Below are 55,908 nucleotides of genomic sequence, written 5' to 3'. Positions count from 1 at the left end.
CAATCAGTTCTTTGTTGTCACAGACTGTTTGAGCTTACTCCAGTCACTGGGACTTATTCACATCTTCAATTTTCCTGAACTTTTCAGATTTCTAACATTTGTGGCAAACTGCGTGGCAAAAGCAATGAATGTTGAGCACTTCCCTGGGGTCCACTGCATATGGAGCTATGGGTGTATGGATATGGTAAGTCCCTAGGAGTTACTCTACGAATGTAGGACTGAGCTGTTAAGACCCCTGCCTGACCTCACTTCACTTTGCCAGCTTTGTGGGCTTCTACACTGCTGCTCTGAGAAGAACTGAAAACTAAGGGAATAGATGTGTAGCCTCCCATTACCTTTGTTATTGTTAGGATATTAGTGGGAGAGGTTTGATTGAAATATACTCTCAAAAATATTAACAAAACCATTGCCTCTTGTGTACCATCTGGATGAAGGACCAAGTTCACAGACATTTCTTCACAAACTTCCGAAAGCCAGCAAATTGGAGCATGAAGAAAGCCAAGTCCAAGGCATTCAAATCCAGCATCCTCACCAATGCCCCCAGGAAAGGCTTTGGTTAAAGAAGGGAGGTACTGAGACAGTTGGCCCTCATAAACTCAGAGAAGACTGTGCCAGGAGAATTGGGGAAGGATTGTGGGAGAGTAATTAAGTATCAGTAGTCAGTGAGCAGAACGTAAAGTGAAAAAGAAAAAATATATAAATAGAAATAAAACAAAGTTCTTTAACAAAATGGGATACAATGTATTGCTGAACTAACTCTACTGTATTTACATTTGCACATGCTTTAACAGATAGAGAGACTAGATGTGATAAAGTAGGATGCCCTTGTCATTTACATATATTATGTATGCAAGATAAATGAGGTGGAGAACATGCAGTTCAAAGATCCATTCTTCCCTCACATCTATGTGGCTCTGCTTCCCTTTATCAGGACTGTGGAGGCCTCTGCTCATCCAGGTCTCAGGGCTCAACCAAAATGCAGTCCCCTATGATCTCTGACCAAGTGCCCTTGTGTTCACAACAGAACTCTGCCTCAGGCTGCAGAGGCAGTGAAGGGCCAGCCTTCACCTTCAAGGTGCAACCACTCTTTCAGTCTTTCCATGCTCTCAGTTACTCAACTGGAGGTTTCAACAGAGGCCTTTCATCTCAATAACAGAAGCTTACCTAACCCAAAACAATGGGAAGCCATCCTACACTCCTGATTGCCTGCTTACCTGAGACCAAACAACATAGCTCTCTTCTTTATGCCTGTTTTCCTGATTTGAAAGTAAATAATGTGATCATCTGTGGTGTTGGTGGTAAGAATAAAATTCTTAACATGAATAATAGGACCATGCAGAGCATAGGCTTCACATTCTAGGTAGAGAGTGAAGAGGTAGAGGGAATTACCAAAGAAAACAATAAGAATCCTAACAACAATTACAGAAATAATGAAATGAAATAAAACAAAAACAAAAGCAAAAACAAAAATACCTTGTGGATGCTGGTATTAAAGGCATGTATTAATTCTGACCAGCTTTGTAGGAATTTCCAATAAAAAACAAACAAACAAACAAACAAACAAACAGCCTTATTACACTTGCAGCAAGTGCAGGAGAGAAAGCTGGGAGACATCCTCTGCTGCTGCCCCCATGCTGTGATTCTGCAGCAACAACTTCCTTGGGAATAGGAACCTGTATGCAGTGGGATCCCTTGCTGGGCCTATCATCTCAAAAAGAGGGGCTTCCCTAATCCAAACCTTAAAATCCAGTTGACTTCAGGCCAGGAATGAAGTCAACCATCATTAGTGAAAGAGCAAGGGAAAAATTATACAGGAAAAAATACGTGCCTTAATCAGAAAAGATCCTCAACTTCTAAGGCCTCCACAATCTCCACCCCTCTCTTCTGAGCTGTGCATAGTGATGTTGTATAACTCCAGATGGTAGGAAAAGGCAGAGTTCTTCCCAGAAAAGTCATACATGATTTTCACCCTGACATATGTGAGTTGAGGTGGCATCGTATCACAGAGTCAGCACACCCGGGATAAGGACACAGAAGCCACAGATGACAATGCCAATGGACTCCCTCCTGAACTTATGGACCCATTAAAATTGAGGTTTAGCTTAACCTTAGGCCATTCCACTCCCTGCCCATCCACCTGATTTTTATGTTTGCTCTGAGTAAAAGATCAGAGTGGACCCCCAAATATCCTCATGTTTGGACTTGGAAATTCAGGAAGAATGATATTGGAGAAGGGATGGCTATGTGGTTACAATGTGGTAACTAGTTTCTGACCAGGAACCTCGTCCTTAGCCAATGGGGGCTTTAAGGCCAGGCCTCCTGCTTGTTCCAGTGCAGGCTAAGACTTCAGGGTCAGGCCAGCTCCTGAGCCCCACACAGGGCTGCCTGCATACTCTTGTGACTGCATTAGAGCCAGAGTGCTCTCTACCCTATCCTCTTCTCTCCTCTTTGTCACAGCCATGGTCCCCAAGAGCACTTGTCGAACACATTTATACATCTATCTCTATCTCAAAGTCAGGTTCCCAGAGAATCAATCCCCATAGCTGACCATAAATGAGGATTCACTGTGTGTGTGTGTGTATATATAGTATTTTAGAACACAGAATGGGGATTCTTGGTGAAAGCTTCATGGACATGTATTGCAGAACTAGAGTTTTAAAAAGGTTACTCATTGTCAGAGTCCCGATATGCAGGGCCGGATGTGACTGAGGGAGAGCCAGAGATAGGACTTGCCAAACCAGCTATCAGCCCCAAGGACATTGACCATCTATAGCCACCCCCTCCCCTTCCTTCACCCCCCTGAGTGAGATGAGCCACCCTACCTGCCTGCCGAGCTGCTATAGAGCACGTACTCCTTGCTGATGTAATTTCGCGCCGAACGTGACTGTGCACCATTTGAATTGACCAATCATGTGTAACCGAGAGAATGCCCCTAACCTCCCCTATATAAACCCTCGAGTTTGGAGGCTCAGGGTCGATTCCTCTGTCTCCTGTGTGAGATACGTGTCGACCCGGGATCCCGCTAAGACCTGGGATCTTGTTAATTAAAGCTACCTCTTGCTGTTACATCAAGAATGGCTACTCGTGATTCCTGGGGGCACCCCAGCCCGCGATCGGAGCGAGAGACGGGGCTCCCCGTTTTGGGGTATGCTCTTTCATTTGGGGGCTCGTCTGGGATCTGAGCGTGACCCCCCCGGAACCATGAATGCCACTTGGAGGTACGTTAGTGTGAATGCTGGAAAGCGGCTGCTGTGTGTGAGTGTGTGTGATTTAAGTCTTGTAGTCTGTGTTTTTCAGTACCGGTTTAAGGTCTTGGTGCACTGTCTGGGCAGATGAAGGATTCCTGCCCTGTGCACGGGTGGAAGAAGGATTCCCACCCCATAGAAAGCTAGCTTGAGAGTGCACTGTCTGGGCAGAAGAAGGATTCCTGCCCTGTGCACGGGTGGAAGAAGGATTCCCACCCAGTAGAAAGCTACCTTGAGAGTGCACTGTCTGGGCAGAAGGAGGATTCCTGCCCTGTGCAAGGGTGGAAGAAGGTTCCACACCCCGAATAGGCGCCTGTGAGTAGATGAAGGATTCCTACTCCAAATAGTCTTTTTTTTTCTTTTTCCTTTTTAGAAAGCGCACAGGGGGACGCCCCAATCGCACAGGATCTGGGACGCATGAGAACGTTCCACGAGCTGAATTTTGCAGGGAGGACCCGGCAACTGACAGTCAAAAAGATCTGACTGTGTTTAAAATCTTGGACCGACGACTGTGTTTGAAATCATGTTTTGCTTTGCTGGTCGAAGAGTTTTACTTGGTCCCCTTAATGCTTAGTGAGTAAGAAACTTAATCTTATGGACCCTGATCTAGTGGCGGTGTGTTGGTTGATAGCCAAAGTTAATTTTTAAAACAGTGTTTTATCTGTGCTTGTGCTCACAGCCAGCTGAGATAAGCTAGAGAAAGATTTAAATTTTGCTTGGGAGTAAGGAATCTTAAAGGCGAAGTTTCAGCCGTTTTGACACTTAGTGAGTAGCTGCCTAAAAGATCAGAAATGCTGTCAACAGGCTATCAGAAAAAGAGAGAGAGAGAGAGAGAGAGAGAGAGAGAGAGAGAGAGAGAGAGAGGATGTGTTAGAAATGCTACAGGAGGAACTATCTGAAAAGGCTGAGAGCGAGGTGGGAGAGGACTATAAGGAAAACAAGAACAAGAAAGGAATTTCTGACATTTGCTCACAGTAGGAGAGCGCTCATTTAGAGAAGTTCTTTAAGGGAGCCTGCCTTATCAGGCGGTGGCCAAGGTCAGGATTAATGTTTTCTTTTCCATGGGCCTTTAAACCCAGTGAGACAGTTTGGTAAAGGGCTGCTACTGAGGTCCTGATCGCCCCAGGTGAATTGGTTACGATTCTTTTGTCAGCCACCTGGCATCTAGCACCCAGGTTCTAACCATCTCTCCATCCTTTGGTTATACTCCTTGAGGGAAAAATCTAAGTCTATAGAGATAGTCGATAACAGATCTGCTGCCTCTCTGCTCACCTCTCCGTTTCATAGACAAAGCTTGTGCTTATTTGTACAATGGCTTTTTGTTGAAGAAGGCCTCCTGGTTTAGCTGTGTGACTAAATGCTGTTTGCCCTCTTCATGCTTGTTAGTATCTGTTACAGGTTTTCTTTACCACTGAGGAAAGACGGGATCCTACTAGAGGCCAGAAAAAAATGTTCCAGACAAGGATAGAAGGCCCTCACTTCTGCCTGCTCTCTTCAGACGCCCGAAGGTAGGGAGTGCTCCAGGTCTGCCGCCAGGCTCCAAGGGTGGCCTCTGAGGGGCTGTAAAATGCCCCACCAATTTGGCTAAGATAAGGAAAGGATATGAACAGAAAGTTACAGAAACTTGAAGGGTTAAGCTAAGTCACTGAGAGAGTTATTGTAAGTTGCAGAGAAAAATAGCTGTAGAAGAAGGTGCAGACAGAGAGATTGAAAAAAAGAAAGAAAGAAAGAGGATAAAAAGAACAGGAAGCTAGGGAAGAAAAGAGACAAAAAGAAGAAGAAGTTAGAGAGCTAAAGAGAGATAAAAGATGAGAGAGGAACATATACTGGCCACAGTAGTTAGGGAACTTAGGAAGATAGTACCTGGCAACAGAAGAGAATTCCTGGCTAAAGATCAGTGTGCCTAATGCAAAGAAAAAGGACACTGGGGCAGGGACTGCCCAAGAAAGAACAAGAGGGGCCACTGGAGAGCTTCTTGGTCCTAGAGTGCTGGACAGGGACCCAATGCTCTGTGCTCCCATGCCCCCCAGTGGGCCAATATCCAAAGACCTTGAGTGCAAGGGGCTACTGGCAACGAACAATACTTATGGACTGCCCGAAGAACAGTGGACCTTGGCGTGGGCCGGGTAACCCACCCACTAATTCATGGTCATCCCTGACTGCCCCTATCCCTTGCTCATGAGAAAATTGCTCTCCAAATTGGCTTGCGTGGGCTGAAATCGCTGGGTGAGGCCATGTGTATGCATATCTACAGACTGTGAATGTGGAGCTTAAGACCTGTCTCAGTGCACCAGTACCTGATGCTGGGAGATGTGTGACTTAGTCCTGTTCTGCTTGGAACACACCGTTCCTGCCAGCCAGGCACTGGCAATTATCACCCAATCCAGGACTTAAACTGTGATAGAGTGGCTGATGTTTTGCCTTTAAATAGAGTGTCCCAAAAGATGGAACCACTGGTCAGCTGCCATGGACTAGATTCTCCACCGGTTGGGGACAATCTGGTCACCTTGCTGCCCAATCCAGACCTGGAGCCACCACAGCACGAGTTTCAAGCACTGACAGAAGCCCATCGGTGGAGGAAAGACCTCTGCAACTGGCTGATTGACCCCTGCTGAAAGCCGAGGACCTTGTCCACACGACGGGAACAGTTCTCTTCATGAATGAAGGTCAGAGACAAGTGGGTGCTGCCATGGTGGACAACAAGATGTCATCTGGGAGGGCTGAACTTCTACCCCCCAGCACATCAGCACTTCAGATGCCTTTACCATCTCTTGGATGCCCTGGTGAAGCCAACAACTGCAAGAGACAGCCTCGATAGTCATCAAGAAGATACTGGAAGAAATCTTCCCCCAGTCTGGAGTACCCAAGGTAATCTGGTCAGACAACAGCCCTATTTTCATTGCCAAGGTAAGCCAGGGTGTGGCCAAGTATTTAGAGGTCGATTGGAAATTACATTGTATCTACAGACCTCAAAGTTCAGGACAGGTAGAGTAAATAAATAAAACTCTAAAAGAGACCCTGTCCAAATTAAATTAACCATGGAGACTGGCGCAGACTTGGTGACACTCCTTCCCTCTTGCTCTCTTCAGAGCAAAAAATACCCCTTCCAGATTCAGCCTTACCCCCTTTGAGATCTTATATGGGGCCTCAGCCCCCCTGACTGTATTAGATGATGTTACTGAACCAACACGTCATAGTGCCATAGTAATAATGATTTGTGTGCCAGGCTAAAAGACCTACAGGTGATACAGAAAGAAATCTGCTCACAGCTGACAGCAGCCTATGCCCCGGAGACCCCTGAGACATCCCATGAGTTCCAGGTCGGAGACTGCAGCTACACTGAGCCCAGACACTCGAGCCTCGCTGGAAAGGACCATACCTGGTGCTGCTTACCACCCTGACAGCTGTCAATTCTCAGCCCTCACCAGTCGTGTACTAGCTGTTGGGGCTGAGAGCCGGGACCTAGAGGGAAATTCAGTCATGTTTGTCCCGGGTTCTATCAAGATAGGTGTGGGATAGGCTTGATTTCCATTACAAATGATGTAACATTGCATATGTTAGTACTCTTAATACTTCTTGGGACCGTGCCTCAGGGATCACAGTCTGTATAAGCTTAGAAGTTCTAAAAGCTAGTCATGACCTTGGTGTATAGGCTTAGATAGTGTCCAGATTAGAATCCTCATGTTAAGACAACAATACCAAGCTGTTATGCTAGATGAAGCTGAGTTCTCCATGAAGTTCTAAGATTAGAACTATTAACAAAAAAAAGCAGTGGGGAATGTAGAACTAGAGTTTTTAAAAGGTTACTCATTGTCAGAGTCCGGATGTGCAGGGCCGGACGTGCCTGAGGGAGAGCCAGAGATAGGACTTGCCGGACCCGCTACCAGCCCCAAGGACATTGACCATCTGTAGCCACTCCCTCCCCTTCCTTCACCCCCCTGAGTGAGATGAGCCACCCTAGCTGCCTGCCGAGCTGCTAGGGAGCATGTACTCCTTGCTGATGTAATTTCGCGCCGAAAGTAACTGTGCACCACTTGAATTGACCAATCATGTGTAACCGTGCAAATGTCCCTAACCTCCCTATATAAACCCCCCAGGTTGGAGGCTCGGGGTCGATTCCTCTCTCTCCTGTGTGAGATACGTATCGACCCGGGATCCTGCTAAGACCCGGGATCTCCTTACTAAAAGCTACCTCTTGCTGTTACATCAAGAATGGCTACTCGTGATTCCTGGGGGCACCACAGCCCGCGATCAGAGCAAGAGACGGGGCTCCCCTTTTTGGGGTTCACTCTTTCAGTATCTTTGCTACATGTCTTTGCACTGGGATCTTTCCACATGACTTAGATATTCTTGCCATGGGGTCATTACCCGTCACCTTGCAATTTCAATTTTGTGTTTCTTTTGGATGCTAACGCTGTTTGACATAAGATCCAAGGATGAACTTCCATAATGGGCTATGGTTTCATACTTGATTTACAGCCATGTGGCCCTCGGGTTGCTTCCTTTTGATCCTAGAGTTTGATTAATCTTTCCAGCAAGGCTTCCAGTACTTGATAGGATTGTGCTACATGCTGTCAGAGCAGAGTTATACAGAATTCATATGCTGGCCTTCCTCTGACAGTGCTTACCCTTGACAAGTTCTCAAACAGGGCAGCGCTTGCAGAAAAAAAAACCCTGCATGCAATAAATCATATATCTGGGTCTACCCCTGGCTCCTTGAGAAATGAAAGAGGAATATGGTCTTGATTTACTGGTAGTCTTATCCCAAGACTAGGGAAGGGGACTCCAGAGAGCACTAAGCCTTCTCCTCATCCATCATATTCTGTATAGCCTGTGGCTGTCATTTGGTCGGTGTGGTGACCTTAAAATGTTCTAGGTATTTCTGCCATGTTATGTCTCTATACCTACACATGACCTCAGGTGTACAGTCACATTGGAAATATACAAAACCTTGCATCTGAATTGTAAAATTCAATGTGTGTTATATTTAAAATACCACAATAATTTAGTGGCCATTGCTACAGTAAATATTATAAGGGGGTTTCTACCCGACCGTAGATCATTTAGTTCCCAAATAAAAGACACAAAACTTTTAGATTTATAATAAGCTTTAAAATACTAGAACTGGGCAGACATCAACCCTCTGTGCTATTTTTTCTGCTTCCCTCTCAATAACCCTGAGGTATTGCTTGCCATGCACTACCTGGGCCACTCCTGTTCTGACAGACTGCCCCTCATGCCAATACACTCACGATCCACCTACCGTATGGGGTGGTGTCTCCTTCCTTCTCCTCCATGTCCTTTCCTTCTCCTCGTGGACCCTGCCTGAGCCCCCAGGCCCAGGGAAACTTTGCTCTGTCCCCTCTCTTCTGCCCAGCCCATGTTGTAGGGATTTTATTAACCAATCAGGGGTAACTTAGGAGGCAAAAAAAAAAAAAAAGAAAATCTGGTATACATGAGGATCTCCTTGTCTTGGAGAAACCAGACCTTAGGGTACAGAATTTACCATTTGAATATACAGCAGCAGCAGACACATTATAGGCCGATCTACTTTGTAGTTGGACTCAAAGCTTGGCTCTCACATCCATTGGATGTTCAACCTGGAGAAGTTATTTTACCTTTGTGTGACTCAATTCCCTTATCTGCACAGTGAGGATGATAACGAGTGTTAATTCACAGAGTTGTCTTGGGGACTGACCAGTTAATATACCTAGTATTTAAACATTAAACATCATCTACTTTGCATAATTAATAAAAGTCTGTGGAAAGGGCAAAGTAATAAAGCCAGAAGAACATTTGATTTGGAAATGGGGCTATATAACTACCTCTAGTAACAAACTGAGAATCAGGGAATGGTGGAAGACTAAGGCCAGAGAATTGGGAAATCAAGGCCAGCCTGGGCTGCCTAATAAGATCCTATGTCAAAATGTCAAGAAAAGTCAAGATTTATTATTATTTAATAATAAATCAAGAAATAGCCATTGTAAAGAATTTACAAAAAGCAAAGCAGTGGAGCAGAGTGGATGCTGTGTGTCAAGTCCCTCTGCTGTCCATCTCTGGGACCAAGTATGCATCAGATCAGTGACGGGAATGGGGTGCTGAGAGCCTGGAGCAAAGGGATGCTGGCTGCATGGCCACATTTAAACAGCACTAAAGCAGGACTAAATGCTAAGAAAAAAAGCAATATGCAAAACATGTAAATTTTAATGTCCTCCAGAAAGTCAAAGCCACAATAATTTTACTGTTTCTCAAGCTGCTTGTGTCACCAAACTTCTAATATTGGTAAGGATGTGAAAAACTCTTGTGATGCAAACCAGTTGCCAATAAGAAGAGCACTGTGGTCCTGACCACAGTGACCTGGATGCTGTCAAATAGGCCGAGGCAGCCTGGACAGCCATGAGAGTATGTTTAACACACAGATATCTGTCATTTCAAAAGGGGGAAAATGAAGCCTGACTTTCCCCCCCTTTAAGCAAAACCAAGAATACTAAAGCATTGAGGATTACAAATAAAAATATGCCAAGAAACTTCATAGAATATACATTTCTCTTGTGTGTGCTCCTGAGTGTGTGTGTCTTGTGTGTGTATTATGTGTATGTGTGAGTGTGTGTGTATGTGTGTGTACTTATGTGTGTGAGTGTCTGTGTGTCTGTGTGTGTATGTGTGTGAGTGTGTATGCAGGTGTGAGTGTGTGTGTATGCGTGTGAGTGTGTGTGTTTTGTGTGTGTGTGCGTGTGTGAGTGTATGTATGAGTGTGTGTGTCTGTGTCTGTGTGCACTAATGCTTCAATTATCTGCTATGGTGAATATTGTCCCCAACTCAATTATGAAGGTTAGTATTAAGCTGTGAGTAGATGGAGAGAGTGGTCACAAAGAATAATTAGGAGTCCTCTTCTGTTAAGTTGTCTGAGACTTCCAAATGCTGCATGATGTGAGTGGGCCTCACATCTCAGCACACTAACTATATTAAGTAAATTCCCGTGTGTTTTTCTTAAACATTTTTCTATGAAAACCTTTAATAATTTTTTCTCCCATTCATTTTTTTTTGGGGGGGCGCAAGGGTCTTTTTTTGTTTTTTGTTTTTGTTTTGTTTTTTGGTTTTCTTTTTGTTTGTTTGTTTGTTTTTTGCTTATTTTAGGTCCACAGGATTTTCTGTAGCCTTGGAGGACGTCCTAGACTTAGGACACTGGATCTGTACAGTTAAGGGAATTAACCAGTTCACTGAGCACATTTTTTCTTTGTTTGGTTTCTGTTTTTCTTTTGAGATCTCACTGTGGGAGCAGAGGAAGCCCTGAGGAAGTACAGCCCTAAGTGGATGTGTGCTGTAAACATGATATGACCATGCCTTGGACCCAAAGCCATTCATCCATGGGGAAAAGGCAAAGGCCCCCATGCCCCTTGAGGCTCAAGGACATGACAAAGCCTTCTCAGGATGGTGTTGATAGTGTGTGCAGAAAAAGTCTACTCTAACTTTCTCCCTGGCCCCATCTGGATATTTACAGCGTGAAGACTGCTCCCTGCACAGACTGCTCCTACTGAGATTAGCTAAATCTGCCCCTTGTCAGTTGCATATGCATAGTCCTCTCCTACTTGTTTATCTGCATGTAATGCCCACCTCCTTGCTGCCCTGTGCAACAGCCCTGCTTCCTGGCCAGCTCTATACAATAAACATGCTGAGCTTCTGGGATGCTGCATTTTCTCCAGCCCACGGACCCAGCCTTCCCCATGTATGTGTGTCCAATGTCATTCTTCATTTCCTCCTCATCCCTGGTCAGGCCCAAGTCCCTGGAGCCACACAAAGGACTTGGCAATCTAAGTCTGCTCCACTTTGAAGGAAGTGCTTTCTAAACTGAAATCTAAAGCACACAGTGGGTTCAGCTCCCTCTCAAGTGTCTTTGGTGAGAGTTGGGGTGGGTGTGAGACCAGTTGCATTATGAGTATTGCAGAAGAGTAAAGGATTCACAGTTTGCTTTTGGTGAAGCTGAGCTCTCCAAGAGGGTATCACTGCCAGCGTTTTCCCAAGTCACTTCTAGGAGGTCAACTGACTCCTAGGTGAGTCTTTGGTTACACTGCTTCAGTTTTCTGTGGCTACACTGTCCAAATGGCACCGACTGGTCACACATGGCTATTTGAGATGAACTAAACTTAGAACTAAAATCTGCCTCTTTAGTCACAGCAGGCAAACCAGGAGGCAAAGAGCCAGCCAGAATCCATAGCCAGAAACACCGCACTTATAGAATATTTCTATCATCTAGAAATTTCTCCTGGACAGCAGTGGTCTAGGTTCTTGGTGTCTGGTTTTTCCTTCAGGGAGAATTATTTGCCGTACTAATATCAAATGGTTTATTTTTAAAGCAACTTAACCAAAATATGACTTACTCACCCCGAAATTAATCCAGTTTAAGTCTACAATGTAATGGTTCCCCATAAATCTATCCGAGTTCGACGGTAGACCACGGAATAAAAGAAAGACAGTTTATGCAGTTATGTAAAAATGGTATGCATCAATATTGACCACTGCATAATTATACTGTACTACTTTTGATTTCTTCAAAATTCAGGCCTTTTATTGATAGTTTTACAAAAATACATTATCCTAGAGTTGAGAAAATATTTTACAATATTTCATCTGGGCTTTTTATTTCATTGAGACTTTAATATTTTTGCATCTTTTGCTAGTATTGTTAGATTCTTTATATGAGTTTTATTTTGTGGATTTTTTTGCCGATCTAGTCACTATTTGATGCCATTTCAATGTTCTCAGGATTTTGATGACAATAATACCACAATGATAAAGGGATACTCATTTTCTTGATCCATTTACATATGTATATACACACATATGGGAAGTTATGTATACATATTTCTATGCTATACTGTGTAGAATACAATTCTATTATACCTCAACATATACAGTGTACTCAATATGAGTTCTGTGAATGTTATCAGTCATGGGGAAATATTAAGAGCCTGAATAAACATGGACAATATTTGCAGAATGCACATAAAATTGAAGATGGTATATAAGCAAAAGTGTGAAGTATATCACTTAGAGCTTTCATATCGAATGCACTTTAAAATTTTTAATAGATTAAAAAATTTAAATCATCTTTACCCAGTTTCATGTTTTTTTTCACAATGTATCTCCTGGATGATTTGAATTATATATGCTGCTCAAGATCCTTTTAACAACAGTAACCTAATGCCTTACATGTGTTTCTGATATTTCTATTCACTTGATCACTGTTCAAAAATTGTACCAAGTTGATAGCTGTTATTTTTTATGACTTTAAGAATGTAAATTTCATGTGTGTGTATACACTTTTGATTCTAACTCTTTGGAGGCTTAGGCAGGTTGATCTCTTTTTTGAGTCAACCTGGTCTACTTAAGAAAACCCTATCTTAAAAAAAATCAATCAATAAATAAGCAAATAAAAAAAGAATTTAAAACACTTGAAATTAATATGAACACAACCACATCTTTAATAACAATTGATTTTTTTATTGCAGATAATCCATATAATCCATTCACAAAATGTTATATAGTGTCATATGGGAACTCAATTTCATCGTAAACAAACCTGCTTTTCTCTTTTCATTGGTTGCTCTTAGTTAACATTTTCATACACATATATAATTTATTGTGATTATTCTCTCCCCCCACATCGTCTCATCCCCTCCCCTATGACTTAAACTTATACAGTCTTCTAAATTTAGGCTTTCCAAATTTAGGATTTCTCTTTTATTTATTATACATTCCTTTACTTTTCCATCTACATTTTATGATATCTTAATAAGAAACCCATTCTGTCATTAGCACTCTCTGTGCTTGATAGGAGACATTCACATTCTTCAGTAGCTTGTCATCAGTGCAGGAAATGACATCAAGCTCGCTCTCTCTCTCTCTCTCTCTCTCTCTCTGTCTCTCTGTCTCTGTCTCCCTCTCTGTCTCTCTGTCTCTCTGTCTCTTCTGTCTCTCTGTCTCTCTGTCTCTCTCTTCATCCCCTCCCCAATTGTTCTGTTTTCTAGTACAATGACTCACACTTTAGTCTAGCCTTGAACTCAAGGCAATCCACCTACCTCAGCCTTGTGAGTGTTGGGATTGCAGGTATACACCATCTTGCCCAGTGAATTTTGTGACTCTCATACATCCCTTTACTATTTCTGAGTTATTTTTAATATTGCTGTGACCCTTTTCTAGCTTCTAGATGTAGATACATTAACTGATTAGAAGGTTTTATTTTTAAAGATTTATTTATTTCTGTACATGAGCACTCTGTTTGCGAGTGTGCCTGCATCTCAGAAGAGAGCTTCAGACAGAAGAGGGCATTGGATCCCACTACAGATAGTTGTGGGTCACAATGTGGTTGCTGGGAATTGAACTTGGGAGCAATGGAGAAGCAGCGCTCTTAACCACCAAGCCATCTCTCCAGCCTGATAAAAAAGATTTTAAATTTCATTCTTTTCGTGTTTGTTTGCAATCTTTCTTCTTGAGAACACTGTGATGGAATGTCCAAATGGTGATTAGTGGCGGTTGGTAGAAGGAGCCATATGTGTGATGCCACCATATGTGTGAGGCGCTGGCAACAAGGTGCAGACCCAAGACCATGGCCCTGAGCACTGAGGTTCGCCTGCTGGATGTGGGCTCTCAGCCCCATCAAGATGCCTTCAGGTGAGGACAGCAGGTGGTGGCTTGTGCCCTGCTGAGCCAGCCTAGGAGAGTGGCAACCACAATCGCCATGTCCAAGCCTCCAGCCTGGGGCACCTGGAAGCTCCAGCTGTGATGCCCGCGGGTTTTTCGTGGTGGACCTGGAGGCCTGAAGAAGCCGCCCTCGCATCCACAGAGCCTTGAGAGTGGACTGACGCGCCTGGTTGGATCCCTGAGTTCAGCACCCTGCGCTTCCGGGTGTCGCGCCTCCCGGTGTTGCCTGCACCTTGGAGTGGGCACACGTGTCCTTCCCACCCCGCCCTTCCACCGCGCCCGAGCCGGGCCTCAGGGCACGCGGAGCTCGTGGGTGAGCGCAGGGCCTGAGGGGGCGGGGCGCTCGCGTTATATTTGGGACCCGCAGCAGCGCGTGTGCCTGGATGAGTTTTCCTTCCGCAGGCGCCGGCAGCCAGGGCGCCTCCGCCCAAGCTGACTCCTCTCTCTCCCTCTCCGACACCGGCAGGCCCCAGAGGTGATTCTGCCTCCACGATGTCCTCCTTCCTGGAGGCGAGCTCTTCGCAGGCGCCACATCGCCAGCAAAAAGAGAAAGAAAAAAAGAAAAGAAAAAGCAGAAGAAGCGGCCAGGGAAGGGGGCCTTAGCGGCGTTGGGCATCATCTCGGCCACGGGAGGGCGCCCTATGACAGCGGCGGGGTTTCCAACAGAGACTACAGCCTCCAGTGTCCAAGGAAGAAGCCCAGGCCAGCCCTGCCAGGGGACCTTGAGGCATGGAGCTCGCGGGGACCCCTAGCCCAACCTCCGGTCTGGTCCCCAGGAACAGCAAGCAGCAAGTAGCAAGCAGGGCGGGCTGCAGCCCCAGAGCAGCAGAATCAAGGTAGGTAGGAGACCCGCGTCCCTCTTTGGACTGGTTCTGCCCCCCCCCCCCCCAACCTGGTCCCCCTGTCCTGGGAAAGCAGTGGCAGAAGGAGGCAATGCAAAGTGAGCCCACTGGGTAGGGGGAGGGAGGGTTCAGGGATGTATGGAGAGCTGAAGCAGGGATTGGAAAGCCTATGGCATTGGGAAAGAGTGTAGAGGTGCTCTGGAGTGTGCATGAGAGCTGTGCTCTGACATCCCCAGAGCAACTTGGGGCTGTCACCTCTCTCCAGATTGACTTAGAATTAAATGACCTGTACCTGCCAGGGGAGGACAGGCTTTTCAGAGGCAGCTTATCCTGGTGGCACACTCCCTGTAATGTTTCTATTGTATGTTAAAGGATGGGGATCATGGGAATATATTTTCTTAAAACCTCAGGCAATTTATGCAGATTACAGTTCTGCCTAATTTAATTCTTTCCTGCCTGCTATGAGCAGGCCTCCAGATCAGCAAGTTCCTTTGGAATGGTTTTGCTTGTTTTTGTTTATTGTCCATGGTGCTGATTAGAAAGCCATGAATTGTTTTGTGAATTTTAAATTTCAAGAGGTGGCACCCAGAGTTTATGGTGGTTTCCTTCACACATTGCAGTGTAGTTGCAGCATAAAAACGTACTTCTTGTGACAAGAAGTGGAAAAAGAAAGTTGATGAGCTAAGAAAAGTAGAGCCTTGAGCCAGATCAACCATTTGGCTTCCTCAAATATGGAGCAAGCATGGATTGTGGCTTTTTCAGAATCGAGGGGGTTTTTAGGATTGGGCAGTGAATGCTGTCTGGGGCTAACCCGTCCCTTTTGTGGCTGACAACCCTTAGGAGAAGGTCAGAATGTGCCAACAGCACAGAGTGGGCACTGGTGGTGTTTGAACTCAGAAGTGCTCAGGAACTGTGAAAGTTTCTCTGTTATCATCCTGGAGCCATCTAGTGAAATAGACCACTGTGATGCTGTGTAAGAGGCCGTTGTGGGTGCTGGAGAGATGGCTCAGTGGGTAAGAGCACCAAGTGTTCTTCCAGAGGTCCTGAATTCAAATGCCAGCAACCACATGGTGGCTCACAACCATCTGTAAGGAGTACTGATGCCCTCTTCTGGTGTGTCTGAAGACAGATGCATTGTCTCACATATAAATAAATAAATCTTACAAAAGATTGTCATCTACTGCAGTTTCTATGTGGACAGGGCACAGTTAAAGGGATTAAAGATCAAGTACATTGTCTGTCTTTAAAGATCAAGTGTATCTCCTAACTTTTAAACCAAGAAATGTAGTGTCTTTTTTGCTGCTTGTGTAGCTTTTCGTGATGTATCTTTTCTCCTATTACGTCGTTTGTTTCCATGATAGTTGTTTTCAAGTATATATGATTATCGCTCCTATTTGCAGAGCTATTCAATATTTTCATTGGTTAAATATTTGTGGTGAATTTACATTGTGATATCAGTAAAATGCTATGTGAAAATTTTAGAGAATATACCGGTTTGGGTCATTTTAATAACCTTTGCCCTCAAGTGGTGGCCTGTTTTCACATTGAAAAGACTGGAATTCATTACCATGCATAGCAGGATTGATAGGGAAGCACAATGGACAGCAACAGTGTTGTTCCCTTTGACAGTTGTGGGAGCCAAGAAAGAAGTGTGACTTGCTTTTTGTGATTTACCAAATCAAGACTCAGTATCATTACTATAGAAGCCCATGGAAAAAATGATGAAGTTTTCAGAAATCACCAGTTGAAGAAATGGTGGTTTTGCTTATATTGAATTCTGAGTTTCAAAGTTATGTTTCATTTTTCTTTATTCCTTAATGAGGCTTTTTATTAAGTTTTTTATTCACCATTACACACTTAGATGCACAGTGCTAGGATCGTAGTAGGTGCTCATTAAATCACTGATCATTGGGGAGGAGGAATGATAAGAAAGTATGTATTTTCTGTAAGTTCTGTTAGTTTTGGGAACAGGTGGTTTTAGGTTTACCATCATAGTTTGGTATCTTGTCCCACATAAGACAACTTGACAGAACCCCCTTTCTGGCCATTATGTTCAACTTATTTTTCTCTTAATCATTCTTGAAAATCATGGAAGTAGTGTGGAAAATTGATTGTACCTGCAGTATAGCAAAAAAGCCCAGTCTAGATAGGAAGCAGTTATGTTTCTCCATGAGCTGATGTCTTAAAACATCTATATTTTAGGAATTTAGTGTTGTGTTTTCTAAACGTACATCGTACAGCATACAGATAACATCTTAATAGAATAAAGGAATCTTTTGATTTAGCACAAAATTCCCTAAAGCAATGACTACTGCACAGCTCTCTTGGCCATATGAATAGCCGAAATTATATTTCACTCTTTTAAAGAAATAATGAAAGCACTTAGGTTAAAACAGAGCCCATGTGAAAAGTTTGCTGTGGTGTTTCTCTTTGGTTTCTTGTGCTCTTTCTAGGGAATGACTTTAAGAAGTCAGGGCGACCGGTCAGGTGGTCAGTGTGGTCAGGCAGTCATGAGCAGATGGTTAATCGATGTGCTAGGGCCCCATAGGCCAGTGAGCCCAGCTGAGAAGCAGAGTCTAGCCAGTGAGCCTAACTGAATAGCAGAGGCTAGACAGTGAACCTGACTGAAGAGCAGAGGCTAGCCAGTGAGCCTAGCTGAAGAGGAGAGGCTAGCCAGTGAGCCTAGCTGAAGAGAAGAGGCTAGCCAGTGAGCCTAGCTGAAGAGCAGAGGCTAGCCAGTGAGCCTAGCTGAAGAGCAGCGGCTAGCCAATGAGTCTGACTGAAGAGCAGAGGCTAGCCAGTGAGCCTGACTGAAGAGCAGATGCTAGCCAGTGAGCCCAGCTGAAAAGCAGAGTCTAGGCAGTGAGCCAGGCTGAAGAGCACAGGCTAACCAGTGAGCCTGACTGAAGAGCAGAGGCTAGTCAGTGAGCCTAACTGAAGAGCAGAGGCTAGCCAGTGAGCCTGACTGAAGAGCAGAGGCTAGCCAGTGAGCCTGACTGAAGAGCAGAGGCTAGCCAGGGAACCTGACTGAAGAGCACAGGGTAGACAGTGAGGCTGACTGAAGAGCAGAGGCTAGCCAGTGAGCCTGACTGAAGAACAGAGGCTAGCCAGTGAGGCTGACTGAAGAACAGAGGCTAGCCAGTGAACCTGACCGAAGAGCAGAGGCTAGCCAGTGAGCCTGACTGAAGAGCAGATGCTAGCCAGTGAGCCCAGCTGAAAAGCAGAGTCTAGGCAGTGATCCAGGCTGAAGAGCACAGGCTAACCAGTGAGCCTGACTGAAGAGCAGAGGCTAGTCAGTGAGCCTAACTGAAGAGCAGAGGCTAGCCAGTGAGCCTGACTGAAGAGCAGAGGCTAGCCAGTGAGCCTGACTGAAGAGCAGAGGCTAGCCAGGGAACCTGACTGAAGAGCACAGGGTAGACAGTAAGCCTGACTGAAGAGCAGAGGCTAGCCAGTGAGCCTGACTGAAGAACAGAGGCTAGCCAGTGAGGCTGACTGAAGAACAGAGGCTAGCCAGTGAGCCTGACCGAAGAGCAGAGGCTAGTCAGTGAGCCAGGCTGAAGAGCACAGGCTAGCCAGTGAGCCAGGCTGAAGAGCACAGGCTAGCCAGTGAGTCTGACTGAAGAGCACAGGCTAGCCAGTCAGCCAGGCTGAAGACTGAAGAGCAGTGATTTTAACCTTTATTTATAAGTTCTTCCGTTTTCCTAAAATGTCTACAAAGGTTTGCCTCCATAAAGTTTGACTTATAAGGTTCTCCTTCCTCTCTTCTAATCTCCTTTCCACTTGCACTTATGACACAATAATTTCCTTACTCTCAATGCCTTACTCTCAACGCTAGGCCTTTACTTCTAAGTTCTTCTTGAGTTCTGTTCTCTTCAGTTCAGTTCTGTCTAAAAAGCTTTCTCTCTCTTTGTCCTCAACATTTGTATATCTTTCTGAACACAGCATCACATGGTGAAATGTTCACCACAAGTTTGCACAGTAATTCAAATCATAAGTTGGATAATCAGTTTACGACATAGAATGTTTACATGCATATCCATGAAGAGTAATCATCAGGATAAACCGTCACCATCTGTCACTGGCTCTGCATGTTCATGGAGAGTTAAAAGCTGTAATTTTTATGAGAAAAGAATAAGTGAAATTGCCTTCCTGGGCAAGAAGGACTCCAAGACCTTTGATAGCTAATCCTGAACGAGAGCAGGAGAGGCTGGGGAAAATTGTTGATCCAATCAACAGTGATGAAGGCGGCCTTGTTACTACTGAGGACCTGAAAGTTTGGATCAAACAGGTACAGAAAAGATACATCAACCAAAATGTGGCTAAACTCTGGAAGGATTATGATAGGGACATAGATGAAAAATCTCCTGGGAAGAATACAAGCAGGCTACCTATGGCTACTACCTGGGAAACCTTGCTGAATTCCAAGATAGCTCTGATCATCACAACTTTAAAAAGTTGCCTCCACGAGATGAGAGGAGGTTTAAGGCCTTGACGGTGACCTGACAGCTACTCAGGACTGGTTCATTGCTTTTCTGCACTAAGAGGATTTAGAACATATGAAGGAGATTGTAGTTCTGGAAACGCTGGAGAATATCGACAAGAACAGGGATGGTTTTGTGGACCAGGATGAGTACATTGTGGACATCTTTTTCTCACGAGGACAATTGCCCTGAGACCGACTGGGTTTTGTCTGGGGAGCAGTTCAATGATTTCCCAGATCTGAACAAGGATGGGAAACTGGATTAGGATGAGATTCACCACTGGATCCTCCCTCAGGACTATGACCAGGCACAGGCTGAGGCCCAGCATCTGGTGTATGAGTCAGATAAGAACAAGGATGAGATGCTGACCAAGGAGGAGATTGTAGACAACTGGACCATGTTTGTGGGAAGCCATGCCACCAATTACAGGGAAGATCTTACCAAAAATCATGATGATCTTTGAAAGAAACTCATCCTCATGTGGCCAACAGTCACCTGCTTTCTACGGATATTCTGGTTGATTGCTATATTTGTCAAGTATATAGCAGTTGTGTCCCTAAACAATAAGAAACCTTTCTAAAGCTCAAAAAAATCATACATTGCACCACAAACAATAATAGTAGGAGATTTAAACACGCCACTTTCATCAATGGACAGATCAGGGAAACAGAAATTAAACAGAGACACAGAAAGACTAAGAGGTTATGAAACAAATGCATTTAACATATATTTATAGAACACACCACCCTAAAACCAAAGGATATACCTTCTTATCAGCATCTCATGGTACCTTCTCCAAAATTGACCATATAATCAGTCACAAAACAAGCCTCAACAGGTACAGGAAATAGAAATAATCCCATGCCTCGTATCAAAAAACCACGGACTAAGGCTGCTGATCAATAACAACAAATAGGACACAAAGCCCACATATACATGGAAGTTGAAGTCAATGACAACTTGGTCATTGGAGACATAAGAAAGAAATTAAAGACTTCTTAGAATTTAATGAAAATTAAGATACAACATACCCAAACTTATGGGACACAATAAAAGCAGCGCTAAGAGGAAAATGCCTAGCTCTGTATGCCTGCAAAAAGAAACAAGAGAGAGCATATGTCAGCAGCTTGACAGCACACCTAAAAGCTCTAGAAAAAATTAAATAAGCCCTAGATGAGTTGAAGGCAGGAAATAATCAAATTCAGGGCTGAAATCAAACAAGAAGATACAAAACCGAGCATCAAAAGAATCAGCAAACCCACGAACTGGTTCTTTGAGAAAATCAACAAGATACATAAACGCTTAGCCATATTAACCAGAGGTCACAGAGAGTGTATCCAAATTAATAAAATCAGAAATAAAAGGGAGACATAACAACAAAATCTGAAGAAATTAAAAAGATCATCAGATCCTACTACAAAAACATATATTCAACAAAACTGGAAAATGTGGAGGAAATGGACAATTTTCTATACAGATACCAGGTACCACAGTTAAATCAGGAACAAATAAACCATCGAAACAACCCCATACTCATAAAGACATAGAAACTGCTATTAAACATCTCCCATCCAAAAAGAGCCCAGGACCAGATGGATTTAGTGCAGAATTCTATCAGACCTTCATAGAAGACTTCATACCAATACTGTCCAAATTATTCCGCAAAATAGAAACAGACAGAGCACTACCAAACTCCTTCTATGAAGCCACAATTACTCTTATACCTAAACCACACAAAGATACAACAAAGATAGAGAAATTCAGACCTATTTTATTTATCAATATTGATCAAAAATGCTCAATAAAATTCTTGCAAACTGAATCCAAGAACACATCCAAACAATCATCCATCATGGTCAAGTAGGCCTCATGGCAAGGATGCAGGGATGGTTTAATATACGGAAGTCCATCAACGAAATTCATCATATAAACAAAGTCAAAACCACATGATCATTTCATTAGATGCTGAGAAATCATTTGACAAAATTCATTACCCTTTCATTAATAAAGTCCTGGAAAGATCAGGAATTTAAGGCCTGAATCTAAATATAGGAAAATGCAAAATACATCAAACCTGTACCTAACATCAAACTAAACTTAGAGTATTGAAGGAATCCCACTAAAATCAGGGACTAGACAAGGCTGCCCACTCTTTCCCTACTTAAGTACAATATGGTACTTAACGTCCTAGCCATAGCAATCAAACAATGAAAGTAGGTGAAAGGGAAAAAATTAGAAGGGATGAAGTCAAAACACTAATATTTGAAGATGATATGATAGTCTACTTAAGCAACACCAAAATTCTACCAGAGAACTACGTAACCTGATCAACAACTTCAGCAAACTGTCCGAGTATAAAATTAACCCAAACAATTAAGTAGCCTTCCTCTACTCAAAGGGTAAACAGGCTGAGAAAGAAATTAGGGAAATGACACCCTTCACAATAGTCCCAAATAATATAAAATAATTGCTGTTACTTGAACCAAGCAAGTAAAAAATCTGTATGACAAGAACTTCAAATCTCTGAAGAAATTGAAGAAGGTCTCAGAAGATGGAAAGATCTCCCATGCTCATAGATTGGCAGGATGAATATGGTAAAAAATGACCATTTTGCTAAAGGCAATCTACAGATTCAATGCCATCACCAACAATATTCCTACTCAATTCTTTATAAAGGTAGAAAGTGCAATTTGCCATCATTTGGTATACCATAAAACCCAGGATAGCAAAACTATACTCAACAATAAAAGAACTTCTGGGAGAATCACCATCTCTGACCTCAAGCAGTATTACAGAGCAATAGTTTGTATGGTATTGGCATACAGACAGGCAGATCAGTGGAACATAATTGAAGACACAGAAAAGAACCCACACACCTATGGTCATTTGATCTTTGACAAAGGAGGTAAAACATCCAATGGAAGAAAGATAGTATTTTTAACAAATGGTGCTGATTCAACTGGAGGTCAACATGTAGAAGAATGCAAGTTGACCCATTCTTATTGCCCTGGACAAAGCTTAAGTCCAAGGGGATCAAGGACCTCCACATCAAACCAGATACACTAAAAGTAATGGATAAAAGGTAGGGAAGAGTCTCGAAGACATGAGCACTAAGGAAAATTTCCTGAACAAAATACCAGTGGCTTATGCTTTAAGATTGAGAATCGACAAATGGGACCTCATAAAACTGAAAAGCTTCTGTAAGGCAAAGGACAGTGTCATTAGGACAAAACGGCAACCCACAGATTGGGAAAAAATCTGTACCAATCCTGCATCTGATGGAGGGCTTATATCCAAAGTATACACAAAACAGAAGAAGTTAGAGTACAGAGAGCGAAACACCCCTGTTAATAAATGGGGTTTGGAACTAAAGAAAACATTCTCAGCTGAGGAATATAGAATAGCTGAAAAGCACCTAAAGAAATGCTCAATATCCTTAGTCATCAGGGAAATGCAAATCAAAGCAACCCTAAGAATCCACCTCACACCAGTCAGGATGTCTAAGATCAAAAAATCAGGTGACAACAGATGCTGGTGAGGATGTGGAGAAAGAGGAACACTCGTCCATTGTTGCTGGGATTGCAAACTGGTACAAGAACTCTGGAAATCAGTCTGAACGTTCCTGGAAAATTGGAAATTCCACTACCTGAGCACACAGGTATACCAGTCCTGGGCATATACTCAAAAGATGCTCCAACATACAATAACACATATGATCCACTATGTTCATAGCAGGCTTATTCATAATAGCCAGAAGCTGGAATGAACCCAGATGCCCTTCAGCAGAGGAATTTATTCGAAAAATGTGGTACATCTACACAATGGACTACCACTCAGCTATCAAAAACAATGATTACGTTCAATTCATAGGCAAATGGAAAGAACTAGAAAATATCATCCACAGTGAGGTAATCCAATCACAGAAAAACACACTTGGTATGGTGTTGGGAGCGATGGCCTTGAAGCCCTCCATTATTGATGTTATTATTATGGTTAGCATTAAGTATGACTGGGTTCATGGAAAATCGCCAGCCAGATGCAGAAGACTAATACAAATGTGGTGGTCAAGATGAATAATCATATGATAACGTCTGACATTAATATACCCAATGTCATGACCTGTAACCTTTCTGAAAAACCAACATCCTGCTGACTAATAGATATGACAAACCTGTGACTTTTCTGACAACCTGTCAACATCAGCCGATTCCCTGACCACACGAATATTGTGTCCTTGGCGTGGGTAAATGTTTCTTACTTCTCTCCTCTCTCTGTTATCCATTTTATGGTACAAATTCAGCCTTGGGGAAAAATAAAATTGTCGCCTTGATCAGACTCTTGTCTTGGAGTCCTTCTTCACATCTCTTGTCCCTCATTCTCTTCCAGGTACTCAGCACCCCTCATTGACAATATGCACTCATTGATAAGTGGATATTGACCAAAACCTCAAATTACCCAAGATGCAATCTACAGAACTCAGGAAACTCAAGAAGAAGGATGACCAAAGTGCAGATGCTCCCACTCCTTCTTAAAATGGGGAACAAAAATATCCATAGGAGGGGATATGGAGGCCAAATCTAAAGCAGAGACCAAAGGAACAGCCATTCAGAGCCTGCCCCACATGTGGCCCATATGTATACAGCCACCAAACTAGGTAAGATTGATGAAGCTAAATGTGCTTACTGAAAGGGACCAAATTTGCATCTCCCCTGAGAGACACATCCAGAGCATGTCAAATAAAGAGGTCATTGCTAGCAGTAAACTAATGAACTGAGAACAGGACGCCCTTTATTGGAATTAGAAGAAGGATTCAAAGAGCTGAAGGGCTTGCAACCCCAATAAGAACAGCAATGCCAACCAAATAAACCACTAGCAAAAGACTATACGTGGAGTGACTCAGGGGTCCAACTGCATATGTAGGAGAGAATAGCCTTGTTGGGGCACCTGTGGAAGGGGAAGCCCTTTTTATTAACAAGGTTGGACCCTGGGTGCAGGGATGTCCGGGAAGGGGTTTCTAAGTGGCGTGGATTGGGGGACCATACATACGGGAGAAGGCACGGCAGGGGGGCTTATGGACCAAAAGCTGGGAAAGGGAATAAAATTTGAATAAAACATATATATCTATTAAAAAAACTGAAATTTAAAAAAAATGATACTAATACCAAAAAATAATCAAAAAAATGTGAATAAGAAAGATATTTTAGGTTTTGGAAAAAGATGAATGACAGGTATTTGAAAAACTGTATGACCATGGTAAACACTTTAATATACTTGAGAAAATTTTTACATGTTAATGAACTGCATCTTTTTTTTAAATAGTGAATGGAAATACAGTCCCTTCCTGGCTGTGAGGCTGGGGATCCAGATGTAGTGGAATTCATTATTTGTTGGTCCTGAACCTTTGAGTCTGCTTCTAACTCAGCTTATGCCAAGGAAACTAGGCCAGGGTGATATCTAAGCCATTGACCAAACTATCTGGACTAACAATCACAGGTGAAATTCCACCTTGTAAATGGGAGGAGAGGAATAAAAGATACCTTTAAGGATTTAAAAAAGATGAAATGTACCCAAAAAAATCCAATAAAAAAGTTTAAAATAAAAATAACTTAGGAAATACAAAATACTGGGGTGCCATTCCACAATCGTGATGTGTTTCTTCTGTGATAGCTTACAGGTTAATTTACTTCTCTATGACTGTTTTCTTATTTCAAAGTAAGTAATGGCATCATCTGTGGAGTGATGGTGAGAACAAAAGATTTGCCGAACTTGAATAATCGATCCCTCCGGAGCATGTGCTTAACATTCTAAGCACAGGGAAATTTCCTGAGGGGATGAAAAAACAAAATCCAAACATAAAACAGGAACAACAACGATGTAAAAACATTCTGCACTCTGGGTATGAAGGCATGTTGCAACTTTAATCAGCTTTGTAGGTATTTCTAATAAACACACAAGAAACAAAAATCCTATCACAGTCCTAGCAGTTGCATCCAACAAAGAGAGAGCTGTGAGGTAGTGCGTGCTGCTTCTTTCCCCAGATACCCCTGGGCCTCAGGCCTGCACCCAGTGAGCTGGACCAAGAGCAGCCAGGTTGAAATTCCTGCTGCCATGGCAGGATTCTGCAGGAACATTTCCCTTTGACAACAAGAAACCTGTGTGGAGGAGACCTCTTGGTGAGTCCTCAAGGACTCTAAGTGTCTTATTCTACAGGGAGACCCTGCCAGGTCTTTGGCAAGGCCAGCCAGTTGTTTCGGGAAGTCTCTGGTCCTATGGCAGAGGGCGAGGAATGACAGAAAGAAGGGCAGCTCCACTGAGAGCAAAGGATAACCCTTCTAGGCCTATGACCTCCTAATTAATTTATCTTCTCACCTGATGCCTATTCACATTTTCTTACTATCATACAACTGTGATCTTGATGAGCAGCTGGTCTCTTGTTTTCTTAATCAGTTCTTTGTTGTCACAGATTGTTTTAACTTACTCCAGCCCCTAAGACTTACTCATACCTTCTGTATGCAGTAGGACCCTTGGTGGGCCTGTCATCTCAAAATTAGAAGGTTCGGTAATCCAAAAGATTGGACTCCAGTTTACCTCAGGCTAGGAAAGAAGTCAGCCACCATTAGTAAAAAAGAGCAAGGGAAAAATTACATAGGAAAAAGAAGTGGCTTAATCAGTAGAAAAGATCCTCAACTTCTAAGGCCCGCACATCTGCACCCCTCTCTTCTGAGCTTTGCATAGTGATGTATAACTCCAGATGGTAGTAAAAGACAGAGTTCTTCCCAGAAAGGTCAAACATGATTTTCATCTGTGAGGTTGAGTGGCATTATAGCACACATTCAGGTGGAATTATAACACCTAGGATAAGAAGACAGAATCCACATATCACAATGCCAAATGGACACCCTCCTGAACTTATGGACCCATTGACAAAACCATTGCCTCTTGTGTACCATCTGGATGAAGTACCAAGTTCACAGACAGTTCTTCACCAACTTCCCAAACCAGCGAACTGGAGCATGAAGAAAGCCAAGTCCAAGGCATTCAAAACCAGCATCCTCACGAATGCCACCAGGAAAGGCTTTGGTAAAAGAAGGGAGGTACTGAGACAGTTGGCCCTCATACACTCAGAGAAGACTGTGCCAGGAGAATTGGGGAAGGATTGTGGGAGAGTAATCAGGTATCAGTAGTCAAGAAAAAGAAAAAATATAAATAGAAATAAAATAAAGATCTTTAACAAAATGGGACATAATGTATTGCTGAACTAACTCTACTCTGTTTACACTTGCACATGCTTTAACATCTACAGTCATTTACATATACTATGTATACAGCAAAGATTAATGTAGCAGAGAACAGGCAGATCAAAGATCCATTGTTCCCTCACATCTATGTGGCTCTGCTTCCCTTTATCAGGACTATGGAGGCCTCTGCTCATCCAGGTCTCAGGGCTCAACCAAAATGCAGTCCCCTATGATCTCTGGCCAAGTGCTCTTCTGTTCCCAGTAGAACTCTGCCTCAGGCTGCAGAGGCACTGAAGGGTTCACCTTCAAGGTACAACCACTCTTTCAGTCTTTCCAGGCTCTCTGTTACTCAACTGGAGGCTTCAGCAGAGGCCTTTCATCTCAATAACAGAAGTTTACCTGATCCAAAACATTGGGAAGCCATCCTACACTCCTGATTGGCTGGTTACCTGAGACCAAACAACATAGCTCTCTTCTGTATGCCTGTTTTCCTGATTTGAAAGTAAATATTGTGTGCATCTGTGGTGTTGGTGGTAAGAAAAAATCCTTAACATGAATAACAGGACCATGCAGAGCATGGCTTTACATTCTATATACAAATTGAATAGCTAGATGGAATTACCAAAGAAAACAATAAGAATCCTAACAACAATTACAGAAATAATGAAATGAAATAAAACAAAAACAAAAGCAAAAACAACAATATTTTGTGGGTGCTGGAATTTAAGGCACGTATTAATTTTGACCAGCTTTGTAGGTATTTCCAATTAAAAGCAAACAAACAAACAAACAGCCTTATTAAAAGTGCTACAGGTGCAGGAGAGAAAGCTGGGAGATGTCCTGTGCTGCTGCCCCCATGCTGTGATTCTGCAGCAACAACTTCCTTGGAAATAGGAACCTGTATGCAGTGGGATCCCTTGCTGGGCCTGTCATCTCAAAAAGAGGGGCTTCCCTAATCCCAAACCTTGGAATCCAGTTGACTTCAGGCCAGGAATGAAGTCAACCATCATTAGGGAAAGAGCAAGGTGAAAATTACATAGGAAAAAATATGTGCCTTAATCAGAAAAGATCCTCAACTTTTAAGGCCTCCACAATCTCCACCCCTCTCTTCTGAGCTGTGCATAGTGATGTTGTATAACTCCAGATGGTAGTAAAAGGCAGAGTTCTTCCCAGAAAACTCATACATGATTTTCACCCTGACATCTGTGAGGTGAGGTGGCATCATATCACAGAGTCAGCACACCCAGGATAAGGACACAGAAGCCACAGATGACAATGCCAAATGGACTCCCTCCTGAACTTATGGACCCATTAAAATTGAGGTTTAGCCTAACCTTAGGCCATTCCACTCCCTGCCCATCCGCCTGATTTTTATGTTTGCTCTGAGTAAAAGATCAGCGTGTAGCCCCAAATATCCTCAGGATTGGACTTGGAAATTCAGGAAGAACGATATTGGAAAAGGGATGGCTATGTGGTTACAATGTGGTAACACAAGGTCCAGGTTGACGTTTGCTCGCTGATGTCCGATTTCACTGTCTTGTTATATTTGAGAAAGGGAGGATGTCCAACTTAATATATAAAAGGTACAGAAATTTATTATTTTATATATGCCCTGTATTTGATCCCTATGTTTCAAGAAAAAAGAAGTTTTTATTCTAAAAAAATAAGATAATAGACCATTGATTTTGTGAAATACATGGATATGTAAATAAAAACAATGTCAACTGTCAAGGACTGCACAGTAAGCAAATATTTCCAGGTTTTATACACTCAGAGGTCTAGAAGAAACATATTGGCCTCCATAAAAAGGAAAACCTTAGGAATCGAAATGTGTGTCACATGCATTGTCTCGAGTAGTAGATTTACTTTTAAGAAAAAACTCCCTCTTCCTTGGTCCCTAGAGATTTGGGTGCTAAGAAAAATCTGTTCTCTCATTCAGGTTGTAAGCAGCCCTCCCCAGCAAAAGCACTGTTGAGTTCTAATAATGCACAGAGAAACATCTAGCTTAGCAATAGAGGTTGCCAAATGCTATTCCCAGTGATGTATGAGAGACTGGAGGAAAGGGTCCGCACAGAAATTGATCAATTTTTGGAGAGCTAGTTAGCAGGTAGGTCATAGAACTTCCCAGTGGCATCATCAGTAAGCCCTTCACTGGACAATCTATTGTATCTAAGAGATCCCTAGAATCTTCTGTGATGTCACCAGTGTTGTGGTGACACCAACTGCCTTTGGGATATTCCTTCAGTTCCCTTTGGGTTCACAAACAGGCATGTTTCGCCAGCCGCTCAGGCTATTTCAGAAGGAAAGTGTTGATCAAGGAGAGACCACACCAAGGCTGAAGGAAGATGACCTCCTCTCATCTTCCTTGGAAGGAAGGAAATCATTCTGGGGAAGGCTTGGTGAGTCCTGGGCAGAGTTGGGGAACATCCTCAAGGAGGTATGTTTGAGATGTGCCTTCTAAGATTAGGCCTTACAATCAGGAGCCTTGGGATTTTTCAAAGGCAAACCAAGAGTCAGGAGTTCCTGATCTTTAATTTGAGAGAAAGCCAGAAAGTGGGAAGCCTTCAGTTTCTTTTCTGGAAGCTTTTTAATTGTGAGTGTCAATGCATGGCAGGAGGAGGCACAGTGAGATTAAAAATGTGACCATCCATGGTTGGGAGTTGAAGCATTTCTTCCTCTAGATTACTGTAGTTTACATAAGTCTCAGATTGTGAGAACAAGGAAGGATGCACCCCGAGAAATGAATTGAGTTCTCAGACACTTTGGGTGGAACACACATGATTAGAGCCTGATGGTGCTAGCAGTATGAACTCCAGGATTAACTGAAACACATCTGATATGAGATAACAACGTCCCAGATGTTTATGTATCAGTCAGGTTATACTATTCAGGGTGAGGGGTCCTGTAATAGTGAATGTGGCACGAGTATGGCATTAGAGGTTGGGAAGAGGGACATAGCTTAAGAATCAACCTTTAAGAAAGCTTTTCTGCTCTTTAAGGGATTCACCCAGTCTCTACCATTTCCCCTTCCTCACCTCCTTTTCGGATTCAGAATGTTCTTTTCTGCCCATGGGCCACCAAATATGCAAATTCACTTGGGTTTATCTATTTACAGGTTTTGGTAGGAAGGCATCATCCCAAAATGTCATCAGTAAGCAAGAGGAGTGTTTAAAGGAACTGGAGGAACTTAAATTTGAAATCCAGAAGTGTCAATTTGAGAGGGATGAATTTTATCAAATCCTGGACCTTTATATCTATGATAATTGGGACCACAGGTAGCCATTATGGCCAGTAACCTGTGCACTGTCTTGTGCTTTCTCTCTGCTAACCCAAGATTTCCTCTTAGCACAAGAGAGGTTTACCTCTCATCCTGGATTTTAAGGAGATTTGGAAGGAATTTGCTTGTGAGACAAGCTAGGTCCTGTGTGTTTAGGGTCAACCTCTTTTGTACTTGACCCTGAGCTCCTTGGATTAGCATTGGTTCTGTCAACAGCTAGAAGGACCTGGTCACACTTGCTGCCTCTAAGTGAGGGGATGAAATGCCTGCACGTCATCCCTCTTTTCCTCTAATTTTTTTCATTATACACTGATTCTATGGCACCTCCATGCATGTAGTTGGGATTCTGCTTGTGTTTGTATATTGATTGGTATGTAAGTATGTGAAAGTGTTTGTGGGTATTAAGCTCTCGGTCAGGGAGTCTGGGGAGTTTCATGGGATCTTAGGATATGTCTGATGGACAGTTTGCAGGTCATGATAGTGGGGATGCCCACATGGATCAACTGAGCACTTTGCATCTTCTGTTTACTTAGGTGGTAGATAGGACCCTCCTGAGGGAAGGAGGGGTTACAAATCCTCTATCCTGTCAAAGTAGTTATTCCCTCTGGGAATTCATGGAACAATAGGAAACAAGGTTTGAGAATCCCTGTTTTCAAAACAAAAGAAATATCATCACAACTATCTGTTAGACCCAAGCCACTGCAGTACAGTTGGTCTTGGGGGAACCATATCTCCACAGTCTTAGAAAATGTCCATATTTCAAAATAACTCTTTGCTGATTTGCGTAGAAATATTTCCTTGAAAGAATTGTTGTTGGAGTCTCACTGTTGTGTTTTTGCTCTGGTCTTTGTGTTTGCCACATTCTTCCCTCCCCCCACATTTCTTAAATTTCAATTTTTTATTGGGTTTTTTAATTTACAATTCACTTAATTCTGAAATCCTGAGTTCAGATGGTTATTTTTTTCTTGGGCCATGCCCCACAACAGGCTGGATGTCGAATTGCCAATACTTCAATCCGAACATGAGATGAGAATGATGGCTATGCAAATGATGACCAGTTCAATAAGTGAGGCCATGGAGAGGTACAAGGAGCTCATACAAGTGAACAGTTCCTACCGGTGAGTCGCTGACAGAGATGAGAACCCAGCACTAGGCAGGGAATGCTCCTGTCCTATATGACATTGAACCAAAGTCAGGGCACTGGTTCTGTAGTGTCTGACTTTTAACAAGAAGCCTGCCTCCTGGCAAGGGTCTTATGTTTGTAGCTCTTGGACTCAGTTGTCCTACATGTGAAGGCTATAGAAGACCCTCCAATTGTTATTTTCCCCATTAAGTATCCTCTAGATAGAAAGTTTTGTACCGTGATGGGAATATCAATCAACTCTGAATCTCTAGGACTCTGACAGAAGATTTAAAGATCTGTGATCCATGAGAAACACATGGAAAGATTGTATAGCTATTGGGACTTCAATTACCCCTCAGAGGGGATTTCCCCACTACGTGAAGATGGTTTTAGCATATCATGGACATATAAGCACCCATATGGACCATTTCTTCTTCCTGGAATTATATAAACCGTCTTAGTGTCAGGATTGTCAGAAGTACTTTGATTCATGTTGAATGTGGATTCTGGATTTGACCTCCTCTAATTGGTGCTAACTTGTATAGTGTGGCTCTGTTCTGGGGATGTCTGGGGATGAGGGATTCCTTGAAGGGATGATTTGACTTGCAAGAGTGACAGGCAAATAGAAGCTGGCTGGGTTTACCATTTTTTGTTTGTGGTTCAGCATCAGGCACTCCCAGCTTCTGCGTGAACAAACTCAATTGAAGAACAATATACAGATTTTGCTGAATGAGAAGAGCGAACTGCTGGTGGAGCAGACTGAACGGCCAGCATCCTGTGTGGAGGCAAAGAGGCTCTGTGAAGAGGCCGGAATGAACATCTGTGTCCCCAGTGAAAAGGAACAGCAGGTATGATTAGGCCTCCAGGTCAGGTTGTCCTCAGGTCTTTCCATAAACATAGACAAACCAATGTAACTGTCTATTGACTGATCCATGTCCTGACCTAGGTCTCATCCAAGTGTTCATTCATGTGATGGTTTACAAGGCTTTCTGTGGAGATAGCCCCTCTTCAGGAAACTGCATGTTTGGAAAGCGAATGCTCCTGCTCTTCGAGAATCTGCAGTTTATTAAGGGAGATGGGTTGATCACATATCACAGCACTACATGCCATGTGTGTGGAGGGTGCTATGTGGGAGCCCCTCTTTAGACTAGAACAGGGCTTTGAGGGATGAAGCAAAAGCCTGGAGCTCATTTTCATTACAGGGATCTTGTGAGACTCCAGGAAGTAAGTAGTTTTCAAGGAGGACAGGCTGGTGGAAATGGCAAAGAACCGGTTCTCATTTGTGGTGGCTTTTGTTCTTCCTCCCCTCATGTCCCTGTATATGAAGATGGTGACTTCATGCTTCATGGATCTTGGGTAACTACAGAGCCTGTGTATCAGCATGTCAGTCCTGTCTTATTTGAGTGCTCCTGGAGAGTTCATATGTGGGCCTTACAATCTGAAGCTGGATAGAAGACCAAGGATGTGGAAAAGGTTTCTCAAAGGCTGAGGGTTGGCATGAGAGATGTGAGACTTAAAGAACAAAGTTATCCGTATATACCCCCAATTCTCACCAAGAAAGGTGCATTGCTGTGCTGACCTGCATCTTAGGGAGCATGCGGGGAGGCCAGTTCATGACATGCAGTTTTGTCCAGTCATTATCCAACTTCGTCCTTTAAGCCTAGGTCTCTCAACAAACTTGAAGCTTCCTTTTTTTGTGCTGTCCAGCAGTCTTTGCATCACCGGTCCAGTTCCAGGTGGAGCCCTGTCTCTTATTTGTCTCAACACATTCTTAAACCATTCAACTATTTTCAAAATAAGGATTAGATTTCTTCACTTTTCCTGAACAGAGGTATCCCCCGGGAAGATTCTGGATTGTCTTATTGGCTTCACCATGATCTTGCATGGAATCCTAGAGTGCATCCCTCTGCTGACATTGCTTTGCTGACTATATCATGGGCATGGCATTCTTTAAGGATAGATTCCCTCTCAATACTGTACACAGTGCTGCATTTCAGAAAAGTCAGGGTATGTTATTTCTTTAGCCTCCTTCTGACTGACATTGAGGTTGTTTTAACATCACATGAACTCTAATGTGATGAAAAGTTCCTGGTAAATGACCATGAGTCCCTGTCTTCTCTGATGGTTCCAAGGTCTTCTATGAAGGAAACAGGGTAGTTTTAGTGAGGGGCCTATGATGAGTCAACATAGAGCTTGATGGAGTCTTTTCCTAGAATCTCTCTCTTGGGAATTTGATATTGTATTGTTTAGGCTATCTGTGCAGAACATGTAACTTACTTGTAAAACCAACAAGTATCTGCATAGAAAGGTTTCCTGAAGTGGAAATGAGTACAGGCCAGGGCAGCACAGCCTGCTTGAGTCTAAGAGACTTGTACACAGCATAGCTCCCACTAATTCCTCACTCAACAGGAAATGTGCTGCACAAGATCAAAGTTTTCATTTGTGCGTGCAAGTGAGTATCTGTGTATTTCTGTGTGTTTGTGTGTGTTTGTGTTTGCAGTAGTGAATGTGTTTCCCTCTATTTCCAAGTTTCATGAGAAAAGTACTCTAAGATTTCACTTTACATCCATGAAACATGAAATACAGCTGCCCAGTCATTTGGCATCTCCATCCAGCTCTGTACAGCAAAAGGACACTTAAGGTATTAATTTATTCTGTTTTCAAAAATACCGTAACAGAATTATCTCGTGAAGTCTGGGGGAGGAGTGGGAAATATGTTCAAGTGAGTCGTGTTTCACAGGGGTAACAAATGGTACAGGCCTGGAGCTTGCAGGTCCCTTTTGGTTATGGTGTAAAAGAAGGACAATCAAGTCCTGTAGAAATGCAGCCCCCCAAAAAGAGGACACAAAAACACCTGTAAAGTTAGATTTTCAAGTGATTAGGAGTAAAACTACTGGTCTGCATTGAAATCCTTTGGAGCACATCAAAGGAAAGGAGTACAGGGAGGTAAGGGGGGCTTCTCTCTAAAATCCATGAGTTTATGCGGCTTCTCTGTTCTTTGTGAATGGTGAAAGCCCACTGGAAGGGTGTGTCACTCACTGTGTCTTCTCCAAGGTTGCTTTCCACATGGCCTGCTACCATTTCTCTCCAGCTACCTTGGCACACTACAGCTTCCGCTGGGAGTTTGGCTTGGATTTTATTCATTGAGAATTTGAGTTGCTTGGAGGTGTATTGTCATCCAGCAAAAGCCCCATAGCTATGCTGTGGTGCAAGAACAGGGCAGTGTCAGGAGCCCCTTTGGTGCACAGATAATCTAAAGCGCTCCCCTATGTTATCTGTGTAGCATTCTGCAAGTGCTGTCAATCAACATCATTTTCTCTCCCTTAATTTAAGCCTCAATGGAGTTAGGAGAAATGATGAATTTCAGATGGGTCTGGGAGTGTAAGAACAGGTAGCCCTATGAGAAGCCATGTTCAGAAAGTGGAACAGAAGGTTTAGTTAACCCAGTGATTCCACAACAAGGAGTAGGTGTTGCCATTGCAACTAGGGAGCATCAGTGTTGTAGTGGTCCCAGAGTAGCCCTGAAGGAGAATCTATCCAGACGTCCATTAGGCAAGGAGTAAAAGTGTACCATAGGGTGGAGCCCTTCCATAGATTCTGATTCAGTCTGAGAAAATCCATGCAAGCTTTTACGTACTTACTCAAAATATCTGTGGCACAATCACATTACGGGGAGAAAAATTGTTGATTTGGATCCTGGTTATGGAGATTTCCTATGATTCTAGCTTTGGGCATGAAGTCACTCAGGCTATGGTAAAGACAGCTCAGATTAGAAGAAGTTGCACACTTTGGGGAAAGTCTGAAACAGTGAACAAGAACAAGAGTCTAGTCTACCACCAACATATGATCCTTTGCTGGGGAACAAGACTGCTCTACACAGCCTTTGGGACTTGCTAAGCCAGATTGTTAATGGGGAAAGAATCCTGAGTCTATGACGGTTTATGGGAGGATAGCACATCACTGACTGAGCTGTCTATACGCTCTGGCCACTATGTACATATCCCACTCAACATTTGTTTTTATGCCTCCAGCGTATACTGGGGAGTCTTTACATTAAGCATTAATGTTCAGGTAGGAACACAGGCTGGAAGAAGCCATTTGAATATCCTTTCCCTATATAAATACCCTTTTTGGGTGAATGACCACCTACATGGATTTCAGCCTCAGGCAGCTAAAGAGCTACTCAGAGTATAGTTCTGGTACAGTTCATGTGAATTTTGCCCATGAAACAATATATATGATCCTCTGGATTTCTTGCTATTTTCTACTCCTTTCTTCCTGTGATCTCTCCGGAAAGATCTGAGGACATTTTCTCTTCTGTCCTCTCACAAATTGCCTTACACTAGCCATAGACTTACAGGGGTGCTGGTGTGTTTCTACATCACAATCACCTTTAATGTCCGTGTGTACGCTGGGAAGATTTGCATGGAGCACATTCTCAGTGATTACAGGATCCATGCAATTCCCATGGATTTGATGTGAGATGGCTTCTCTGTGCATTTGCAGGTACAGTGCTTAAAATGGAACCTAGGCAGGTTCCTTCACTGCAAACATAATCAGAACTTTCACCTCAATTCTAGGCATCTTCTCCAGAAGGCATCCACATGGTATTGTAGGTTGCTCATCCCTCTCTTGAACTCAGATTCAGACATAGGTACAATGTTATTATTCAACATAATATATCTGGACCAGTGGAAATATACGCTCATTTTTCTCTAAATTCCAATACAGTGTCTAGTCCACAGTTCAAATTCTAGCAGTTTTAAAAGCTGAGATACAAATCCAAGAGCAGGTACTCTATGACACTTGGGGATGCAGGGACTGACCTCAGCTGACAGGTCATGCTGGATTGTCCAACTGAATAGAGCTGATGTAAGAGGGAGAGTTGAAAGACTGAACACCCAGTGAACTAGACTGTGGGGGGGAGGGCAGCAATGGGGGGAGGGTTGGGAGGGGAACACCAATAAGGAAGGGGAGGGAGTAGGGGGATGTTTGCCCGGAAACCGGGAAAGGGAATAACACTCGAAATGTATACAAGAAATACTCAAGTTAATAAAAAAAAAAAAAAGAGGGAGAGCTGAATTGACAACCACTCACTAAACCTTTATTCCTTTGCTCTGCTAGGTCTGAAATTCTCCAGGAGAAACTCGAACAAGACACAAACCAGGGCAAGATCTCCCTTGGAGAGAAGTGCTACAGGAGGAGAACTAAGTGTGCACAGCAAATACACCACTATTGCATCTCATCTGTAATGTCCATAGCAATTGTGAACTGCATTTTCCTCCTTTAGTTTTATTTCTTTGGATTGAATAGGCCGTACTTTCACCTCCCCACCCTCCAGCAAGTGTAAACTTTTGGAGGGACTCAGAGAAGTGCTGATGCACATCAATCAAGAGGTGCTGGTCATCCAGAAAGACTGTGCACGTGTAAATGTGTACTTGTCCTGGTGGGTCATCCAGAAGAGTTTCATGGAGATCAGTTCACAACATTGGACAGACTTTGAGATAAAGTCTGTAATATCATTTCTACTCAGTATTGGATGGCTTTGTCCTTAATACCCCCACTCCAACAAAACAGACCTACTTCCACTCCTCTTGGAAAGATTATTACCATCAGTAACTGCTTGTCTACTGTGTCTCCAAGGAAAGACACAGGCTATAAATCTATTCTGCAGAAGGAGCAGCAAAAAATGCTTAGCGCAGCTCCTCTATTTAAAGTGTGGCTGAGTTTTGATTATTTTGGTTATTTGGTTTTCCTCCTATTCATTTGAAGTTTTGTTATTTATGTGTTGTTGTTTTGTTCATTTGGTTTTCTATTTTGATAAGGATATAGACTGTATATATTGACAACCTGCATCTGGTTACTATCATGTAAATTGGATGTATCCTGGTGAAAAAAAGAGTAATCTCAAACTCTTCACTCTTAAGAACCTTCTTTATTGATCATTAGTGTCAACATCTGAAGTCGCACAGCTATCAGGGAGGGATGGATCTCTGCATTCTCATGGGGACTGGGCATCAAAATCACTTCCCAGTCAGACTGAGATTCAAAGGCAATTATACAGTCACTGTTCACTGTGTTCCAAACTCTGTGAATTTCAACTTCATATTGCATATATTACCCACTGTATATGCTTACTGTCAAATATATAGTTACCTCTAAATTATACTCTGTGGATGAGAGTGTTGAACAAATTAATGGGATAAACATAAATTTCTCTGTAATATCTCCCAGGACATATAAACGTGGCATAAGGGAGTTTAAACCAATCAGGAAGCCTGCACCCAAATCCCGTGGTGGAGAGTGCTGAACACCCAGGAATGCAGATACTCCTGATGCCACAGGACAGAAAGCCACTTCTGCCCAACTTTGCCCACATCTCTTGCCCAATATTAATCTGCATGATGCCTCTGGAAACAGGAATATAGGAGCAGTCAGTGGCAGGAACCTGCTTGGTTCAGCCTGGGTCCAGAACCAACCCAGGCCCTGAGCATATTTGAAGAAAACCAGAGGCATACAATTCTGTTTCCTGATTGTGGCTTTTTTTAATTTGAAGTTCTAAACACCATTTTGTTGTTGTTGAATTTTAATTGGATATTTTTCATTTTGAATTCAAATGTTATTCCTTCCTTGTTTTCCAGAAATAAGTCTGAATACCATCGCCCTCCCCCTCTTCTATAAAGGTGTTCCCTTCACCATCCATCTCTTTCCCAGCCTAGGCAGGACCAAGGGCTGCTCATTCCATTTGTGCCCAAGAGGACCATCCTCTGATACACATGCAGGTGGAGCCATGGCACAGTCCCTGTATAGTGATTGGGTAGTGGTTTAGTCTCTGGGAACTTTGCTTGGCAGTCATGGTTGTTCTTATGAGGTTGTTAGTCCCTTCAGCTCTTCCAATCTTTCTGTAATTCCTCCAACTGAGGTCCAGTTCTCAGTTCAATGGTTTGCTGCTAGCATTCTCCACTGTATTTGACATGCTCTGGCTGTGCCTCTCAGGAGAAATCTATATCCAGTTCCTGTCAGCCTGCACCTCTTAGCTTCATCCACCTTATCTAGTTTGAAGGCTGTATGTGTATAGGTCACTCGTGGGGTAGACTCTGAATGGCCATTCCTCCAGGCTCTGTTGTAAACTTTGTCTCCCTATCCCTTCAATAAGGATTCTTCTTCTCTTTTAAAGGAAGAAGTGAAGCATCTACATTTTGGTCATCCTTCCTGAATTTGATTTGGTCTGTGAATCTTGGGGAATTCCAGCATTTGGGCTAATATCCACTTATCAATGAGTGCATACCATGTGTGTGTTTCTGTGATTGGGTTAACTCACTCAGGATGATATGTTTTAGTTCATTCTATTTGCCTATGAAATTCATGAAGTCATTGTTTTTGATATCGCTGTAGTACTCCATTGTGTAGATGTACCACAATTTCTGTTTCCATTCCTCTGTTGAAGGGCATCTGGGATCTTTTCATTTTCTGACTATTATAAATAAGGCTGCTATGAACATGGTGGAGCATGTGCCCTCTTGTATGTTGGAGTATCTTGTGGGAATATGTGCAAGACAGGTATAGCTGGGTCGTCAGCTAGTGAAATGTCTAATTTTCTGAGGAACCTCCAGACTGATATCCAGAATGGTTGTACCAGTCTGCAATCTCACCAACAATGGAGGAGTGTTCCTCTTTCTCATATCCATGCAAGCATCTTCTGTTGCCTGAGTATTTGATCTTAGGCATTCAGACTGGTGTGAGGTGGAATCTCAGGGTTGTTTTGATTTGCATTTCCCTTATAACTAACGATGTTGAACATTTCTTTTGGTGCATCTCAGCCACTCCATATTCCTCAGCTGTGAATTCTTAGTTTAGCTCTGAACTGCAATTTTTATTAGGGTTATTAGTCTCCCTACAGTCCAACTTCATGAGTTCTTTGTATATTTTGGATATTAGCCCTCTATCAGTTGTAGGATTAGTAAAGGTCTTTTCCCAATCTGTTTGTTGCTGTTTAGTCTTAACCACATGTCCTTGGCCTTACAGAAGCTTTGTACCTTTATGAGGTCCCATCTGTCTACTCTTGATCGTAGAGCATAAGCCATTCATGTTTTGTTCAGGAAATTTTTTCCAGTGCCCTTGTGTTCAAGATTCTTCCCCACTTTTGCTTCTCTTCGTTTGAGTGTATCTGGTTTGATGTAGAGGTCCTTGATCCACCTGGACTTAAGCTTTGTCCAGGGCAATAAGCAGGGTATGATTTGGACTAATCCATATGCTGACCTCCAGTGGAACTGGCACCATTTGCTGAAAAAGTATATTTTTTCCACTGGATGGTTTTGTCTCCTTTGTCAAAAATCAAGTGATCATAGATAGGTGTGTGGGTTCATTTCTGTGTCTGCAATTGTATTCCACTGGTATATCTTCCTGTCTCTGTACCAATACCATACAGTTTTTATCACCAATGCTCTGTAACTGCTTGAGTTCAGGGATGGTGATTCCCAGGGAAGTTCTTTATTGTTGGGGATAGTTTTAGGGATCCTGTGTTCTTTTGTTATTCCAAGTGAATTTGCAAATTGTTCTGTCTAACCCTATGAAGAATTGGATTGGAATTTTGATGGGGATTGCATTGAATCTGTAGGTCACTTTGGGTAAAATGGCCATTTTTCTATCTTCATCCTGACAAGCCATGAGCATGGAAGATCTTTCCATTTTCTGAGATCTTCTTCAATTTCTTTCTTCAGATCATGAAGTTCTTATCACACAGATCTTTCACTTGTTTGATAAAAGTCACACTGTGGTATTTTTATATTATTTGGGACTGTTATGAAAGGTGTCATTTCCCTAATTTCTTTCTCAGCTTGTTTATCTTTTGTGTAGAGGAAGGCTACTGATTTGTTTGAGTTAATATTATACCCAGGCACTTGCTGAAGTTGTTTATCAGGCTTAGGAGTTCTCTGGTGTAACTTTTGGGGTGAATCAAGTGTACTCTTCTGTCGTCCGCAATAGTGATATTTTGACATCTTCCTTTCCAATCTGTATCCCTTTGACCTCCTCTTGTTGTCTGCTTGCTCTGGCTAATGCTGGGGACAACATACAATGACGGGGACTGCAGGCAGTAGGCCGGGATGGAGACATCTCAGAAGCCTGCAGCAGCTCCTTGTAAAGTAGGGTGGCTTCTTGGAACCCTGAGAAGCAGGAGACACATCTCTCAATGAACCCACCATCTGAAATAAGAGGCTGCCTGCCGCAGTCCGGGATGGAGACATCTCAGTAGCCCACAGTAGCTCTTTTTAAAAACTGGTTGTTTCCATTTCTCCAAACCTTATCCCTGGACAAGGGCTGTATAGATTTCATTTGTGTGTGACTGCCTATCAGGTGGCCTTGGTGTGCACAATTATTCTATTATGTCTGACTTTCCTACGTCTTTCTACTTCTGCTCTGGTGAATTCTGTGAAACTAGATGTTCCTTGAGGTTATGATTCTTAGACAATTGGAAATTGATGCATAGGGGCACAGCACAGCATATCCCTAGCGGCCCAGGTGCATATTGTGTATTCTCATCTTGGAAAATATGTAATAACTGCACAATTGAAGTTCCAGATTAAGGTTTGACTTGCAAAGACAGCTTGAAGAAAATAAGAGAAAATGAATTAGAGCCAACAATCGGGCGCTAGGAAAGGAAAAGGTTATTGAAGTTAGGAAATAAGTCTTATATAATATTACAGACTAGTTAAGGAAATATAGAATATATAAAATTATATACTAGTAAACTAAGTCAAACTACTGGAACTCTTATGAGAGTCATTGTGTGCAAGGAACAGAAAGCTAGTGGAATTACTGTGCTAAGGGTTACCTTGATTCTTTCTGGCCACTGCCTGGCAGTTTTCCCCATGTCATTTATCATTAGAGAGTCTCAGGAAAATGCAATTAGCTGACCTCGGAGCTTTGGACTCTGAAGTATAAAAGTAAAGAATTAAAGTTTAAATAATGATAAGTTTACAATTATTATTATATTGGCCACAGGCCTGGGTATAGGGGAAGCCTGAAACTTTGGGGAACAGTTGCAATTCTTAGATCTTGGTGGGATGTAGTCATTCTTTGCATCTGATTTGGCAATGATTAAAAAATGTCATTTTTCTACCCGCTTTTGCATCATGAATAAAGGACTGGGGCAAGAGAAAGGCTACAGTACATGTGAAGAGTAAATGAGAGAGAGCATGCGGGAGTGAATGAGAGAGTAAATGCCAGAGCAAATGTAAGAACAAATGTGAGAGCGAATGAGAGAGAATGAGAAGAGCATGTGAAGAGTGAGTGGAGTGAGAATGTGAAGAGTGAATGAGGGAGCTAATGAGAGAGCGATTCTGAGAACAAATGTGAGAGCCAGGGAGAGAGCATGAGGAGAGCATGTGAGAATGAGTGAGGAGAGAATGTGAGGTGTGTATGAAGATTGTGTGTGTGCGTGACAGGAGAGTGCATGTGGTGTGTGTGAGATATGTATGAGGTGTGTATGAAGATTGTGTGTGTGCGTGACAGGAGAGTGCATGTGGTGTGTGTGAGATATGTGTGAGGTGTGTATGAAGACTGTGTATGTGCGTGACAGGAGAGTGCATGTGGTATGTGTGAGATATGTATGAGGTGTGTGTGAAGATTGTGTGTGTGCGTGACAGGAGAGTGCATGTGGTGTGTGTGAGATATGTATGAGGTGTGTATGAAGATTGTGTGTGTGCGTGACAGGAGAGTGCATGTGGTGTGTGTGAGATATGTGTGAGGTGTGTATGAAGAGTGTTTGTGTAAGTGACAGGAGAGTGCATGTGGTGTGTGTGAGATATGTATGAGGTGTGTATGAAGATTGTGTGTGTGCGTGACAGGAGAGTGCATGTGGTGTGTGTGCGATATGTGTGAGGTGTGTATGAAGACTGTGTGTGTGCGTGACAGGAGAGTGCATGTGGTGTGTGTGAGATATGTATGAGGTGTGTATGAAGATTGTGTGTGTGCGTGACAGGAGAGTGCATGATGTGTGTGTGAGATATGTATGAGGTGTGTATGAAGATTGTGTGTGTGCGTGACAGGAGAGTGCATGTGGTGTGTGTGAGATATGTATGAGGTGTGTATGAAGACTGTGTGTGTGCGTGACAGGAGAGTGCATGTGGTATGTTTGAGATATGTATGAGGTGTGTATGAAGAGTGTGTGTGAGAATGAAAGGGTAATGAACAGACGTGTGCATGATCGTGGGAGTATGAGAAAAGAAAATTGCAATTAAAAAGGCAGAGTGCACAAAAGAATGTTAAGTGTGTGTAGCCACAAAATGTGTGTGTGTGTGTGTGTGTGTGTGAGAGAGAGAGAGAGAGAGAGAGACAGAGAGGGAGACAGAGAGAGAGACAGAGAGAAAGACAGAGAGACAGAGAGAGAGACAGAAACACAGAGAGAGAGAGAATGACTTTAAGTCTTGAAGTTGCCTGTCAGTTTGTACCCAAAGAGTCGTCTGTGGATATGTATTATGTGCCTTCCAGATATCCCTGCTTCCAGGTGAGAACTCTGATCCTGTGAGAGGCCAGGAAGGGCTGACAGAATGGCTGCAACCCTGAGGCCAGAGGATAAAACTTTTTTGCCTAGAACTCCTAATTTATCTTTTCATCTGAAGCCTTAATATTAAAATTTTCTTACTGGGAAAAGACTATGATCCTGGTGAGCGTCTTGTCTCTTGGATACTCAAGCAGTTGTTTGTTGTCACAGACTGTTTGAGCTTACTCCAGTCACTGGGACTTATTCACACCTTCAAATTTGGTGAACTTTTCAGATATCTAACATTTGTGGCAAACTGAGTGACAAATGCAATGAATGTTGAGCACTTCGCTGGGGTCCAATGCATATACAGCTATGGGTGTATGGATATGGTAAGTCCCTATGAGTTACTCTAAGAAAGTAGGACTGTGCTATTAGGACCTGTCCCGCGCGCGACTTTTCGCCGGCAAGGAGCATGCGGACATTTAGAAATCCTTACTGTGACCACTTTATTAATCTTAGAAGAGGAAAAACCATGCCGCGCCAACATGGCGCGCTTATAAAACCCTAGTGTGGCGCACCCACACCTGATTGGTTGTTACACATGATCTCATAAGGCACGCCCCGGAGTGCGCAAAGACCTGGCACGAAGGCACTCTTGCACATGCGCACAGTTAACTTCCTGAAAGGGGGCCGGCTGGTGCGACAAAGGCTGGCGCCATCTTGCAATGGCAGAGTCTATCCTAGCCTACCACGTGGGGCGCAGTGGAAGCCAGCGCCATCTAGTGCTGGCAAATGTTATTGCAGCCCTCTACATCTCACCCTTATAATTTATATAATTTATAGCAGTCATGATCACCCTATCGCATGCAATGAGGAAACCTCAGCGATGTGCAAGGGCTGATCAAAGGAACACTGAGTCTCTCTCAATCCCAGTGCAATGGATCCACAGATCCATGGGGTGCAGGAGCAGAGAACTCAGATACAGAGAGAGTCCCTCTCCTCCCAGTGCAATGGACCCACAGATCCATGGGGTGCAGGAGCAGGGAACTCAGATACAGATTAAATCCTGAACAAGATAACCAAATTCCAGGTGAGGCCCTTTGTACAATGGCCACAAGTGCTTGAGTGATAACGGCCTTGTCACGTTACTGTTGAGATCTGAGTTTGCAAACCAACCATGGTATGAATACTGATCCACAGCATAGGGCTGCATCAAACAGAGCCACTCCCGATAAGTAGTGGGTACCTCATTTGGTCCTCCTCAGCTGTTACCACCAAGGACCGTAGTCAATCCACTCCTATAAAATTTAGAACTCCCAATTGTTAGTAACTACTCCAGAAAGTTCACCCACTGTACTTGTCTAACAATAGATTGGGGGAGGATAACTCCAGACACTGCAGACACAATGTCTGCAGCAGTAAAGGCTGCTACAATAGCAGTGAAAGTGTCAAGGTCTTTTCCAGGACAGAGTTCTCCAGTCACTGTAGCTTTACACAGGTGGCTTTCTGTGAAGCTACAGTCTGTAAAATGACAACACCAGTTACCAGTTAAGGCAGCAAGAGTCACCAGAGAAATGAAGGGACAGGGGTAACAGTTGGAGTCAGCAAGCAGCAGTGTACAGAGTCTGAGCGTAGGCCACAGTGGGACGGGAACACCCAGTGGTAACACTGACTGCAGCAACAGCAAAATCTCTGTGATGACAAAGGATGAAGGGGAATCTTCTATCTTCCTCTCAGGGCAGAGGAATGACTCCAGGGACCCGAACCAGGAGAGCTGAATAACCAGGATCAGCAAGTCTCAGCAACCACTCAGGCAGCTGGCACACTCTTGTAGCATCCTGTAGAAAAAACACAAACATTCCCTCTTCCCCATATAAAATATCTGGACAGGAACATGTCAATAAGTGGATCTCTCTATTTCACCTAGCAGAAGTATGCCTAGTTGTAGGGTGCCATAAACTTTGGCATCCAAAATTTTAAAATTGAAATAAAAGGAGCATTATTTAGCATACAGGGATAACTCCCCCTTTTTATTTATTAAGATATAGTAAAGATATTATTTATTAAGGTAAGTCCTCGAGGATTAAATTGAGGACACTGAGCACTTGTATTTATAAATTGACCTGTATACCAAATTATTGTCTCCAGCATAATTGTATTGGATATATAAAGAATGAGATTTTTTTACTAATTGTTCTTATGTAAGGACTATAATCTGTCTGGTATCTGTCCTCCCTTGCTAAAGAGCCCAGGCAATCCAGTTTGAGTTCTTAAATGTCCTATAAAGGAACAGTATTTAGTGCTCTTAACCACTAAGCCATTTCTCTAGCACCTCACAAACTTTATTTACCTAAACATAAGCATTAATTAGAAATGTCAAATCTTGTAAATATTGTCCAGATTCAGTCTTACTAGAAATCCCTGAGCTGGCAGGGTGAAGCTGGGAGTTGAAAGTAAGCAAATGTAGTCTTCCTCTTTTCGTGAGGGTGTATTAGCAACTCTATTACCATTTTTAAAGAGCTGGGTCTATGGTTTTGTTTAGTTGTCTGAGCCAGAGCACTGAAGGGACAGTGAGTTGTCAGACATTTACACTGAAATCACTCACTGATTTCATGTAGAAAACTTGTCTCTAATAAAGCATTAAGTAATTGAAATCAATTGTAAACCACAAACCACACATTGGCTATCAGTATATGAATTGAAAGCTTGATTTTTTAACATTTTAAAAACAGCAGCTAAAGCATGGAATTTAATAATCTGTGCTGAAGCAGCAGAAACTCAAGAGAATAAACAAGTGATCTAATCATATATGTAGCCTTTTCATTAGATGAACCACCTATAAATGCACTAAGCGCATTTCCTATGGGTTGTACGCACAAATATGCAGGAAGTACAAAAGCATGTAAAGAGTAAAATTATCAATTTTGCCTGAAAAAGTTGTATATGTAATAGGCCAAATATCAGTATTTAGTAGTAACCAATTAACTGTTGTTTGGAATAAGATATGTTTTACCAGGTTTCTATTCAAAATACTTCCATGACTCTAGTCCACAACTCTGTACTAACACAGCTGAAGCTTTATCTCCAATGTGCATAACAAAGACCTAAGTCCTCTGGTAAGGTGAGGTACTTAGCCAATTAACATATCTTTAGAAGCTTAAAATTAGCTTCAAATATTCTTATCCGGAGTAGTGTGACAGCTACTCCCCAAATATTAAAGCTCATTTTAAGAGCAAAGGTTTGTAGTAAAAATTTCTATATACATTGAAAGATTTAAGTTCTAACTTCTTACACTGAAGAAGCAACAAAATTATCTAACATGAGGCTGTTAGCAATCCTCTAAATCTATCCTGAAATGGCAGTTGGAGTAAGTAAACTGGCTGTAATGCTCTCACAAGTTCCAAAACCTCATCAATCCTTCGTAAATCTTGTAACAATCTCTACCTGTATGATTTTTCCTTAATTAAAAATATGTTTGAGTTAGTCAATGTAACACTGGCAATCCTAAATCACAATCTTTAAGTTCTCTTTGTAACACCAGAGCACAGCCACGAGGTCACCTGAGTTCTGAGTACCTGACTAGGCAGCTGTTCTCTGGGCAGTGGAAATTAGCATTAGAATACGGATAACTTCAGGGCAAGCCACAACTTTGGAAAGCAAAACTCAACCTCCAACAAACAATCTAGTCTCCAAGGCACCCCAGGTCTATCTATTATGTTACAAAGTTTGACTGTCAATTCTTACATTTGGACACACAATGGTGCGGTCTCCAATACCTCAAGGGACAATGTCCTAAATTCTTTTAGAAGCCTGGTTTCTAGGATAAGAGTTCCATAAAAATATTACCTCAATTTAGACCTGTTTCCCTAGGTTGGCTCATGTCACATGTTATCTCGAATGACTCCATCCAGATTACCAGCTTTATGTCAACTTTCTGTTACCAATATTATACCTTTTTAACCATATCCAATAACTTGAAAGCCAATAGTCCATAACCAAGGCAAGTAGAGCATATTTACACATTTAAAACCAATGAGAAACAAAATTGAAGTGGCTACACCTATCTTTAATATTTAGACCAAACACCATTTTTACCCTTTTAGCTATGATTTTAAGAGAAGCACCTTGTCACCTGTTGAGTCAAGTAATAAGTCAGGGATTTTTCTAAGAGAAACAGCTATCAACTCTTGTATGAAGAAGCTGTTGGCGCTTTTAAGATCAGCTCGTGTAGACGCTTAGCTTCTGGGCAGCTTCTCCAGCTGACCTATGTTCCTAGCTACAGGTGCAGGGCTCTAAAGGCCTGATTGAAACTGTTTTTTATTCATTTGTTCCTTTTTGAAACGAGTTAAAACCAAGTCAAGGTGTGCACGACCAGCAGGTAAAGTTTTTACCATTTTTTCTTTTGAACATGAAACATAAAACATTTAGACAACGAGGAACAAAAACCACAGACATACACTGACAGACATGGGGACATCCTGGTGCACCAGAGACAAACAATAGACAAAGAGGGGAAAAAGCCAGATGGTGTTCACGGTGACTATCCACTCGAGTGGAGTTGATATGGGCGATGGATCGTCTCAATTCCTGGACTAGTCCACCAACGTGTTGAAACCCAATTCCTGTAAGATACTGAGATATATTATCTGAGCGGCACAACCAACATTCGCCAATGGTATGGAAGTGAAACACAGCCCTGAGTATTTTTACTCACAACCCAATTATATTAACTCTATCAGGCTGTGCACGGGCACTGAAATGTCCTTTTGCTTGATTCTCCTGAATAAATTTTCAGGCGGTCTGCCTCTATCAAATCTGATCAGTATGACTCTGTAAAGCTGTCGAGTCAGCGCCCGGATGCCGCGGCGTCCCCAGAGCCGGCGCGGGAGCTTAATAACACCTTTTATAAGCACCAAGACAAAGTTTTTCTCCCAAAATACTGTGTTCCTTTTACCTCCTCCCTTCTCACCCGGGACGTTCTTTCCCCAATCTTTCACCTCTGGCGGTGGTAAGACCGCAGGGGGGCCTGGTCCTTGAGATCGATCAGGATCCTTTTCTCGTTGCAACTTTTCACTACCCTCTGTTTCTGACCCTTTGTCGCTTCGCCCTTCCCCCAACACTCTCCGCTTTGCTGTTATAGCTGGGCAGTTCCCACGCGACCTCTGATGCCGTTTGGCGATAGCTAGAAACTCAAAGGTCAATAGAAACAACTCGAGGGTTGCCAGAGCAACCATAGCCGCACCTGCCGCGTCTGGCAGGGGACTGAGCTGGAGCAGATCAAGGCTAAACATAGTCTCTCAGAGTTTTTTACCTGCATTCCACAGTTTCTGGATTTCTTCCGTGAAACGGAGGCTTCCTCTTGGCACCGGCGATGATGTAGCTTTCTGGGTCCCGGGTTCTCGGCACCAAATGTCCCGCGCATGACTTTTCGCCGGCAAGGAGCACGCAGACATTTAGAAATCCTTACTGTGACCACTTTATTAATCTTAGAAGAGGAAAAACCATGCCGCGCCAACATGGCACGCTTATAAAACCCTAGTGCGGCGCACCCACACCTGATTGGTTGTTACCCATGATCTCATAAGGCACGCCCCGGAGTGGGCAAAGACCTGGCACAAAGGCACTCTTGCACATGCGCACAGTTAACTTCCTGAAAGGTGGCCGGCTGATGCAGCGAAGGCTGGCGCCATCTTGCAATGGCAGAGTCTATCCTAGCCTACCACGTGGGGCGCAGTGGAAGCCAGCGCCATCTAGTGGTGGCAAATGTTATTGCGGCCCTCTACAAGGACCCCTGCCTGACCTCACTTAACTTTGCCAGCTTTGTGGGCTTCTACAGTGCTGCTCTGAGAAGAACTGAAAACTAATGGAGTAAATGTGTAGCCCCCCATTACCTTTGTCATTGTTAGGATATTAGTAGGAAAGGTTTGATTCAAATATACTCTCAAGAATATTAACAAAACCATTGCCTCTTGTGTACCATCTGGATAAAGTACCAAGTTCCTAGACAGTTCTTCACCAACTTCCAAAAGCCAGCAAACTGGAGCATGAAGAAAGCCAAGTCCAAGGCATTCAAAACCAGTATCCTCACCAATGCTACCAGGAAAGGCTTTGGTAAAAGGAGGGAGGTACTGAGACAGTTGGCCCTCACACACTCAGAGAAGACTGTGGCAGGAGAATTGGGGAAGGATTGTGGGAGAGTAATTAGGTATCAGTAGTCAAGAAAAAGAAAAAAATATATAAATAGAAATAAAATAAAGGTCTTTAACAAAATGGGACACAATGTTTTGCTGAACTAACTCTACTCTGTTTACACTTGCACATGCTTTAACATCTAGAGAGACTAGATGTGATAAAGTAGGATGCCCTTGTCATTTACATATACTATGTATACAGCAAAGATTATGGTAGCAGAGAACAGGCAGATCAAAGATCCATTGTTCCCTCACATCTATGTGGCTCTGCTTCCCTTTATCAGGACTATGGAGGCCTCTGCTCATTAAGGTCTCATGGTTCAACTAAAATGCAGTCCCCTATGATCTCTGGCCAAGTGCTCTTCTGTTCCCAGTAGAACTCTGCCTCAGGCTGCAGAGGCACTGAAGGGCCAGCCTTCACCTTCAAGGTACAACCACTCTTTCAGCCTTTTCAGGCTCCCTGTTACTCAACTGGAGGCTTCAGCAGAGGCCTTTCATCTCAATAACAGAAGCTTACCTGATCCAAAACATTGGGAAGCCATCCTACACTCCTCATTGTTTGGTTACCTGAGACCAAACAACACAGCTCTCTTCTTTCTGCCTGTTTTCCTGATTTGAAAGTAAATATTGTGCTCATCTGTGCTGTTGGTGGTAAGAATAAAATCCTTAACATGAATAAGAGGACCATGCAGAGCATGGCTTTACATTCTACTTGCAAATTGAATAGCTAGAGGGAATTACCAAAGAAAACAATAAGAATCCTAACAACAATTACAGCAATAATGAAATGAAATAAAACAAAAACAAAAGCAAAAACAATATTTTGTGGGTGCTGGAATTTAAGGCATGTATTAATTCTGACCTGCTTTGTAGGTATTTCCAATAAAAAGCAAGCAGCAAACAAACAGCCTTATTAAAAGTGCAGCAGGTGCAGGAGAGAAAGCTGGGAGACATCCTGTGCTGCTGCCCCCATGCTGTGATTCTGCAGCAACAACTTCCTTGGGATTCATTATGCAGTGGGATCCCTTGCTGGGCCTGTCATCTCAAAAATAGGGGCTTCCCTAATCCAAAACCTTGGAATCCAGTTTACTTCAGGCCAGGAATGAAGTCAGCCATCATTTGTGAAAGAGCAAGGGAAAAATTACATAGGAAAAAATATGGGCCTCAATCAGAAAAGATCCTCAAATTGTAAGGCCTCCACAATCTCCACCCCTCTCTTCTGAGCTGTGCATAGTGATGTTGTATAACTCCAGATGGTAGTAAAAGGCAGAGTTCTTCCCAGAAAAGTCATACATGATTTTCACCGTGACATCTGTGAGGTGAAGTGGCATCGTTTCTCAGAGTCAGCATACCCGGGATAAGGACACAGAAGCCACAGATGACAATGCCAAATGGACTCCCTCCCGAAATTATGGACCCATTAAAATTGAGGTTTAGCCTAACCTTAGGCCATTCCACTCCCTGCCCATCTGCCTGATTTTTATGTTTGCTCTGAGTAAAGGATCAGAGTGGAGCCCCAAATATCCTCATGATTGGACTTGGAAATTCAGGAAGAATGATATTGGAGAAGGGATGGCTATGTGGTTACAATGTAGTAACTAGGTTCTGACCAGGAACCTCGTCCTTAGCCAATGGGGACTTTAAGGCCGGGCCTCCTGCTTGTTCCAGTGCAGGCTAAGACTTCAGGGTCAGGCCACCTCCTGAGCCCCACACAGGGCTGCCTGCATACTCTTGTGACTGCATTAGAGCCAGAGTGCTCTCCACCTTATCCTCTTCTCTCCTCTTTGTCAAAGCCATGGTCCCCAAGAGCACTTGTCAAACACCTTTATACATGTATCTCTATCTTAAGGTCAGGTTCCCAGAGAACCAATCCACATAACTGAGTATAAATGAGTATTCAATGTGTGTGTATATATAATGTTTTAGAACACAGAATGGGGATTCTTGGTGACAGCTTCTTGGACATGTGTCTTTGCTAGATGTCTTTCCACTGGGATCTTTCCAGATGACTTAGATATCCTTGCCATGAGTTCATTACCCGTCCCCTTTCCATTTCAGTTTCTTTTTTCTTGTGGATGCTAATGCTCTTTGACATAAGATCCAAGGATGAACTTCCATACTGGGCTATGGTTTCAGACTTGATTTACAGCTATGTGGCCCTCAGGTTGCTGCCTTTTGATCCTAGAGGTTGATTAATCTTTCCAGCAAGGCTTCCAGTAGTTGATAGGATTGTGCTACATGCTGTCAGAGCAGAGTTATACAGAATTCATATGCTGGCCTTCCTCTGACGGTGCTTACCTTTGCCAAGTCCTCAAACAGGGCAGCACTTGGAAAAAACACTGCAGGGAAAGAAATCATATATGTGGGTCTACCCCTGACTCCTTGAGAAATGAAAGAGGAATATGGTCTTGACTTACTGGAAGTCTTATCTCAAAACTAGGGAAGGGGACTCCAGAGAGCACTAAGCCTTCTCCTCATCCATCATAGTCTGTATAGCCTGTGGCTTTCATTTGGTCGGTGTGGTGACCTTGAAATGTTCTAGGTATTTCTGCCATGTTCTGTCTCTAAACCTAGACATGACCTCAGGTGTACAGTCACATTGGAAACATAAAAAGCCTTGCACCTGAATTGTGAGATTCAATGTGTGTTATATTTAAAATACCACAATAATTGAGTGGCCATTGCTAGAGTAAATATTATTAGGGGGTTTCTGCCCCACCGTAGATCATTTAGTTCCCAAATAAAAGACACAAAACTTTTAGATTTAGAATAAGCCTTAAAGTACTAGAGCTGGGCAGACATCAACCCTCTGTGCTATTTTTTCTGCTTCCCTGTCCATCACCCCGAGGTATTGCTTGCCATGCTCTGCCTGGGCCACTCCTGTTCTGACAGGCTGCCCCTCATGGTAATACACTCACGATCCACCTACCCTATGGGGTGGTGTCTCCTTCCTTCTCCTCCATGTCCTTTCCTTCTCCTCATGGACCCTGCCTGAGCCCCCAGGCCCAGGGAAACTTTGTTCTGTCCCTTCTCTTCTGCCCAGCCCATGTTGTAGGGATTTTATTAACCAATCAGGAATAACTTAGGAGGCAAAAAAAAAAATCTGGTATACATGAGGATCTCCTTGTTTGGAGCAACCAGGTGTTAGGGTACAGAATTTAGCATTTGAATATACAGCAGCAACAGACACATTATAGGCCAATCTACTTTGTAGTTGGACTCAAAGCTTGGCTCTCACACCCATTGGATGTTCAACCGTGGAGAAGTTATTTTACCTTGTGTGACTCAATTCCCTTTTCTGCACAGTGAGGATGATAACGAGTGTTTAATTCACAGAGTTGTCTTGGGGACTGACGAGTCAATATATCTAGTAGTTAAACATTAAACACCATGTACTTTGCATAACTAATAAAAGTCTGTGGAAAGAGCAAAGTCATAAAGACAGAAGAACATCTGATTTGGAAATTGGGCCATACAACTACTTCTAATAACAAACTGAGAATCACGGAATGGTGGAAGACTAAGGCCAGAGATTTGGGAAATCAAGGCCAGCCTGGGCTGCATAATAAGATCCTATCTCAAAATAGCAAGAAAATCAGGTTCATACTAATAATAAATCAAGAAATAGCCATTGTAAAGAATTTACAAAAAGCAAAGCAGTGGAGCAGAGTGGACGCTGTGTGTCAAGTCCCTCTGCTGTCCATCTCTGGGACCAAGTATGCATCAGATCAGTGACGGGAATGGGGTGCTGAGAGCCCGGAGCAAAGTGATGCTGGCTGCATGGCCACATTTGAACAGCACTAAAGCAGGACTAAATGCTAAGAAAAAAAGCCATATGCAAACCATGTAAATTTTAATGTCCTCCAGAAAGGCAAAACCACAATAATTTTACTGTTTGTCAAGCTACTTGTGTCACCAAACTTCTAATATTGGTAAGGATGTGAAAAACTCTTCTGATGCAAACCAGCTGCCAATAAGAAGAGCAACCACTGTCCTGACCAAGGTGACCTGAATGCTGTCAAACAGGCTGAGGCAGCCTGGACAGCCATCAGAGTTTGTTTAACACACAGATATCTGTCATTTCAAAGGGGGGGGGAAATGAAGCCACACTTTTCCCCCCACTTTATGCAAAACCAAGAATACTCCAGCACTGAGGCTTACAAATAAAAATATGCCAAGAAACTTCATAGAATATACATTTCTCTTGTGTGTGCTACTGAGTGTGTGTGTGTTTGGTATGTGTTTTGTGTGTGTTTTGTGTGTGTTTTGTGTGTGTGTATGTGTGAGTGTGTGTGTATGTGTGTGTGCTTCTGTGTATGAGTGTGTTTGAATATGTGTGTGAGTGTGTGTGAATATGTGTGTGAGTGTGTGTGTTTTGTGTGTGTTTTGTGTGTGTGTAAGTGTGTGTTTTGTGTGTGTGTGTGAGTGTGCTTGTTTTGTGTGTGTGTGTGTGTGTTTTGTGTGTTTCTGTGTCTGTGTGCACTAATGCTTCAATTATCTGCTATGGTGAATACTGTCCCCAACTCAATCAAGAAGGTTAATATTAAACTGTGAGTAGTATGTGGAGAGTGGTCACAAAGAATAATTAGGAGTCCTCTTCTGTTAAGTTGTCTGAGACTTCCAAATGCTGCATGCTGTGAGTGGGTCTCACATCTCAGCACACTAACTCTATTAAGTACAATTCCCGTGTGTTTTTCTTAAACAATTTTCTATGAAAACCTTTAATAGTTTTTTTCTCCCTTTCATTTTTTTTGGGGGGTAAGGGTCTTTTTTTTTTTTTTGCTTATTTTCGGTCAACAGGATTTTCTGTGGCTTTGGAGGAAGTCCTAGACTTAGGACACTGGATCTGTATATTTTAGGGAATTAACCAGTTCACTGAGCACATTTCTTCTTTGTTTGGTTTCTGTTTTTCTTGTGAGATCTCACTGTGGGAGCAGAGGAAGCCCTGAGGGAGTGCAGCCCTAAATAGATGTGTGCTTTAAACATGATATGACCATGCCATGGACCCAAAGCCATCTATCCACGGGGAAAAGGCAAAGGCCCCCATGCCCTTGAGGCTCAGAGACATGACAACGCCTTCTCAGGATGGCATTGATAATGTGTGCAGAAAAAGTCTACTCCACCTTTCTCTGTGGCCCCATCTGGATATTTACAGCCTGAAGACTGCTCCCTGCAGAGACTGCTCCTACTGAGATTAGGATCAAATCTGCCCCTTGTCAGTTACATATGCATAGTCCTCCCCTCTTGTTTATCTGCATGTAATGCCCCCCTCCTTGCTTCCCTGTGCAACAGCCCTGCTTCCTGGCCAGCTCTATATAATAAACATGCTGAACTTCTGGGATGCTGCATTTTCTCCAGCCCACGGACCCAGCCTTCCCCATGTATGTTTGTCCAATGTCATTCTTCATTTCCTCCTCACCCCTGGTCAGGCCCAAGTCCCTGGAGCCACACAAAGGACTTGGCAATCTAAGTCTGCTCCACTTTGAAGGAAGTGCTTTCTAAACTGAAATCTAAAGCACACAGTGAGTTCAGCTCCCTCTCAAGTGTCTTTGGTGAGGGTTGGGGTGGGTGTGAGACCAGTTGCATTCTGACTACTGCAGAAGAGTAAAGGATTCACAGTTTCCTTTTGGTGAAGGTGAGCTCCCCAAGAGGCTATCATTGCCAACATTTTCCCAAGTCACCTTCTAGGAGGTCAACTGACTCCTAGGTGAGTCTTTGGTTACACTGCTTCAGTTTTCTGTGGCTACACTGTTCAAATGGCACCCACTGGTCACACAGGGCTATTTGAGATGAACTGAACTTAGAACTAAAATCTGCCTCTTAAGTCACAGCAGGCAAACCAGGAGGCAAACAGCCAGCCAGAATCCATAGCCAGAAACACAGCAGATATAGAATATTTCTATCATCTAGAAATTTCTCCTGGACAGCAGTGGTCTAGGTTCTTGGTGTCCGGTTTTTCCTTCAGGGAGAATTACTTGCCATACTAATATCCAACGGTTTATTTTTAAAGCAACTTTAACAAAATATGACTTACTCATCCCCAAATTAATCCAGTTTAAGGCTACAGTGCAATGGTTCCCCATAAATCTACCCGAGTTCCCCATAAATCTACCCGAGTTCGTTGCTAGACCACGGAACAAAAGAATGAGAGTATATGCAGTTATGTAAAATGGTATGCAACAGTATTGACCACTGCATAATTATACTGCACTACTTTTGAATTCTTCAAAATTCAGGCCTTTTATTGATAGTTGTACAAAAATACATTATCCTAGAGTTGAGAAAATATACAGTATTTCATCTGGGCTTTTTTTTCATTGAGATTTTAATATTTTTGCATCTTTTGCTAGTATCGTTAGATTCTTTATAAGAGTTTTATTTTTTGGAGTTTTTTTTCTTTTTGTTTTTTGTTTTTTGTTTTTTTTTTTACCAGTCTGGTCAGTATTTGATGCCCTCTTCTGGTGTGTCTGAAGACAGATGCATTGTCTGACATATAAATAAATAAATCTTACAAAAGATTGTCATCTACTGCAGTTTCTATGTGGACAGGGCACAGTTGAAGGGCTTAAAGATCAAGTACATTGTCTGTCTTTAAAGATCAAGTGTATCACCTAATTTTTAAACCAAGAAATGTAGTGTCTTTTTTGCTGCTTCTGTACCATTTAATGATGTATCTTTTCTCCCAGTATTTTACGTCATTTGTTTCCATGATAGTTGTTTTCAAGTGTATATGATCATTGATCCTATTTGCAGAGCTATTCAATATTTCTGTTTTCATTGGTTATATATTTGTGGTGATCAATCCCCAGCCCTGAAAAAAAAATATTTGTGGTGAATTTGCATTGTGATATCAGTGAAATGTCATGTGAAAATTTTAGAGAATATACCGGTTTGGGTAATTGTAACAACCTTTCCCCTCAAGTGGTGGCCTGTTTTCACATTGAAAAGACTGGAATGTATTACCATCCATAGCAGGATTGATAGGGAAACACAATGGACAGCGACAGTGTTGTTCCCTTTGACAGTTGTGGGAGCCAAGAAAGAAGTGTGACTTGCTTTTTGTGTCTTACAAAATCGAGACTGAGTATCATTACTGTGGAAGCCCATGGAAAAAATGATGAAGTTTTCAGAAATCACCAGTTAAAGAAATGGTGGTTTTGCTTATATTGAATTCTGAGTTTCAAAGTTACGTTTCATTTTTCTTTATTCCTTAATGAGGCTTTTTATTAAGTTTTTTATTCACCATTACACCCTGAGATGCACAGTGCTAGAATCGTAGTAGATGCTCAATAAAGCTCTGACCATCGGGGAGGAGGAATGATAAG

The 55,908-nt window shown here is 42.8% G+C and overlaps 1 protein-coding gene across 3 annotated transcripts; it reads left to right on the top strand.

Annotated features, from left to right (window-relative positions):
- Positions 1–13,932: 13,932 nt before the first annotated feature.
- Positions 13,933–37,075, top strand: LOC134480532 (uncharacterized). Of its 3 annotated transcripts, none has more exons than XM_063268060.1 (5): positions 13,954–14,782; positions 29,623–29,782; positions 30,771–30,902; positions 31,572–31,755; positions 36,032–37,075. In XM_063268060.1, the coding sequence occupies exons 3-5, from the start codon at positions 30,811–30,813 to the stop codon at positions 36,035–36,037; spliced, it is 282 nt and encodes a 93-aa protein (XP_063124130.1). In that variant the 5' UTR covers positions 13,954–14,782; positions 29,623–29,782; positions 30,771–30,810; the 3' UTR covers positions 36,038–37,075. The 3 variants fall into 3 exon arrangements, with proteins under 3 accessions (XP_063124129.1, XP_063124130.1, XP_063124128.1); XM_063268058.1 differs by lacking the exon at positions 13,954–14,782 and adding an exon at positions 28,157–28,906; XM_063268059.1 differs by lacking the exon at positions 29,623–29,782 and having other exon boundaries at positions 13,933–14,782.
- The last annotated feature ends 18,833 nt before the right edge of the window (positions 37,076–55,908 follow it).

This window comes from Rattus norvegicus, chromosome 9, assembly GCF_036323735.1.
Source record: "Rattus norvegicus strain BN/NHsdMcwi chromosome 9, GRCr8, whole genome shotgun sequence".
NCBI lineage: Eukaryota > Metazoa > Chordata > Mammalia > Rodentia > Muridae > Rattus > Rattus norvegicus.
This window is presented reverse-complemented; position numbering and strand designations above follow the sequence as displayed.

What these genes read in the sequence shown, in the direction of transcription:
- LOC134480532 (XM_063268058.1), top strand. Translation starts at nt 28,777, where the DNA reads ATGTTTCGCCAGCCGCTCAGGCTATTTCAGAAGGAAAGTGTTGATCAA. An exon ending in ATCATTCTGGGGAAGGCTTG is followed by an intron (nt 28,907 to 29,622) that starts GTGAGTCCTGGG and finishes ATCTATTTACAG; the next exon opens with GTTTTGGTAGGAAGGCATCA. An exon ending in CAAGTGAACAGTTCCTACCG is followed by an intron (nt 30,903 to 31,571) that starts GTGAGTCGCTGA and finishes TTTGTGGTTCAG; the next exon opens with CATCAGGCACTCCCAGCTTC.